Here is a 72,089-nt window from a genome sequence, read left to right as displayed (position 1 = left end):
CTGAGATCGAACATCATGTCGCGCACATGGTGGTGTTGTGATTGGATGTCTTTGAGTGAGACAACTTAGCCGATCAGGCCGTGATCGGACTCCGTGCTAAAGATCTCCCAACCTAAAAATATTGACATTCACTTGGAAACTTATTTTGCTCTTTAACTTGACATTTTAATATTGTTTGAGGCTCTTATTGATTCCATGATTCTTTCTCATTGTATTGTTACTCGATTCTTAGAGAGAGTGTTTAGTAATACATACTAGTACTATTCCATATATACTAACATCCCTTTTACCGGGGGCACTGCATCTTTAATGGATACAGGTGGTCCCACAGCAGGCGGCATCGCTCAGTGATAGTGGTACGCCCTCTTCCTCAGCTGACTTGTTGAGACCCACCTCATTTCGGGGTCTTGTATCTTTTGTTCCTTATGTATAATTGTAGATAATAAATTTGCGTCAAAAAAATAAAATTGAGACCAAAAAATACTGCAACAATCGTAGTATTTTATTTCAAATAATATGAGTATACAATCTTTATGAATCCTCTGATTCTTCTTTTCAATAGTAAAATAAATTCAAGGGAATTTGAGCTTGATCTTGAACCTATATTTGTTGTCACGAACGATGATCTTGAATTTAACTAGCACGAACTTTGATTTGAACTCGTACTCCTTGAATCTTGATTTGTTCTTCGTTCTTGAGCTTGATTTGTTCTTCGTTCTTGAGCTTGAACTTGTTTTGTTGAACTTGAACTTGATTGCTTGAAGCTTGAAACTTATGGAGGAATTTGAAGCGTTTGATCCACGAGCTCTTTTTTGCTTTTTGTTATAACTTTCGGTATTTTTTTCTGAGTTATGAAGACCCCTATTTATAGTTATGGGAGGGAAGAGTTATAATAAGAACAAACTCTTTCCGACCAATCAAATTGAAGTGTGACAAGACCGCATTTGATTGGCCAGAACATGTCACTTGCACACGTGGCGCGATTTCATTAGCCTTTTATTGTGACTCCTTGTCATTTTGACACATGGCATGATCCCATTGGCTCTTCTATTTGACTTGGCGTGCCATGTCATTTGACACGTGGCGCCAAACTGGGCCTCTAGGAAAATGACATCTTGGGCTTAATGAAGTGGGTTTATCGCTTTAACCCAATTAAATGGGCTAGCCCAATGGATTAAGACTTATTTATTTAATCCATATATATATTGGACCTATATAATTAATTCATTTATATACTAGCCCATAATATTTATTTGGACCAATATATCTTGAATTTAAAATATAATCCAAATTATTTTATGAATTTAATTTAATAAAATTTATATACTTACAAATGTCCCTACTTGAAGACTTGTTTGAGGTTTAGAATTAATAATCCTCAAGGTTGGACTTAAAGTACTAGTTAAACTAGTTTCGGATCAATCTAAATCTTTGAGAAAAAGGTAATCTTATAGAGATGTATTTTTCACGAAATATGGAAGAAATATCTCCATTGCCATGTTCTTTGGTATATCACATATCTGAATTAATTAGATCAATTCCTTCCTTTTCCTTAAGATGAGGAATTTATATCAAAGTATCCTTGAGACATAAGCATTATACATTTCTTGTAAACAATCTCAGTGCATTCAAGCACATGTAAGTCAAATGCCACGTCCTCTTTGCATCCAAGAAATGTACATCACATTCCACTTGAGGATGGGATCCGTGATTATTAATTCCACGTCAAAGAGTAAGTATGTAGGCATTTGGAGGCAATTGCCGTATGGACCTCCTTTTCCCACACGATTTAGTATCGCAGTCCTTCTAGGTAACCAAATACGTTATTTGATCCCATACGGAGAAGAATTACACTGCCGCCTAATATTAACTGATCCCACATCGAGAACAAACCTTCCATGCCATCTTTTATAAACCTATATAAATCCATGTGCTCGTAATTGTTGAGCATCAATTCGCAGTCTTCGCAAGCCACTTGAGTCTAATTTTGTGGACTCGCAAGCATTAACGTGAAGGTAATTTCTTCTTCTTTTCTTGTGCTTTTCTTCCTTTGTTACTTTTTTTTCTTTTTTTTTTTGTAGGTCAAACAAGAAGGATGTGTTCTTGTTTAACGAGATGATCCATGCATGAATAAGACGATTTTACAGTGTGAAAGGATTTGTATTCATCCCCACCCGAATATTAGAGAGATTATTAGAGAGATTACTCTCAATACGGCTCGACTACCGGAGAGATTACTCTCAAAATGACCCGACTATGGGAGAGATTACTCTCAATGTGGCCCGACTACCAGAGAGATTACTCTCAATGTGGCTCGACTATCGGAGAGATTACTCTCAAAATGACTCGACTATCGGAGAGATTACTCTCAATGTGGCTCGACTACCGAAAAGATTACTCTCAAAATGACCCGACCATCGGAGAGATTGACTACCAGAGAGATTACTCTCAATGTGACCTGACTATCGGAGAGATTACTCTCAATGTGGCTCGACTACCAGAGAGATTATTCTCAAAATGACCCGACTATCGGAGAGATTACTCTCAATGTGGCCCGACTATCGGAGATATTACTCTTGATGTGGCTCGACTACCGGGGGCCATTTCATCCATTTAGACCTTTGTGCCCATTCTAATATTATTGATTTGGACTTTGATGACCCCCTTTTTTTTTTTGCAGCCCGAAGACATGGCAAATTTCAGAGACTATACCTCACCTTCCTCCAAACTTAGATATCTCTTAATCGAGACTGAAGATGGTATAGAACAAACCAAGCTTTTGGTTCACACCTCACAAGCTGTCCGGTATGTAGCCCCATGGCCTTCTTTGAGGAACTCCCTTCATGTAGAAAACTGGACCTTGGAGCACAAATCAACTTCTAATCAAATTGTCCAAGATGTGGTCTCTCCAAGCGCTAATCCATCACCACGTAAACGTTGCTAGCACCCTTCCAAACTTAGGATGTCGCATAATCCAAGGCGAAGTACGTTGGGGAAACACAACAACAATCGAGGGCGAGTATCGTCATATTCCAGGATATTGGGAATGGGCTGAAGATGTACTTGGTGGGAGCCAACAAACCCTGAGTACAACAAAGATTTACAATGCTTTCTATGCCTCACTTTTCACTTATGATCGAAACTCGAACATTTTGTAAGTATTTTGTGAGGCTTGGTGCCCCAAGACGAACACACTTCTTACATCAGTCGGGGAACTATCTATCTCTCTTTGGGACTTACATATCCTTGGAGGTATACCCATTACGGGTTCTCCGTACAAAGAAATGGTACATGAGACAAGAGAACTCATCGGTTTGGACGAAAAATAGATAAGACTTATTCCTCGATCTTGCGAGTATTTATTTGATACCTTCCATCACTTGAAGGAAGGTACGGGTGTTAATCAAAAGGTCTTTTTGAGCAAGTGGACAAATTTTTGGTATAAAAAAACTTTAATTTATAAACCTGCCCCATTGCGAAAGGAAAAGAAGTCCGCGCACCTGAAGTCGACACATAACCCTAACGGAGTTATTCCCGAGACAACTAGGTGGTCGAGTGATCAAAAAGCTATATTCTCCAAGCATAGGGTGAGGTCTGACAAGAAAGATGAAACATATATAGCAATATTCTTATTGATTTGGCTATGTGCCTTTGTGTTTCCCAAGGCAGAAAACTTAATTCGTCCCGAGACTTTTAAGATGGTAAGCATGATGGCAAGCGGGCGAAAGATTAGCCTTGCGGTCCTAGTTTTGGCGAGTATTTATCATGGTTTGAATAAGATTTCGTGTTCTTCCCAACTTGATCAGGTCAAAGTTTTTTTTCCCATCCATTATGTTTATGGTTGGCTTGCACATTACTTCAAAATGCATTATCCACTTGCTAAGGGTCCGTCCGTCCCTTTGATGGTGGTATACTCAGGAGAGGGAGCTGTGAGGTACTTTGACGAGAAGGATGCAAGAAAACGCATCCACAATGGGGAGGATATTGTTTGGACACCAACAATGTTAACCAATTCTTGTCCTTATTATTATGTGGGTAACGATGCCCCTCAAGAGTTGGAATCAAATTACTTCATGAGCTTACGTTTTAATTACCTCCCTTTGAGGTATGGTAACTCATTCATCATCGAGCCATATAGCCCACATCGGTTTGATCGTCAATTTGGGTTTTACGAGAACATCCCCGATTTTTTGGAAAATGATATCTGTAGCGCCTCTCTAGATGAAGGACTCAGATTTTGGAGGATTTGCATACTTATCGGTGTATGTCACGTGCGGCTTTTCCCCCAATGGGAGATCCTGTGGAGAAGCCTTTCTCCACCAATTATTTATCTTGGTAGGAGAAAGTGCATGGGAAGTTTCTCGAGAATAATTTACAAGCTTTGGTAGACAATGTTGGGCTAAAATCTACTACTCCTTTAGGAGGTGAAGATCAAGGTGTTGGAAAGACGCTCTCAAAAGTCAAAGAACCACTTACTCTGATCCCAAAAGTAGTTACACAAGATAAGAAAATGAAGCTTAAATCCTCAAAGCCAGCTTTGAAAGAGGTGGTGTGCACTTCAACAGATATAGAGAAACACCCTCCAGTTTTTCCATTTAGCAAGCAAGTTCCTCAAGATTCAAGCCAGAGTAACAATGAAGATCAAAATTGGAAAAGGAAATGGCCAATCCCAGTAGAGATCGTAGAGGTTCCAAGTGTTGATAGTCCCTCAAGAACGCATACGGCTTGTAACAAGGAGGTAAAAATACAATCACCTTGCCCTTTCTTTTTATTTTTAATCAAACGAATAGCTTCACTAATAAATAATTATTCACTTTCTTTGACTTTTCCTTATGTAGTTAAATGCCATTGGGAATCCGGTGGTATCCCCACATGATAAGCCGCAAGTGAGTAATGAATCTATTGGAGGGCCTACATCTTAAGTGAAGTCGTCTTCAAAGGCATCATCTCTTCCTCATGACGAAGCCCTAAAAAGACAAACTCTAAATGAGATAACTCGCGTTCTACCAATGACAAATACAACAGTGTCTATTTTTGAAGGAAAGAGCATTGTCCTTAATCGCAAAAAGGAATTCATCTTGGGACTTTGGGAGGATATTTTCAACAGACTCTCCAAAACTCGTGCAGAACTACTCTCATCTTATAAGGAGCAAGTCACTAAGATTTTCGAGGATATGAAAAAGGCGAATATTTTAGATCTTTCTACATTAGAGTGTTTACTGGATTCTCTTTTCGAGCTTGTTGCTTCATATGACCAAGAGCGATCCAATTTGGCTGATAAGACGAGTCAAGATGAGAAGCTGGAGCTGATTTCCAAAGCTAAGGAGCGTCTTGAATCATTCAAACTTGAAGCAAGTGAGAAAGTCAAGAAAGTTTCCTCTACTGAAAAGAAACTGAAGAGAGCTGTGAAGAAGTTGCAGACATTATAATAAGAGAGGGAGAACCTCGAAGGTGTTATAGAAGCGACTCAAAAGGAGGTTGAAGAGATTCAGGCAAAATTTTCAGCTACCGAGACTGAGGTCTCTTCATATGACAACGTAAATTTGCTGACTGATGAAGATTCGGCCAATTTGGAGGAGAAGAAGAAGAACTTGGAGACTAGCTGTCAAGAATTGATCAACTACAAGTTTTGTTTAGATTAGACTATTAGCATTATCTCACCTTTTATCTTTATGTTAGATTGACCTAGTGGATATTTATTTCATCTTAAATAAGATTGCTTCTCTTTTGCTTTACATTGCCCGACATTTATCTTAGTCGCATAATTTTCAACTTTACACGCTTGTAACGAAAGATTCACATCTTGTCGTGGGAGAGTCCAAATAATGAACCGTTTAATTTCTCAAAAATTAGACTTCAATATCTAAAACATGTCCAAAACTTATAATCAAACACCTTCAGAATCGACCCAGATAATATTTTGAAACCAACTTTAGATTCCACCACGTAGAAAATTTCAGATTTGCGCAGTCTCACAAAAGAAATCATATCTTGGTGTAGGAAAGTCAGAATCACGAACCGTTTAATTTTTTGGAAACTTACTTACAGATCTATAATATATCCAAAATGCAAAACTTAATGCCCTAAGGATAGTTTCAGATAATAGTTCGAAATCAATACTAAATTCTGATACAGCGACGATTTTAGATTTGCACGACTTCACCAAAACTTTTGTATCTTGATGTAGGAATGTCGAAATCACGAATTGTTTGATCTATTGGAAACTAAACTTTAAAATCTAAAACATATCCAAAATATAAAATTTAATGCCTTAAGGATAGTTTCAGATGATAGTTCGAAGTTAATACTAAATTCTGACACGGCGACGATTTCAGATTTGCGCGACTTCATCAAACCTTTTGTATCTTGATGTAGGAATGTCAAAATCATGAACCGTTTGATCTATTGGAAAATAAACTTCAAAATCTAAAACATATCCAAAATTTAATACCTTAAGGATAGTTTCAGATGATAGTTCGAAGTCGACTTTGGTTTCTAATATGCCGACAGTTCCAAATTAGTGCGACTTCACCAAATTTTTGTATCTTGGTGTGGGAAGCCTCGAGATCGCAAGACCTATTTGATTGCCAAAAGTTTAAATTCAAGAGCTTCATTCTCACAAAATATCTTGGGTTCAAGTCTCACTGAATTTGAAACGTCGTGAAGGCTTGCCAAAAAAAAAACTTAAAGGTTTGGATAACACGAAGGCATAATGAATTCCCAGACTTCAATGCAAATGCTTGGCATCCCCCTAGAAGATATTAATCATTTCATTGCAGACATCAACTTACCATAGCGGCTTGCCCCCTTTAAATCAAATGGGATCCAAAGTTTAACAGAAGAATGGTATATCAGCTTGATTTTTAAATGTTGATTGAATGAATTACATTCCATCGTACTTCATTCGTACAACGATTGGGGGCTTATGTATCTTTTGAACTTATGCGACTGAACTCAGAATGAAACTCTAAGCTTCCTACGTACCTCGGTGAAGAGGATCAAGTCATACTGTAAGTCAGAATAGGTAATTTTTTATTGATGAGTCGCGGGTCGGTGTTAACGAGAGGCTGGAGGTTTGGAGACAGGCTCTTGAGTCTAAGGGTTTCAAGATGAGAAGGACGAAGACGGAATACCTGGAGTGTAAATTCAGCGCTGAGCCAGGGGAAGTGGGCGTGGATGTGAGGCTTGAATCACAGGTCATCCCGAGTAGAGGCAGCTTCAAGTACCTTAGTTCGGTTATTCAGGGGGGAGGGGAGATCAACGAGGATGTCACACACCGTATTGGGGTAGGATGGATGAAGTGGAGGTTAGCATCTGGAGTCCTGTGTAACAAGAGAGTGCCACCGATACTCAAAGGTAAGTTTTATAAAGCGGTGGTTAGACCGGCCATGATGTATGGGGCTGAGTGTTGGCCCGTTAAGAACTCACATATCCAGAAGATGAAAGTAGCAGAAATGAGGATGTTGCGGTGGATGTGCGGGCACACTAGGATAGATAAGATTAGGAATGATGATATTTGGGTGAAGGTGCATGTGGCTCCCATTGATGACAAGATGCGGGAAGCGAGACTTAGATAGTTCGGACATGTTCAGAGGAGAAGCCCAGATGCTCCGGTACGGAGGTGTGAGCAGCTGGTTACGGAGGGCACGAGAAGAGGTAGAGAGCGGCCTAAGAAGTATTGGGGAGAGGTGATCAGGCAGGATATGGCGAGGCTCTAGATTTCCAAGGACATGACACTTGATAGGAAGATGTGGAGGTCGAGTATTAGGGTTATAGGTTAGGAGGTAGTTGAGTCGTGCCTTACTTCGTAACATGGTGGGACTAGCCATGTAGGGTTTTTGTCTAAGATAATTAGTGGGAATGTTGTGGCTTACTATTTCGCTTTTCAGTACAGGTCCTATCTACTAGCTATCGCTTTTGCTTTACATCTTTCTTCTAGATTTTATGGTATTCCTATTTTTCTTATGATTGTTGTGGTGATACTAATATTTACTAATATTGTCTCCCTTTACTTTGCATCTTTCTTCTGGATTTCATGGTGTTCCTATTTATCCTATGATTGTTGTTGTGATACTAATATTGTCTTCCTTTTTTCCCTTTTGTCTTTTTATTTTTTTGAGCCGAGGGTCTTTCGAAAATAGCCTCTCTACTCCTTCGGGGTAGGGTAAGGTCTGCGTACACACTACCCTCCCCAGACCCCATTAGTGAGATTTTACTGGGTTGTTGTTGTTGTTGTTGTTGTATTTTTTTTAATGTCTTAACTTTTGCCTAAGCCGCCTCTTTCGAGGTTTTCAACCTAGCGGACCTTTTTTTTTTTGTTTTTTTTTTGTGGTGGGTCGTACACAGTTTAGAATCATGCGGGCCAGGAGTATAAGAACATGCAGTTTAGGCTCATGTGTCAAGGAGCATTGTAACTTCAAGGATAATACTTCTTCAAAAACTTGCCATTGATAGGGCCGATTCTCATGCCATCTGCATCAACCAGCTTGTAAGCCCCACTTGAATAAGCTTCTTGCACGACATATGGCCCATCCCATTTTGAAGTGAACTTCCCTACAGGTTTATGGGAAGTAATAATGGGTCTTCTTATGGCAAGGACTTGATCTCCCACTTGAAAGGATCTTGGGCGAACTCTTTTATTGAAGGCACGAGACAATCGAGCTTGATAACATTCAAGACTCTGTTGAGCTTCCAACCTTTTCTCATCAAGAGCCTCCAACTCTGCTAATCGAAGTCAAGCATTTTCTTCATCAGTGATGCCTTCTTGAATAGCTAATCGTAATGAAGGTATTTGACGCTCGAGTGGCAAGCCGACTTCAACTCCATAAATGAGTGCATAAGGGGTCGCTTGTGTTGGCGTGTGGTGAGTTGTCCTATATGCCCATAGAGCTTCCTCCATACGGTCATGCCAATCCCGTTTGAATTTGGAGACGACTTTCTTTAATAAATTGCATAGAGTCTTGTTGAATGCCTCGGCTAGACCATTGGCGGCAGCATTGTACATAGAAGAGTTACGTTGCTTGAAGCCAAAGAGTTCACAAATCTTATTCATCAACCTATTGTCGAACGGCTTGCCATTATCCGTTATTATGTAACGAGGAATGCCAAAGCGATAGATGATGTTTACTCGGATGAAACTTGCAATATTTTCCTTCTTTACTTCCTTAAGAGCAACAACTTCAGCCCATTTTGAGAAGTAGTCAGTTGCAACCAAGATGTATAGGTACCCACCAGAGGACTTTGGTAGTGGTCCAACAACATCCAATCCCCAAGCGTCAAATGGCCAAGATGCCACAGTCGGGTGCAACACTTCAGGAGGTTGATGAATACAATTTGCATGGAATTGACAAGCCTTGCATCTTCGAGCGTAGTCCAAGCAATCTTTTACCATCGTTGGCCAATAATATTCCATCCTTTTTATATGGAAGTGGAGCTTTGGTCCAAACTGATGTGACCCACATACCCCAGAATGTGCCTCTTGCAAAGCTTGGAGTGCTTCTTCTTCCCCTAAGAATCACAAGAGTACTCCCTCTAATGACCTTCTGTATAGAGTATCTTTGTCGTAAAGGAAGCGAGGTGCACGACGACGGATTTTAGTCCTTCTCCTCGGATTTTCTGGAAGTATCCCATAGCTTAAGTAGTCGATAATGGGTTGTCTCCATTCTTGTTTCTTAGCTTTAGAAACAGCGACAAGATGCTTGAGTTCACTTTCTTCACCTTCAGCCTCATTTGGTGGTTGTACTACCCATTTTTGGCAGACAGTAACTTGCGCTTGATTAGGCAGATTTAACGATGAAGCTAGGGCAGCTAAAGCATCAACCTTCTTATTTTCTTTCCTTGGCACATGCTGAATAGTCACATCACCGAGCCACCCCATTAAAGTTTTAGCGTAATCATGATATGGGCATAGTTCAGGCTTCTTGACCTCGTAACTACCTAAAAGCTGATTGACCACTAACTAGGAGTCACCAAAGACTTGCAATTGCAATTGCTTCATATCAACGGCCATTTCAAGCCCAAGTATTAATGCTTGATACTCAGCAACATTGTTGGAGCAGAGTTGTGTCAACGTAAAAGAGTAGGGCGGAACTTCACCTTGAGAAGTGACAAATACTACACCAGCACCAGCTCTCCCGCGATGTGTAACGCCATCAAAGCACAACTTCCATGGAGGTTGAACTGCAATGACCATTGCGTCCTCATCAGGAAGTTCATGAGTTAGCTCCCAATCATCAGGTATAGGGTAATCTGCCAAGAAGTCTGCCAATGCTTGTCCTTTTACAGCCTTTTGAGGGATGTACAAAATCTCGAATTATTGAAATTGGAGATACCATCTCGCTAGTCGATCACTAAGAACAGGTTTTGACATCACGAACTTGATGAGATTTTCTTTAGAAACAAGACGAACAACATGAGCTTGAAAGTAGTGCTTCAACTTTTGAATTGAGAAGACTAGCGCCAAACAAAACTTTTCAATTGGCGAATAATTCAGCTTGTTTGGTGTCATCATCCTACTCAAGTAGTAAAGAGAGTTTTCTTTCCCCTCACTATTTTTTTGGGCCAACAGCGCTCCAACAGATCTTTCTTATGCTGAAATATATAATATCAACAGTTTTCCAAGTATAGGGGCTGCTAAAATCGGAGGCTTCATCAAGTAGGATTTAATGCTCTCAAAGGCATTGCTACACGCTTGGTCCCATTTGAAAGGGACACCTTTCTTCATAAGGCGACTGAATGGTTGGCACCTCCCAGCTAGATTTGAGTTGAATCTCCTAAGGTACGCTAACTTTCCTTGCAGACTTTTCAATTCATGAATATCCCGAGGCTCAGGCATTTTCAAGATTGCATCTACTTTGTCTTGATCAATTTCAATCCCTCGATGTCGGACAATGAAACCAAGGAACTTTCCGGAAGTAACTCCAAAGGCGCATTTCAATGGATTCATCCTAAGTTGGTACCTCCGGAGCAACTCAAACACCATTCTCACGTCTTTCAAGTGGTCGTCTCTCTTTCTTGATTACCACCAAGTCGTCCATATAGCATTCGACATTTTTGTGCAGAAGGGCGTCAAAAATATTCTGCATAGCCCTTTGATAAGTAGCACCAGTGTTCTTCAAGCCAAAAGGTATTACCTTGTAGCAATAAATACCCTTGGGGGTACGTAATGCTGTAAGATCTTCATCTTTTGGTGCCATGCAAATTTGGTTATAGCCTGACGAACCATCTATAAATGACATTGCCTCATACCTAGTAGTAGCATCGATCATTAGCTCTGGAATAGGAAGCGGGAATTCATCTTTGGGACACGCATTGTTGAGATCCCTGAAGTCGACGCACACTCGAATCTGCCTATTCTTCTTCCTTACAGGGACAATACTTGAAACCCATGTTGGGTATTTAACTTCACGAATAAAGCCAGCTTCGATGAGTTTGTTAACTTCGATTTCATTCAAGGGTACCAAGTCTGGCCTAAAGCGCCTTTGGGCTTGTTTAACAGGGCGAGCATAATTCTTGACGGCAAGGTGATGGACTGCTACTTTTGGGTCCAAGCCAGGCATCTCTTTGTAGCTCCAAGCAAAGACATCCCTGAACTCCTTGAGTAACTCAATATAAGTGCCTTCTTCATCCACTTCTAGTAAAGCACTTAGGTAGGTGGGTCTTGGTTCTTCATCGATGCCAAGGTTAACTTCTTTTAAGGCATCAACTATAGTCTTCACTCCTTCTTCAAGTTCAGGTGGAGCATATTTTGCATCTTCATCTTCTTGAGGGTTCTCATCATTGAAGGATATGTGATAACACGGTGAAATATCATCCAATTTCTCTTCATCCTCCATTAGAGATAAAATACCATGATCTCCTTGTGTAGTAACATGATACGAAGAACCCATACTTTCTTCGTCTTTATCACGTTCTTTAGCATAGACCACAGTGTATGGCTTCACCTTCAGTACCTCATCACACGAAACCATGACTTTTGTTTGTCTCTTCATTCTAGAAGGAACCAAACTTTGAAAATCTTTAGAGATCCTCTGAATTTTCGGCAAAATGGCCGTTTTTGTATTTTAATAATTTCTATGGAACTTATTCCCCTTCTTTAATGGACCCAATCTCTCAAATACAAAAGTTCTCACTGTTGATTTTCCAAGTCGATCAAAGACTGAAGGACTGTTAGAAGTGGCAAATTCGTCTTCTACAGTGATATAATTGTTGCTCGCCCTTCTTATGGAGATGCGCACTGGTGACGGTTGCTTGTATCTCAAACCTTCACGTGGTTGTCTCGTCGCATCTTCTGATGGGAGATTCCCTAACTTTGACGGCTCATTGGGATTGTATCCAGCTTTTGCAAATAGCCTGTAAGCATTATGATCAAAACCTTCATCTGTTCGCTTTGTAGGGAGTGCCACATTCTGCAAACGATTTTGGGCTACAAACCCTGTAAGTTGCTTTGAGGACAACTTTACTGCCTCAATTCATTTTACCAGAAGAGTTAACTCCTTTAGCATGTTAGTTTGGAGATTAGATGATTCGCCTTCATCTTTATTTCTTTTAGGGACATATTGGAGTGCAGGACTTACTTTCTTTCCATAAGATGCAATATCCCCTCTATGAGATTTATTCGCGTTGGGTTGTACCTCCTCAGTAACAGCTTTGGCTCTACTAGCAATCACCTCAGCTCTTTTAGTTGTGGACTCGTCATTCTTGCTTTTCATGCCATCATCAGCTTTTAGCTCCTTCACAATGCGGTTCTTCAAGTAGAACTTTGCATCGGTGAAGTGTGACTCAGCCTCGATGAATGGCTCATCATCAGCAACTATCTTCTTCTCGACTTCACCCTCATAGTACTTCAAACATTGATGGTAGGTAGATGGAACCACTTTATTCTCATGTATCCAAGGCCTTCCAAGCAAGACGTTATATGAAGTCTTTGCATCGATCACATGCAACCATGCACTTGATTGCATGTGTTCGATGGTGATTCCCAACCTGATCGCACCTATGGCTCTTTGCCCCCCTTGGTTGAATCCTTGGATCATCACACGACTTTCAAAGAGTTCGTTCATGGGAATATAGCCAACCAGGTACAACGGGCGGTTATGAAGAGTGTCACCTAGTAGAAGGTCGTCATTTGTGAACATAACTTTTTCTTCGCACGTGTTAACTTCTTGATGGATAAACTCGATGAGATTTACTGGAGATGGTGCCAATGGTAGGTCATCACTCTTTTCTTCTCCTTTATCAGCATTGCAACAAGAGGCCTCAATACTATCACGGGAAATCTTCATGCGAAACCAACATGGCAAGAAATCCTCCAAGGTCACTGGATTTCATGGCTTTTGAGGATGGTGCACCTCCACTTTTGCTTTCTTCAAATGCTTAATTGGATTCCATCTCTTGGGTCTTTTCATCATTATTTTCCTTTTTGGTTGTTCTATTGATTTTTTTCGTGGGCTCCTTTTGTGGTGCCTACGACAAGTCACCAACGTCCAACCTTCATCATCATCAGATTGATTGACTTCAGCTTTGTCGTTCTCCAGTAATTCTTCATCTTTACTTTCTTTAAAACCACATAATTCATCCGGACTGAATGAGCCAAAGGTGATAGAGACTTGGTTTGCGCTTGTTTTCTCATCCTCAAGCACGATCTTCTTTTCGCGAGCCAAGTCCATAACTTTGTCCTTGAAGACAAAGCACTTCTCCAGAGGGTGGCTCACAAGTCGATGGTATTTGCAGTAATTCGGGTCATTTGTTTTCCCAGCTTCATTTGGTCGTTTCATCTCCAGAAGCTCAATGAGATTTAACTCGAGGAGTTCTTCAAAAATAGCTGGCATATCAGAATCCAGAAATGAGTACTCTTTCTGTCACGACCCAAACCGATGGGCCACGACGGGCACCCGGTGCCTTACTGAGTTCTAACATTTCATATAATTCTTATCGTATTGTCATTGGCAAATGGTCCAAACGAGCCATCATGGGCTAATCAGAATAAACATAAGGGAATAATCAATATAAGATGACCCAATTTGACGTAAACAAGTATACATGTGACATAGGGCCTATAAGACCAAAGTTTCACTAAACATTGGCCAATAAGGTCGTACAATCTTTCACGTACATGATATATGTCTACAAGACTCTAAGGATACATAAATGTTATAAAGGTCGGGAGAGAGCCCCGCCATACCAATCAACACATTTCCTAATCATACTGACCAATAGCACCTCCGGAGCAAATGGAACGCACCAACATCTTCCGCTGAGCTGATAGCCTACTTGGAGGACTCTCGACTTGTCTATCAGGACCTGCAGGCATGAAACGCAGTGTCCCCAGGCAAAAGGGACGTCAGTACAAATAATATACCGAGTATGTAAGGAATGAAAATCAGTAAACAATAGACATGAGAGAAACATGGAGTAAAAGACTCAACATGTATATCTGAATAGCTCTGTGAATCATTTAATATTATAATATCATGCATATGCGCATAAATGTCATATCATGCATGGGTATATGCGTTCATAACATCATCAAGCCTCTGAGGGCGTCCCATCATATCATCTCGGCCACTATGGGCAAATCATCAACGTATACCAGCTGATCAGGTGGTGGTGCGTATATAACGCCGTAACCTTTTCCCATATCCCATATACATATTTATACATATATATACACGTATATAATACCATCTGGTCATGGGTCAATGTACATGTATAAATGAATGCAATGCATGAGAAGTACATCAATAAAATCTCTCGGAACGTCATAAGACCATTATGTCTCTGATTAATATCATGAAATAAACTTTATCAACTTACGTATTTTTCGAGACCCATGAACAGACGACAGAATAATATGACACATGGGGAATCAATAACATAAGCATCTCTAGTATTTCTATGAATAGAGTCATTTACGAAAATGGTGCATTTGCTCGTTTCGTTTATGTCGTACAGATCATGCCAAAAGAAAGAATGGATAGACTTAACATACCTGAACCGATTCTCTTGACAATCCCTCTAACACACGTTAATTGCAACGAAACACGTGACAGCAAGATCGGAGTAGGAAAAAATCCGTATGATATTCTTGAGAAAGATTGCACTGTACTCCCTTATAATTACAAAATCTCACGTTGTTCTGAATTGTTGAAGATCTTATCTTGCTTATGTGACTTACGTTTGTAACACACAAACATTTACGTCTGAATTCTTATCACATGCATATAAGAATGAGTTTCTGACTTACGATTCTTCATAATGAATATGTGACTCTCTTTATTAAAGGGATATGACTCAGGTTCTTTAAGAATGAATATATGTCTCTTCTTTATTAAATGGATATGACTCATGTCCTTTAAGACTTTCCACATAATATAATGACTAAGAGTCACAATTCTTGGGGTTGCTTGTTGCCACGTGGGGGAGGGCCTAATATTATCCAAAGATTTGTAATTAATCTCCCACTAAAAGTCATTAATTACCCAATTATCCACATAATTTAAGAATTACCTCAACTTACTTAAAATACTACTCACTTTTAATACACTTTATACACCTTACTATCATGGACATATGGTACCTTGTATGGTACTAGTCCATAAATATCGGGTATTATAGCTCGGACCGTATTTTTTCTCAAAATGTCAAACTTCGACGAAAACTCATTTTCTTCAATTGGCTTACCCTCTCACCTTCACGAATTTACTTATCACTTGGTTGAAATAGCATAATACTTATAATTCCAAAAAACAAATCTCATTCCCGAGCTTACGTCGATATATTTATGGCGTACTTTTACGTACGAAAATATGGGGTGTAACACTTTCTCTTGCATTTCTTTTAGAGTCAACTTTCCACTTAGCTTATCTTGAAAAGAAGTGTATTTCATACTCTGCTTCTTGCTCACTTTCATCGTGAACTTTACAGGTGATGTGTTGACATTCATAGCTTCTTTGCTTTCGGACTTGGGTACAATCTTGCCCCACTTCATGACTTCTTGCTTGTCATTCCCTTTGCGAGGTTCATAGATGGGCAGACTTTCATTTCCAGCAGAGGCCATGCTCAATTCCATGTCATGGGCACGAGTTGCAAGTTCTTCAAATGTGCTAGGCTTGATACCTTGCAAGATGTAGCGCAATCCCTAATGCATGCCTTGGATGCACATCTCTATGCTAGAAGCTTCACTAAGACTATCTTTACAGTTGAGGCTTGCATTCCTCCAACGATTGATAAAGTCAATGACTGGTTCACCCTTCCGTTGGCGAGTATTTGTAAGTTCCACCATGCTCACAGTGCACCTTGTGCTATAAAAGCGATTGAGGAACTCTTGCTCTAGTTGATCCCAGCTGTCAATAGATCCCGCCTCGAGGTCTGTATACCAGTCAAAAGAATTTTTTTTAGCGAGCGGACAAACTGCTTGACGAGGTAATCTCCATAAGTCCCAGCATTATTGCACGTCTCAACAAAGTGCGCCACATGTTGCTTTGGATTACCTTTACCATCAAACTGTTGAAACTTTGGAGGTTGCTAACCAGCATACATCTTCAACATATCGACCCTTGCAGTGTATGGCTTTGCATATGTAAGGGAGGACTTGGCAGCAACTTCATACTTGTTCTTATTGGTTCCTTCAATGAACTCCTTCAGTTGATCGCTTGGATTATCCCTTCAGATGAGACAGGGATAGCCTTAGCGGATGCTACTTGTCTTGGGGGAGAATCACTCTCTGGAACTTCTGGGAGCTTGCCAGGTGCATGGGTAGATTCTTCTTCCATCAAGATTCCCACCCTATCTGTTAGCTTGTCGATTCTAGCATCTTGATTTTGCATGCACTTGGTCAAGCCAACGATTGCTTCCGTCAAGTTTGCCAACTGCTCCTCCACAGATGAAGTGTTTGTCACCATGGCTTGCATGATTGTCGTGGACGATGAAGAGTAGCATGGATTGTCACACATATTGATCCTCGATTGGCTCACGCTGTGTGGTGTAAGTGGGGAGGCTTGAAGCATCATCATTTTCCTTCACAGTAGAGTGCTTAGATCCGGAGAGGTCAAGTAGAGCAAGAGTTTTCTTGACCTTTTCAACAATATCACTTCCTCCTTCGGGTGCGTTTGTGGAAGATATTGATCCTTTTGAGGATGAAGATCCAAAAATGGGGGTTGATGCGGACATCACATGGGGTGCTTGTTGTCCTAACGAGCTTGCTTTTCTCCTCGTAACTGGTCCAAAGCTTCCAAAAGTAACATCGAGGATGCTTTCCACATCAGCATAGAACCTGAAATTAGAAGCTTTGGTGGAAGTTGAAATGGAGTTGATTTTCTTTGAAGCCATTTCAACGTTCTTGAACTTTGGTGATTTGAAAAGTTGAGATGAGAGGTAGAGATTGTCCCACTGGGCATGCCAGAATTTGTAGACAATAAATTTGCGTCAAGAAAATAAAATCGAGACCGAAAAATACTGTAACAATTGTAGTATTTTATGTCAAATAATATGAGTGTACAATCTCTATGAATCCTCTGATTCTTCTTTTCAATAGTAAATAAATTCAAGGGCCTTTGAGCTTGATCTTGAACCTATATTTGTTGTCACGAATGATGATCTTGAATTCAACTAGCACGAACTTTGATTTGAACTCGTACTCCTTGAATCTTGATTTGTTCTTCGTTCTTGAGCTTGAACTTGATTTGTTCTTCGTTCTTGAGCTTGAACTTGAACTTGATTGCTTGAAGCTTGAAATTTATGGAGGAATTTGCAGCGTTTGATCCACGAGCTCTTTCTTGCTTCTTGTTATAACTTCTGGTGTTTTTTTCTGGGTTATGAAGACCCATATTTATAGTTGTGGGAGGGAAGAGTTATGATAAGAACAAACTCTTTCCGACCAATCAAATTGAAGTGTGACAAGACCGTATTTGATTAGCCAGAACATGTCACTTGCACACGTGGCGCGATTTCACTAGCCTTTTAATGTGACTTGGCATGCCTTGTCATTTTGACACATGGCATGATCCTATTGGCTCTTCTGTTTGACTTGGCGTGCCACGTCATTTGACACGTGGCGCCAAACTGGGCCTCTAGGAAAATAACATCTTGGGCTTAATGAAGTGGGTTCATCGCTTTAGCCTAATTAAATAGGCTAGCCTAATGGATTAAGACTTATTTATTTAATCCATATATATATTGGACCTATATAATTAATTCATTTATATAGTAGCCCATAATATTTATTTGGACCAATATATCTTGAATTTAAAATATAATCCAAATTATTTTATGGATTTAATTTAATAAAATTTATATGCTTACAATAATATTTTGACGTATAGCAGGGGCCTTGTTGTCAGCATTATCATAGTACTCTTTTCTATCCGTTAGAGACTTTGTAGACATAGTGTGGGTTGTATTTTGAATTGGGTAAGTCAAACTCGAAAAGTCTTACTTGTAACACATGTTTTCACTTATAAAACTATGCATGTGTAACGTATTTTGGGAAATGCAAATGAAGTAACAAATGGTAATGAAATTGGTGTTGTTCATGTAATCTTCTCGTTGTGTAATGAATGGTATATATCTTCACTTTATTCATGGGTAAGGTCGAGTACAAAGCATCAAATAGGCTTGCTTGACTGGGGTATCTCGGTTGAGCGCCGATCGCGCTCTCCGAGGTCGGGGCATGACAACTTCAATATCAAATTTAGGATTTCCATGGTAGAAATTAGAGAGTTAGGTAGAATTGGGAATTTTCGTAAAATTGAGATTTAGACCTCAAATTGAGGTCGGATTTCGGAATAAATCACATAATCGGGTTCAGGGATAAATGGGTAATCGAGTTTTGGTTCGAACCTCGGGTTTTGACCAAACGAGCTCGGGGTTGACTTTTTTAAAAATAATAAAAATTGAACCTCTTTCATTAATGGTTAGTTTATAAAGCTTATTTTGAACCGTTTGATCGATAATTTGCTAGATTTGGTTGGTTTGGAGGCTTGTTCAAAAAGCAAAGTCGTGGTTGATTGATTTCTTTGATTGTGGAGCGAGGTAAGTATCGTGGTTAACCTTGACTTGAGGGATTATGACTTGTTAGTCTATTTGCTACGTGTTTTATGTGTGGAGATAACGTAAGATTTTGCTTTCTTCCCACTCATGAAGAACAATAATGTGAGGGGAGGGCTTCCGTGGAAAAAGGGTAAGTTTTGGATGAGAGGGTGAACACTAAAATAGTAGTCACAAAATTTGACTTTTTTTTTATGAAGGCGAATTGATAAGAAAAGGTACTTCCATGTGTATAAAAGCATAAGGGAAGAACGCCCCTAATCCAGGTATAATAGCATGGGGGTGCAAGGGTGAAGATACTAGAGTGGTTTGGAACTCCTGGTCAGCTTTCTTTCGTTCGAGCTTTCTTTCTTATGTCTTTACGCGAACCAATTATGCATGGCGCTAAAGAGGAACTATTAAATAAATATTTGCAACTTTAGAGCGCAAGTCAAACTCATGATAGGTCATTGAGGAAGACTTAGCTTAGGGCTGAGAAGTAAGGAGACTCCAACATTAATTTTCATTTTTTTTTTTAATAAGGTTACGAGTACCTATGCATTGTCATTGGGTTAAAGTATGCGGGTGAAAATTATTTCTTTGTATTATATTATTTTATTAAATATGTTATTCATGCTTAGGTTAGATTATTACTTCTTCGATTATTTGTTTCATATTTATTATTTATTTTAAAGATGTTGAATATTTTGGAAGTTGAAGTTTGATATCATTGCACCATATTTGAAGTTAAATTATTTTCCGCATTGTTTATTATTCGGATTTATATTATTATATGGTGAGGATGAGAGTAAAAGCACGAAGGGTGATGCAATGCCATTTCATTTATATTATTACATGGTGAGGATGAGAGTAAAAGTGCTAAGGGTGATGCCATATCATTTCATTCATATTATTACATGGTGAGGATGAGAGTAAAAGCACGAAGGGTGATGTTGTGTCATTTTAATCATATTATTACATGGTGAGGACGAGAATAAAAGCACGAAGGGTGATGCCATGCCATTTTCATATCCTTGATTTGACTGATTTTCGATTTTGGTGATTTACGTGGTTATTTCGTGGTTTCATACTTGTCGTACTTATTATATCTTCCCTTTTTCGCATGTCCCCTCCCGACTAGTATTTACCATTTTACTCTCATTTAGTTTCTTTATATACACTTGTATAGGTTTATTTTACGTAGGTGTCTTGTCATAACCTCGTCACTATCTCGTCGAGGTTAGGCTCGACACTTATATTGGGTCGGTTGTACTCATAATACACTTTTGCACTTCTTGTGTAGATTTTGGTGCTGATCCTAGAGGCGCTTAGTAGATTTCTACTCGGATCCAGTCATAATTGGAGACTTGAGGTATAGTTGCACGACATCCGCAGCCGTGAAGTACCCTTCCCTCATATCATTACTATTTTATTTAGTTTCAAAATAGTTGTACTTTGTTCAGACCTTATTTGTAGCACTCTAGATGCTCATATATTCGTGACTCCAGTTTCTGGGATTCTGTTTGTTTTACATCATTTATTAGTTCATCACTTTATTTTAGACTACTCGATTTTATGGTTATCATTTGATTTCGATTGTTTAAATTGTTAATAAATATAGCTAATATTGGCTTGCCTAGGAAATGAAATATTAGGCACCATCACGATCCCGAAGGTAGAAACTTCGGGCCGTGACAAATGTACAAGGCTAGAGATGAATGACTATAAAGTTGTGTTAATTTTATTATGTTGGTCTCCCCTTTATACAGCTGATTAGGATATAAATCCAAGAATTACAGGTAAGGTAAAGAAAATGTGTTAAATTATAGAGCTATACTCATAATCCTAAGTAGAGGTGGTAAAATGGTTTAAAAAAAATAGTTATCCACCCATATTATCCATTAAAAATGGGTTGGATAATGAACTTTTTAAAAACGGGTTGAATATGGATAAGAATCATATTATCCACTTAGAAAATGGTTAACTAAATGGATAACTAATGTGTTTAACTTTTACATGTGTAAAGCCTGAAATTGGGGGTTCCTCAAGTTTGGCATACTAGGAATTCTCCCAAAAGTGATCATATTCAAGAAGTCATGGATAATATGGATATTATCCGTCGGATAACCCGTTTTTTATCCTTCTCAAATACGGACCGGATCGGATAATTTATTCATTTTTTGAATTATCCATTTTGACCCGCCCATATCCGATCCGACCCGCCCGTTTGCCACCCCTAATCCTAACATACTACAATCAATAAAATCACAATTCCAACAAGCAGTTGAAAACATACAATAATCGACCATAGTTTTATATAGAACTTACGTCGCGCAACTACGTTAATTGAAAATATAGAGCCCCAAAATAGATCAATTGGGACCACTATCCATCCTCGCTATGGAACATTTGATTTTTATTTAAACGCAAAATTATACTTCTAAGAAAAGTAAAAGGTAAATTTGAAGTTACCTAAAAATTATTAAAATTGAAAAAACTACACAGTATGTGTAGAATTTTCGTAGTATATGAAATATAAGTTTTGCTTTAAAGTATAAAGGGAATATATCTGAAACTTAATGATATTTCTATGAGTGTTTAAAGTAATTAACCCAAAAAAGGTGTCATGTAAACTAAAATAGGTGAAGTAATATTAAGGCCAAATATTAATATTCGAAAAATCCAACGATATCATCGTCAACAATCCAAAACATCTGACTTCCGATTTCTAGGCTACTGTCTTCACTTGATTAAAATCATCTTTTTCTTCTCTCTTCTCTCTTCTCTCTTCTCTCTCTCTGTCTCTCTCTCTCTCATAGCTCCATGAGTGAAGGTACTTTTCTCTTAATCTTTCTTTAATTATTAGTTTGTTTTCTCATTACTCTCTTATTTTCTCTTATTAGAAGCTTAATTTCTAAATAATCTAATGTTACCTTAAGTGGGTGTTGTCTGAATTGATTGATTGAGTTATTTTCAACACTAAAGTTCTTTTTTGGTTTTTAAGTTCCAAAAAATGTATTTTTATATGCACTAACAGTATAATGAATTATGATAATTCGGTATGATGAATCACAGTCCTGTCCCTGTTGTGGAGCTAGAGGAGTGTGGCATTCTGAAAATGATTTTCTTCTTTTTATGATAATTGAGCTTCTTCCACTCAAACTATTAAATTTTTTACTTAAATTGTATGCATTAACAGTATAATCATTTTATTACATCATTTAAATAGGTTACTTAACATTTATTCGAGGTTACCAATCACCGCTATTAAATATACTTACTTGTAGTTAGACCTGATTCTGATTCTGTAAAATATTCTTTACACCGTCAATACATAGAATTTAAACTCTAGAGAACCTCTAAAATTTATCTTAGTCAAACTGTTGAGTATTGGAATGAAACAGAATATATGGACGAATCATATAGTCCACAACTAGTTTGCGATTGAAGCTAATTATTATTGGAAATTGTGTTGCTCGGATCCTCCAAAGATGCCACCAGGTGTGTGTCAGATCCTCCAAACGTAATGCATATTTGGAGGATCCGATATGGGTGCGGCGGCATTTTATCCGAGCATAGGTTGCAAACCATAGCTACTTTGCTTAATTTTCCTGTAGTGTTGTTGATTTAACTTCTCTACGGTTCATTGGGTGTGACAGAACCGCTCAGATTACTCAAGCATTACAAAGGGCATATACTCGTTTGAGGTTTCCTGAAGACCGAGGGTGCCCAACTGGTTTGCTTCATGTGCTTGCTGAAAGTCTTCTTTCGGTTTCTTTCACATATTCCCATATTTCGATTGCCACAAGTTTTGCTTCCATAACCGTGCGTGATCATGACACTGGGGGACTGCCAATGATTATAGAAAAGGTTTTCGAGCTATTGAAGTAGATTGAAGACGCTATCATGGGTGCATTTTGTTGCTGTTTGCGAGATGAATGTGAAGATTTGGCCAATCCCAACAGCTCAATGTATAGGAACTGCTTATGCCCTCGATCTTTTGTTCAGAACTTCTTGCATGTGGTATGCTTTTTTACACAATTTTGTTGGATAATCTCCTCTTTTTGTTCTCTTTGCAAACGTACTCCCTGCTACTTACTGATTATTCATTCAATGGTAACTTTTCTAGTATTTCTGTCCAAAATTGAGAATACTCTTCCTTGAATTGTTATCTAGTTAGAGCTTCAAACTTAATTTTTGTCATCTGCTCCGATATTTGGGCAAAAGCTTGATCATGTTTTGAGCAGCTTTTGATTTGTTGAACTGCGAACATCAGTGGTTGTGGCTGAAGCTGATATTTAGGTGCTTTGATAGTAGACTCAGAACTCATTTACTTTCCTTGAATTTTTGTTAATAAAAACCAGCATATTACAACTCAAAAACTAGGTAAGTTTGTGGTAGCTTGATATATAGCTGCTGCAGTTTTGGTGTTCCTCTGCTAAATTTTGCTGGAAAAGGACAGATTTAGGTTCCTCTTGCGTGAAATTACTTGAGTCTGTTTTTGTGTCTGCTAAAAGAATTAAAATGAGAAGAGCAATGGTTTAAGCCTGTGGATATGGAACGCCAATTCTTACAGACAATACCTTTTCTAGAAATAAGATCTTATAGCAAGGAGAGATTTCAAACATCTGGGCAGCCTAGTACGCGAGACTCCATTGCATTGCAAAAGGAGGTTAATTTGGCCTTCACGTTACCCCGAAACACCTTTACTATCTCACCTAGACTGACCATCAGAAGCTCCCGCACATGGCACATGAATAATTATATATTGCTATATATTTTTGCTTTTTAGTAGCTGGACCCATCTGCACAATCTCTTCATATAAAATCTTGGAGTTCAATCATTAGCAGCTTGGAGGCAAGGCTTTTGCTGAATAGGTTTCTGACATAATGATTTCCCTTCATTTGCTATTATTTAGATCATTCCTTTTTTTAAATCCTGCAGTATACATCATTGTTTCATAGAGGAGAACAAAGTGTCATTCCTTCACTGACTCAAGGTACAGCATCTCTTGATAACTCACTATCTGATATGTACCGCTCTCCTCCAAGACCATTGCCTTATGATGCCGATCCAAGATACTTCCGCTTGCAACGAGATGGACTAGTCTCAAGGCGGGAGAAAGGGTCAGGTCACTCGCATGAGGAAACTGAACCACTACGAAGAAGTGATAGTGATGATGGTTCTGAATACTTGAGTGGGGGAAGTAAATGGAATGAGTCTAAATGTGAAGAAGGATCGAAAGAAGACAATTGCAAGTCTTCGGTGAAGATGTCAACAACTAAAACGACCACTGGATTTGCTAATATCTATTCTTCAGAAGATGAAGATATCTGCCCGACATGTCTTGAAGGTAGATCAGTTGTATGAGTTTTCTATTATACCTCATTGAACTTCCTTACAAAGTAGTATATGCATGCCCTCTGCCTAGAGTCTTGTGAAATTTCTTTGGATAGACTTTATTCTGTGCTGATGGACTATTGAAACTGAAATCACTATTCACTGCCATACTTTTGTCTGTCTAAAATCAAGGACTTGATGCAATTTGTTCTTAGGCTTGTGAAAAAATAGAAGTGCTTAACAGACGAGAGCAGTATTGAGACTAAACTGTTTTTAATGCAGTACATTTTTCCTTCTTCCTGGGTTTCATTGTCTCACTTCTGGAAACTGTCTAGCAAAGTTCAGGAATCTCTTGAATTTCAACTTTCATGACCTTGATGAGCCTCTCTCTTTCAGAATATACGGAAGAAGACCCAAAAATAATGACAAAATGCTCTCACCATTTTCACCTGGCGTGCATCTACGAGTGGATGGAGAGAAGTGACAGCTGTCCAATTTGTGGAAAGGTAAATGTGATATTCTTTACAAAATATTGGCCACTGTGTACTGTTTTTGATTACTGCTTATCTTTCACTTGCTTGAACTTATGTTGCAGTCAAGCTTGTCCTTTACCTGCTACCCCGCAAGAAGCAATCCCCAACTCTGTTGAGGGAAAAACTTCATGTTTTGTTTTTCTTTTCTCACATCCCTGTTTTAATACGATCATGTGCTTCCTATATTTGGTAAAATGACTAGTTTAAACATTTTAAAAGAACGAGATATTATTATTATTTGGTTTTATCTTTCTTTTCTCGGAAACAACCTCTGTGCCCTTCCTTCCAGGGTAAGGGTAAGACTGCGTACATCTTACACTTCCCAGATCCCACTTGTGGGAAATCACCGGTTTTGTTGTTGTTGTTGGTTTTATCTTTCTTTTTGGTAAAAAAAGTGAGAACTAGAAAAGGGGACACGAGGAGGGTCTGTGAGGAACTGTCTGCTCCACTTGGGTTTACCATTCTATTGCCGTAGACCACCTAAGATCTTTTTACCTGCTATTATGCTGTATGGTCAAAGATTCTTATTTGGTGCATAAATAGGCAAAGAGCCTGAGCTATCATTCTTCAGATTTTATTCTTAACTCTTCTCGAGTAACTGATGATCCATGGGACAGCTGCTTATCAGAGACATGTATGGATATTAGTGCTAGTCCAATCATTTTAGCTTGTTTTCATGTAATATCTAGACACTTATTCATATGGGATACTAATTATAATGGAATTACCTTAATACCTTTTTATTTCTATGTGCTGACTGCTGGTGAAATCACTTTTCCATGATCATCCAATTCTATAGTGCTTTTTATCTTCCTTCTGGCTAGCTGAAATTTGTCAATTCTTCCCCTCCTGTTCTCCTTCTTTCCACTATTTTTCGCCCTTTTGGCTGGTACTCCAAATATTAAGGAGTAAGGACTTCCAGTTAATTTTCAAACTACGTTAGTTTTAGAGTTACATTTGGAGTTTCATTGTGGAGGGTTTTTGCATGAGTCATAGTTCAAGGGTTGCTTGTAATTTACCTAGAAAATGATGCTAGAAACGAGACGGTGGATCATCAAACTGGCAACCACTTGCATTTAAAGGTGTCTTTGTGCGGTTAATAAAGGAATCTTAAGGTTTCACTGTCTTTGGGTGCTACTCCTATACCATCGCCCAAAATAGCTATGACACCCCCCCCCCCCCTTCCTTTTTTGGGGGTGTGGGTGGGTGGGGAAATTGTCAGAGAAACTCAAAAACTGCAACAGCAATTTTTGTGTTATAACAGTCTGCAAGCAGGCTGTTATATGCAATTCAAATGTCCTACCATTTAAGTTAGTCGTGTGTGTATAATGAACTTGGGAAGGAGTAAATGGCAATCACTAGGTAAGACATGTCTTTTAGGAAAACAGAGCTGGTCTTGAAATGGTCGAATGACAACAGATATGGATAAGGGTTAGTGTAGGATACCAGAATCTAGAGTGAGAGCTTGAACAAATATGAGGATGCATGTTCCAAAATAAGGGTGTTGAACACCATATGACGCCCAAATATTGGGGAGGGGATTGCATGCACTTCTTTTTAAAATTTAAATCTCGTCGTGTCTTGAGAAGTACGTCATAGAAAGTAGATTAACTGCTCCAATGGTCTTTGAATACGGGCTACCATGGTGCCAGGCTTTACGGGCTTTCTCTTCAGTCAATCACTTCACCACCCCCTTGAAACCAATATCACCAAACCATCTTTGTTGAGTTGCGTAGATATATGAATATCAGAAGTTACAGCTACCAATGTCACTTTCTAGTGGTAAGGTAGTGGTCAAAGGTTCTTATTCGGTAAGTCAAATGCTTATAGGCCAGCTGTGACAGGATTGCATGATCTGTTTAGTCGTCTTCTAGGTTCTGCAGGTTTTGGACGCCAGAACTTTCCAAAAATTCACTTAAGTTAGTTGGTTTTGTGTTAGTCTCCGATGCCCCATTTCTCTTTAGGTAGGCAATAAAGAGAAGAAGATTACCAGAAACACAGGGGATGAATCTTTTGTTTTTCAGTAACTGGTTACATATTTACAGGTTTGGAATTAGTTTTTCACAGTGTATCAAGTAAACTCTGAACAAGTAGATATGCGTAGAATCTATACATGTATAAAATGCTGTTTATGCAGAACATTATGCTGACCTCTTTTTGGTTTCTAGGAGATGGAATTCGATGACACGGGGTGATCTTTTCTCTAAAATTACAGTCTTGGATCAAATTAACCAGCAAGAGATAATGTAAAATCATTGTGAATACTGTCCAGCTAAATGTCTTTCCCTATAAAGTAAATATGAAATTACTTTTCAATACAACCCTGTCTAAAATGCATGAGCTACATATTGCTCTGGTTTCTATTTAAGTTTTAGTACTTCCACTTGGATGGATTTTCCAGATACAATTCTCACTTATGCACCGAAAACCACAAGTTTAAAGCTCTTTACCTTGTCTTGTATCATTTAGAGTCTATTTGGAAAGCCATGTGTAATTACCTGATGGTGTAATTACTAGGGTAGTAATTATACACCATGATACTTACACATTATAGTAATTATAATGACCTGTTTGTTTGCCACAATGTAATTAAAGATATGGTGAATTTTTCCTTCATTGTATAGCCCAAATTTGTCTTATCATGTAACTGAGGTTATTCTTAGATTTTGCCTTGTTTCCTCTCTAACCCCTCAAAAAAAAAGGTTAAAGAAAAAAATGAAATTTTCAAAAACTTCTATCCAACTTTGATTTTGTATCATCAACTTCCCTTATAGTAAAATATTTACACACACCTTATTTTGATTTGTTTGTTAAAATATTGGTTAAATATTAACATTTTTATAATGTTGGAAATATGTCATTTTTGTGGCATTAATTATTGCATGTAAAGTTTTGTAACAAACTACTCTTTTGAAAGAGTTTGAAAAAGAAAAACTCATTGCTCATATTTGATTAGAGTTTAGCTTTGATAAAACACGAGAATGGAGTTGTATCCTCATAATTACAATTTCATACTTCACTAATAAAAGTTTAGATTGATAAAACCTAAATAAGAGAAGACTGATAAAACGTGTTTAAAAGTTGGGAGAGATTAAGCCATTGCTAGTACAATAAACCTAAAAGATTTCTCATATGTTGCTCCGATATGTAAATCTCCAAAGTTATGCGCTCACCCTCAATATCTCTAATTCCATTAGGATTGTCTTTTATATTTTACTTGTACGTGCCAAATTAATACTCCATCCGTTTTAATTTTTATGGCATAGTTTGATTGACAAGAAGGTAAAGAAAAAGATAAGACTTTTGAAACTTATGACTTCAAATATGTTGTAACGTTTGTATGATTTTAAATATTTTCAAACTTATAATCTTAAACATGCCATAATATTTATGTGAATATAAAAATTTATTATTAAGGATAAAATATAAAGTTTAAGTTAAATTGATTTCAAATTCAAAAATATGTCATTCTTTTAAAATAGATTAATAAGGAAATAATGTCGGAAGGGAGGGAGTAATGAGTGGCCTTGTCGGAGCAAGTCAAGGCCCACTCTGATGCTTAAGTTAGTGAGATTCTTAAAAGAAAATCAAAGCAACAAAAGGAACGAGATATAATACTTACACAAACAATGATAAATTTTAGAAGGGTGGCTGTGAATCCTGGAGTCGCTGTGCAGTTTACCTTCTAAGTCCTATTTGCATTATATATTTTTCCTTCTATTTCCTCTCTCGTGCGTATGAGTCGACTATTGTCTTTACTTGCGGATCTCGGGTTCGAGCGTTACAAATATAAAAAATTATGATAGGGAATGCTTACGCTTTCCGCTTTAATGGCTCTTACACGGTGCAAATTTAAATTAATCGGTATCCAAAAGGATATCAAATCTAAGGTGAAAATCTCGAAAAAGAAAAAGAATTCTGCTTTCCAAATAGCCGGTTGAATAGCTTAGAAGTTCATTTGAATTGGCTATAAGCAACCCTAAATGACTAAATTTGGTACTCTCTCCGTTTCATTTTATGTGAACCTTTTTTACTGGACGTGAAATTTAAGAAAAAATGAAGACTTTTGAAATTTGTGATACTAAACAAGTCAAAAATGGATCCAGAGTATTTGTGTGGTTATAAAAGTTTCTCATTAAGGGTAGAATTATAAGTTTAAGCAAAATTATTTTCAAATTTAGAAATTGATCATTATTTTTGAAACACAAAAAAAAAAAAAAAAATAGGTTCACATAGCTCGGAATGGAGAGAATAATTATTAGCTTGAATACAAAAATTTACCATTTAGTCAAATCACATATAGAAGGAAACCTTACATTTTCTCACAATCTCAAACCATCAGCATCCTCTTCTTCTCAATTCTATTTTCAAAACAATTGAAATTTTATACTTCCAGAATAATAAGTTATTTTCCTTCCAAAACCCTTTTGTTAAACCGTAAAGTTGAAGAAGATCTCTAGATCTGACTATAGACGAATGGTGCCAACTTGATGTATTCTGGTCCGATGCTGCTGCTAGAGTTTTATTGATGTTCTTTTCCTTTCAAAATCCTTGAGTTCTGCTCTAGATCTGATTTTAGATCCGGCCAGATCTGACTGGATCTACAAGAAAAGATAAAGACATGGCCGGGGAAAAATAATCACCCAAATTCGATGCTAGTTCTGACATTTTTTTGGTGTAATGATTTTGGTAATGGAATGGAGGTGTAATGGTGGATAGAAGTTATTTTCTAGGGAAAATATTCATAATCGGTGTTTATACGCACCATACAAGGTAGAAAGATTGTTTACACATTTCAAATACAGGTGCACATATTTACTGAATAATTTTGTATAATGTGAAAATGGCGTGGCCACTTTTTAAGGTGCTATTTAGTGTTTAGCCACCAATTTTAATGCTCAGCAAAAAGAGCCACTACTTTCTTATAATTAATAAGAAAAAATATTTTTACCCCTCTTCATCTCTTTTCTTTTCTAAATTCTTTTCATTATCAAAAATTCAAAACCCTCGTTTCTCTCCAAAACATAGCTTCTTGTTACTTCCCTACATGCAGTAGGGAATATCTCCAAAAAATCACATGAGTTTTCATCATTTTTCATCGCTGCAGTAACAATTTCAGTTGCAAAGTAAGTTCGGGAATCTTGCCTTTTTTCAGATCCTAATATTTACTATTTTCTTCATTTTCTAGGTACTTTTTCAGATAAAATATCATAAATTGTTGTGTTTTTACCATTACAGTAATTGGAGGTGAAGTATTGTTCAGAAACCAACAAAATGTTATAATTTTGTATTGTTGTAATAAACAATTAAACTTTCTGGAGAAAAAAAAACAGAAAGTTAGTAATACTTGTTTAACGAAATAGATTCTGAAAAACAAAAAACAGTATAGGAATAAATCGAGCCCACTGAATACACAGTGTGTCCTTAAGGAAATTATTCCCCTCAAGTACCCGAGGTGCTGGAATATATCTTCCTAGATAGAATGATTTAACTCACCAGTGTATTGGTACCAAAAACTCTGATGAACTGTGAATCACTCAATGGTCGTAAAACACACTGAAAAATATTGTGCAGAAGAAGAAGAAGCTCAGAAAATTTTCGTAAGGAAAGATTCTGGAATTCAAACTCTATTTATAGAGTTGCTGGCATTGTTTCTGAAAAAGTTTGCAACCTTTCAGAAACATCTATGGCTGTTGGAAAAGGGGTGTTTGAAATATTGCGGGAAAAATGTATTTAAAATAATTCGGGAAAGAAAAACCAAATCTGAATCCGAAGCCGAAGCCGAAGACGAAGCTGAAGCCGAAGCGAGCGACGACGACGACGGCGCGAGGCATGCCTTTTTCTTAACTCTTTAAGAGTTAGAAGAAGAGCAATTATATATATACCCATCAAAAGCCTTTTCTTCCTCCGATATGGGACAATGTCCCTTTCCCAAGGGAAACTCAAATATTTCATTTTTCTTCCATTTCTCATTCACCCTCTTTAAGCTACACAAGCTTAAAATCCCAATAATCCCCCACATGAACGAGGAATGGCTATAAAATAAAGGAATGCACGGACGCGTGTGTGTTTTACATGCAAGAATTAATTGCATATGGATAAGTAAGTTTCCCTTTGAACTTTCCGTAGTGAACTTATATCGGATATACTCGGTCAATCAGTAGATTTGATATCTTTAAACTGTCGAGCTTTGTTGTATACCTAGACAACATAAGTCACACAATCAATCCTTAACCATCTATGGTTCTCACGGTTGTGTTCGTTTCAGCCATGAACACCGCCTGGTTTCATGAGTGCTTAGAGAATGGGCCTTTACTTTCATTCCCCTTGAAGCGGCTTACACTTCACACTCACATAGGTGATTTCTAAACGTGTAATCCTATAGACAAAATATCTGGTCATATCCTGCCAGACTTAGCAAATCATTAAAAAACCTTTAAGCTTTGTTGACTCATCAAAAAGCCTTAATGCTTTACCTCGATTTCTGAACATTGTCTTCATCACGAGAATGGGTTGAGTTATTTGATAATGTTGAACCGCCATTCATAACTTTGTTTGATCTCTTTGAACCTAGCTGGTGGGATCTCCAGTCTGCTAGGTAGAGTTACCGTCATGATGACTTGTCCTAGACCTTAACCCCATTCCCTTTGATGATCTTTCAACTGCCTCTCTAGATAGGCCTTTTGTAAGTGGATCCGACACGTTATCTCTTAACTTTATGTAGTCAATTGTGATAACACCACTAGAGAGTAGTTGTCTAACGGTATTGTGTCTCCGTCGTATATGACGAGATTTTTCGTTATACATAACGCTCCCTGCCCTGCCTATTGCCGCTTGACTATCACAATGTATACAAATAGGTGCCAAAGGTTTGGGCCAAAATGAAATATCTTTCAAAAAATTTCGGAGCCATTCAGCTTCTTCACGGGCCTTATCTAAAGCTATGAATTCAGATTCCATTGTAGAACGGGCGATGCACGTTTGTTTGGATGATTTCCAAGACACTGCTCCACCCCCAATTGTGAAAACATATCCACTCGTGGTCCATTAATTTACAATAGTTATTGCCACAATTCTGGACATTGTGACAATTCACCCTCTTTAAGCTAATAGTTTATTGATCATCCGCACAAAAAATGTGTTGGCTTCAATTCAACTGCATCTAGACTATAAATTATCTGTAATTTTGTTTATGTTTGCTTCATTTTACTTAGACTGATGATTATGCTTTTAATATTAGCGAAAATTTGAATAACTTGCAGAACATATGTTTCAAGTTTGAAGAACTTTTTGGCTCATTATAATCGATTCGAACAGCTGAGAAATCGTCGCAACAAATCAAGTTGAATTTTTTGAGTATTAAGCTAAACTTCTGTTTGATCTTTCTTATAGTTGACTTGAACCAGTGAATTCGATCGTCTTCCTTATTACTTTGTGATTGAGTTTGAATTCATAAATCAACTCGAGGTTCTTGTTGGTTTGAACTGTTTCTTTGAAATCCTTCCTGGAAAATTGATTGGGAGTCAGCTGTTATATATTGTGATTAGGTCTTGAATGTTAGCTTTTTACTTTAAATATTCAGAACATTTTAGAAAAATGATCCAGAAGTTTACCTGCTATTTTCTTCTTTGTAGATTAGTGAATATATTTAATATCATTCTTCATTGGTGAACTGAATTTGTTATAAATACAGGCTTTTGGTATTGTGCTAATGGAAGTAGATCGACCTTATACTCAAGACGTGGATGAATCTCTTGACTTTGTTGCAAGAAATAAATCCCCAAAAAATAAAAACAAACATATGTAGAGGGTGAGAATATATTACCAGGACTCGGTTAATGTCCTGCTAATATATACATGGTAATATTGAGGGCAAAGTTTTCTGAGATGTCCTTAACTTCCGGAAATAACCAATGGGCAGAATAGCCTAATAAACTCTTGTATTTGTCCTGTTTGTCATCCCGGTCCCTATACTCTATCGTTTGTCAAGTCAATACTTGTACTTATTCGAATTCTATATATTAAACCCTTATAACCATTGACAGAGACTATAAAGCTGACTTGGCTTCAGTGCGTGACTCACAAGCCTTGTAGGGGCGTGAGGCCTATTAGAAAGCCGTAGCAGTAACATTTCCCATTATTTAACCGTCTTCTTCTTCATTCTCCATTGTTGAACCTAGTTGGAACTCTTTGGGTATTTAACAAAATCATCTCTCTTCTTTCCCTTTACTTTTTCAGATTTTTCGTCCTTCTCGCTGATAAAACTACGCCTTTATAGGGCTCTATAAACAAACAAACAAAAAAATCTAATTTTTTATCTGATAAAGCATCCAAGATTAACCCTATATCTTCCCCAAAAAATCCTACAATATTTATGATATAACCTGGTGGACCACAACCTAAAATAAAATCCAACATACTTCACAAAAAAAATAAATCAGAAGACTAATTTAAGATTTTACCCCAAAAAAAACAACCTAAATCGAAATGGAATAACTTAATATGTTACTATATGCATAACACTATAACAAAGGGATTTTATACTTCAAATAGTAAGCAAACAAAGCAAAACAAAAAAATAAATATTCAGGCTTACTCAAGAGCATTAATTACCGACCTAATTCAGCTATCAACTAATAAACAAACCAAAAAAGAAATTAAAAAAGAGATTAAAAAATTGAGTTAAGAAGAGATGACAGTACTTACCATAGAACGACGGGAGAAAGTTACTAAACAATGACAAGAAATTCAATGAAAAAAAACGAAGGAGAGATAGCACGGAGAAGACGATGAAGGAGAAACAAACAATAAAAGAGAAACAGTTTGGGTAAAATAAGAAAAATACGGTTTGTCTTTTGGGGGGGGGGGTAAATTTAATTTTTGACTTATTATTTCGTATGTGGCATTAAATAATGACATGGAGTCTTACATGGAAGCAATTGTGTTACACGCACATTGACCTCTTCGAAAAAGGGTTTAATATATAGAGTTTGAATAAGTACAAGTGTTAACTTGACAAACTATAGAATATAGGGACCGGGATGACAAATCGAGACAAGTACAAGAGTCAATTAGGATATTCTGCCTTACCAATGTGTAGAAGTTAAAACTCAAATTGAAAATTTTCACCCGGAAGATCATGACATTTTAGAAATATATGCCCCGAATATCAGTTTCATACTTCAAAAAATCAAGACATTTTGAAACATTGTGTCATGAAATTCTACGACAATCTAGTAGAAAAAAAGTTATAATAACATTATAAAAAGACAAAAACCTTCAACTATCATTTGTTAATATATCATCTTCTTGATGCACATTTGTAGGACAATGATATATATGAAACAAAATTCAGCACTACTACTGAAATTAAAGACATTGTCCTGAATATTTGAACAATAACATTGAACTTCAGGACACATGAGCCAGGATTCGAGACAAAAATAATTTCTATTCAGTTAATAATTTGTGTCCTATTAGAATCTATAAAGTTAACTTACTTTCTATTCTACTATGCTACAACTCCTTTGGGCAAGAAGATTCATTTTCACTATTATAATCATCATCAACTTTTTCAGGTGGCGTTTCATAACCAGAATTTCTTTTCTACTACATGTGCCCAAAGGTTTGCTGTAAGTTCTTTTCTGAAGTTTGATATGTGCTAAGGTTGGAATTTTCCACATCCTTCCCCATCATCAACAACTCAACATATTTGATTAGGAATGCACCACAATCGGTCCTAAAAAAATTAAGATATAGAGTCAATTAAGTAATATCTTTAATAAATAAATCTAAAGTACATATAAATTATATAGCAAATGACAACACTTACGATCCAGTTTCTTTCGATGTTCTTTGCCACTGAATATCAAATTTATTGAATGTATTCCCAAAAGACTTATGATGATTTTCAAACTGTGTGAGAACTTAAGCATGTGGGGAATCATGCGCGCATACATTTCAATCCAGCCTCATATGGTTCACTATATATGGAGTCATACACATCAATTTTTTTTCTCATTCAAGTCCAATACCCCCAAAAATAATGTGTCACATCCTCACTGTTTTTTGAAGGTAGTCGACATGAAAAAAGATTTTATCAACCTCTGACCAAGCAATTCACATCTCCGATTGTCCCCTACACATACGGTGTGAGATACAATTGATTTTTACCATACCAGAACTCATTTGAAGCATCTTCATTGAAATTCTCGTACACAAGAAACATATAGTTATCGAAAACTATATTTGCACTCGTGCAACGAAATGGATGGGCGCGGTGGTGGTAGCATTTCTTCTTCATCAAAATAAGGCAATGTCAATATGCTTCATAAAATTTTTTTAAAAAAAAATCCACCAGTCATAAATAACTAAAAAAATAATAAAGTAAGAAGAGGAAAAGAAATGCCTTACAAATCTTATCATCAAGTACATAGCTACTGTTTGAAAGCTCAAGGAAAAACACTTTGCTACTGATCTAACTGGCTTGATCTTGACAGTTGCGAAAGGTTAGATGAAGTTTTGTTGATCTTATACATGTTAGTTTTAGTTGAAAATTAGTAACAATTACTAATTGTGTTTGTTCTTGTAAATATTGCAGAATCTTGTGAAGTTGCAAGCAAAGAACATGGAGCACAGTTTCAAGATAAAACAAATGTAATGGATGGAACAAACATAAGATCTCAGCATCATTGTCTCTTAAAGAAATAGAAGTGGTGGACAACGCATGTATTAAGTTCTTTTCTTCAGGTCAAATTTCAGAACTTAAGGACATTTTAGAAAAATTATGTCCTGCATTTTAGATTCATACTTCAGATTTTCAGGACATTTCAAAAAATATGTCTTGACTTTTAATTTCTTCAGAGGATAATGTGTCCTGGAATTGAGGTCTTGCAACCGAACTAATGTATATGTAGTTTTGCTTGTAGAGCAAAACAAAAATGCAGTCATTAACCAGTATACTAGAAAAAGGAAGAGAGATAGTATTGATTTTGATGGTCCATCATTTGCTATTCTTATTCTTACTTCTCTGACTACACAAGGGAGCATTGATGAAGGTTTGTCCATGGATGCTGAAGAAAATATTGAAGAAGAGCTTGGTAGAGGAAAAAATGAATAAGAAGTTTAGTTGGAAATTGCAATCTCCATTTGCACATGTAAAACAAAGAGGAACATCGATAGCGCACAATGAGAATAATTCTGAGTATACGGGCTGGATAAAATCAAAATATACTCGTAAATGTATTTTTCATTATGCCAAAGATGATGAAAAGTTACTGAAAAAATTTATTGGGTGGTTGAGCAAGGAAAAAAAGGAAAGGTCGCAAAAAGTGTAAATCTCTAAATCTATTTACTATTTCTAAACTACTTACATTGTGTCTTGAACTTTCTACTTCTAATTAAGAATTAAAGACTAACTGTCCTGAATTTCTGAGCTTTTAATTTTAAATTCAGGACCAAGTGTCTTAAATTTTTAAGCTTCTAACCTTCTAACTCTAAGTTTAAGACTAAGCGTCCGAAATTTTTGAGCTTCTAACTTTAAGTTGAGGATTAACTGTCTTAAACTTATAAGCTGCTCATTAGGAATTGAGGACTAACTGTTCTGAATTTTTGAGCATCTAACTTTAAGTTCAGGACTAACTGTCTTGGACTATAAGCTGCTAATTAGGAATTGAGGACTTACACTTTTTTGCAACATTTCCTTTTCTCCTTGCCCAACAACCCAATGAATTTCGTCAATAACTTTTCATCATCTTTGGCATAATAAAAAATATATTTACGAGTATATTTTAATTTTATCCAGCCCGTATATTCAACAGTATTCTCATTTTGCGCCATCGATGTTCCTTTTTTTTTACCTGTACAAATGGAGATTGCAATTGCCAACTAAGCTTATTATTCCTTCTTTCTCTACCAATCTCTTCTTCAATATTTCGTTCAACATCCATGGACAAACCTTCATCAATGCTCCCTTGTGTAATCGAAGGAGTAAGGATAGCAAATAATGCACCATCAAAATCGATACTATCTCTCTTCCTTTTCTTAGTATACTGATTCATGACTTCATTTTTGTTTTGCTATATAAGCAAAACTACATATATATTAGTTTGGCTGCAAGACCTCAATTTTAGGACACATTGTCCTATGAAAAAACTAAAAGTCATGACACATTTTTTGAAATATCCTGAAACTATGATGTATGAATCTAAAATGCAGGACACAATTGTCTGAAATGTCCTTAAGTTCTGGAATTTGACATGAAAAAAAGAACTTAATACATGTGTTCTTCTATTTTTTTAAGAGACAATGGTGTTGGGATATTACTTATGCTTGTTCCATCCATTGCATTTTCTTTATCTTGAAACTGTGCTCCATATTTTTTGCTTGCAATTTCACAAGATTCTGCAATATTTTACAAGAGCAAAAATAATTAGTACTTGTTACTAATTTTTGACTAAAACTAACATGTATAAGATCAATAAAACTCCATCTAACCTTTCGCAACTGTCAAGATCAAGCTAGTTAGATCAGTAGTAAAGTGTTCTTCCTTGAGCTTTCAAACAGTAGTTATGTACTTAATGATAAGGTTTGATATTTTACAAGGCGTTTCTTTTCTTCTTCTTACTTTATTATTTTTTTAATTATTTATGACTGATGGATTTTTTTTATTTTTTATGAAGCATATTGACATTGCCTTATATTATTTGAGGAATGATACTACCCTTGCACCCACCCATTTCGTTGCACGAGTACAAATATAGTTTTCGATAACTATATGCTTCTTGTGTATGATGATTTTAATGAAGATACTTCAAATGAGTTCTGGTATGGTGAAAATCAATTGTATCTCACACTGTATGTGTGAGGGACAATCGGAGATGTGAAATGCTTGGTCAGAGGTTGATAAAATCTTTTTTTTATTTTGACTACCTTTAGAAAATAGTGATGATGTGACGCATTTACTTTTGGGAGTATTGGACTTAAATGAGAAAAATATTGATGTGTATGATTCCATATATAGTGAACCATATGAGGCTGGATTGAAATGTATGCGCGCATGATTCCCCATCTGCGTAAGTTCTCACAGTTTGAAAAACATCATAAGTCTATTGGAAATGCATTCAATAAATTTAATATCCAGTGGCAAAGAACACCCGAAACTAATTAGATCGTAAGTGTTGTCATTTGCTATATAATTTATATGTACTTTAGATTTATTTATTAAGGATATTATTTAATTAACTTCCTATCTTAATTTTTTTAGGATTGGTTGTGATGCATTCTTAATCAAATACGTCGAGTTGTTGATGATGGGGAAGGATGTGAACAAAATCCATCCTGAGCACATATCAAACTTCAGAAAAGAACTTGCAGCAAACTTTTGGGCATATGGAGAGTGGAAAAAAAAAGTACTGGATATGAAAAATCGGTGATGATTATGATTGTGAAAATAAATCTTTTTGCCCGAAGGAGCTGTAGTATAGTAGAATGGAAAGTCAGCTAACTTTATAGATTATAATAGGACACAAATTATTAACTGAATAGAACGTATTTTTGTCCTGAATTCCGGCTCATGTGTCCTAATGTTCAATGTTATTGTTCAAATATTCAGGACAATGTCTTGAATTTTAGTAGCAGTGTTGAATTTTGTTTCATATATATCATTTTCCTACAAATGTGCATCAAGAAGATGATATGTTAAGCAATGATAGATGAAGCTTTTTGTCTTTTTATATGTTAATATGACTTTTATTTTCTATTAGATTGTCGTAGAACTTCAGAACACAGTGTTTCAAAATGTCCTGATTTGTTGAAGTATGAAACTAATGTTCTGGACATATATTTCTGAAATATCCTAAACTTCTTGTGAAAATTTTCAATTCGAGTTTTTAACTTCTACGCATTGGTAATTTCAAGAAGTTAAGGACATTTCAGAAAATTTTGTCCTCAATATTACCATGTATATATTACCAGGACATTAATCGAGTCCTGGTAATATATTCTCACCCTCTACATATGTTTGTTTCATTTCTTGCAACAATGTTAAGAGCTTCATCCACGTCTTGCAACAATGTTATTGTATCTATCTTTAAGTATATCATAATAATACTGTTAACCAATCCTCTTTTGTGTATCTACTAGCAGTTGTCGTTAAATTAATCATTAGGTAGATAGAAAACTTATCCAGATTTAAATCTAGTGCTTTGAGGAAAAAGTTGAGTAATTAAATCAGTGCATTTAAGAAACACTATTCCACGTCGAATATGGATTTTGCATTTTGGAAAATACAAAACTACCATAAGTACACTAACAGAACCTTAGGCCTTAGCGGATACTTTTAGGAAACCTTTTCTCAATTAAGGGTGAGGGTTTACTATAAGAATTAGCTATGATTTGTGTTTTTTTACCATCATTCTTTAATTAGCTTTAATACAAGAAAAACTATGGAACGGTAAAACTTTACATTTTTTGTGTTGGCTTACGGCAAAGTGTATTATATTTTGTAGTGAAGATCGATTCGAATTTGCTATATACTTCAGTTGCTCCTGCAAACTATACAGATATATGCTTCATTATGTCAACAATTAAGACAGAAAACTCCTTGCTCTACAGCACAGAGGACATTTTTCTAGCACAAGAGGATGGTACCACATTAATTATTGTAATTGTAATCAATATTAATGTACTTGCATGAACCTTATATCTGCATGGTTTAAAGTAATATATACACTAACAATATACTGAATTTTATACTGTCAACATAATTTAACTTGTTATGTTGCATATCAGAAAAACTTAAATTCTTTGTTATTTACTACCCCTATATTCTAATAGATGATTTTATATATATATAATCGAGTCACCCCAAGAGCAAGGTGGGTAGTTCTTGGAGGGAGGGAGCCGAGGGTGTATCGGAAACAGTCTCTCTACCCCAGGGTAGGGATAAGGTCTGCGTACACACTACTCTCCCCAGACCCCACTAGGGGGATTATACTGGGTTATTGTTGTTGTTGTTGTTGTGTGTATGTGTATCTATATATATATATATATATATATATATATATATATATATATATATATATATATATATATATATATATATATTATTACGGAGCTATCAACTTTTTTCTTAATTACTTATACTTTCTGATTCATTGTTTAAATATTTTTTTTATATAAACAACTGCAATGAGTTCAAGTACTTTTAACATAGTTTTTTATTATCTAAATTTTATTTAAAAAAGATAATGAAATCAATGTCCGGATAAGGTTGAAAATAAAAACAATTACCGTCATATTCTAAAAACTTTCATTTTCTTGAAACAAAGAAACAACTTGTCATCACCAATCATCACCCAGGGTATGGTGAAATGGCAAATGTTCATTTACCCTTAATTAAATGTCTCAAGTTCCACTTATGTAGAAAGCACTAAAATCATGCACAATAACTTTTTCATGATGCAATTATGAATTATTCATAATTGAATCAATAAGTTTCGAACACTAGATGGCTATAAAAATAATGACCGCTTGTTAGCGCCGAGTCCGTCAGACTCGCGAAGATCTAAATGAACCTTTACTTAACTTGCAAAGTTGTCAACTAAAAGCACAACGAAAGTTCTTTAGCCCGCTGTCAATCAACTCCATTCAGAGCGAAAGTAGAAGTACATATATGAGTTCGACCAAATCTATAGATTTTGCTTAAACTATATAATTGTGTTAAAAATTTATTAAATATGTATATTAAATTTAAAACAGTTATTAGTATTTGAAAATATCGTTCTAAAATTCAAAACTCATGAAACTGAAATTTTGGCTACGCTTCCTACTCCATTCCATGCGATTAAGCTCATCTTCACTCTTTGTACAGTCCCCTCACATGCTAATGCGTTAGCTTTACAATTACCACAACAAACTTGCAGCCCACTGAAAGTCACTAGCACGTTGCTAGTCAACTCTGATCCATGCGACAGATTCATATTCATTCTTCCCAATATTCCAATGCTTTCATCTTTTGCGCACTAACAAGTAACGTTATAGGCATGCTCATTATTCTTTACTCGAATTTTCGTGTGTATGTATATATTAATATTCATATACATAATAAAATTATAAAAAACGCCTAAGGAGTCAAATATTATGTTTGTAAATAAAAATTGAAGTATAAGACTTTTATTTCCTAAGTATTCACTTCGTTTAATTTTATATGATATGTTTGACTTAGCACATAATTTAAAAAGCTTTTTATAGAGTAATATATTAGTGATGATAAAAGAGAATATAAAATTAGTGTCCGAAAAGAAAGCAAACATCACATCAAAGTTTAAGTATAAATAGTTTAACGAATTTAAGTTATTGAGAATTGTGAAAATAATATAAAAATAAAATGGCGTCAAGGTTTTTGGAATGTGTCGTATAAATTTAAATTGAGGGAGTATTTAATATTTTCAAAAGGAAAAATGTTCAAATTAGAAGATCAACAAAAGACTCGCAACAACACATGGAATGACTCAATTTCTTGATTTGTGCATGTTATCCATATTTAGAAGTCACATTAGTTTCTTTATATCGTTCCAATTTTATCCGATGTCAGTAACACCGAAGATTGGGGCAACGTCCTTTTGTTGAACAAGTCCCTACCGTATAATACCCCGACTTTGACACCTCTCCACTCTACACAACGTCTTTTTTCTTGTATATAAAAGAACTTCTCTTTTATCTCTCTGGCCCCATTAATTTTTCACTCTTTCCCAAAGCTAAAACACTCATAAAGCTTGACAAAAAATTCCATTTTTCTCTTTATCATGGCCTCAGTTTCTCCTCCCTTGAAAGATGAGCTAGACATTGTAATACCCACAATTAGGAACTTGGATTTTTTAGACCTTTTTTTCAGCCATATCATCTCATTATTGTCCAAGATGGTGATCCCTCAAAGACAATTATGGTCCCTGATGGCTTTGATTATGAACTCTACAATCGCAATGATATAAACAGTATCTTGGGTCCAAATTAAAGGCTTCTTGCATTTCCTTTAAAGACTCTGCTTGTCGTTGCTTTGGTTATATGATCTCCAAGAAGAAATATATCTACACTATTGACGATGATTGCTTTGTAAGTTCATTCTATCTTCGGGTAATGTTTATTTCTTTTCACGGGGAATTAATATAATGCATGCCGGTGGTATACACAAGATTTTTGTACAAGAGGTATGAGATATATTATTATAACTTTACATGTATGACGTGATTTTAGGTTTGGAGCCGTAGAGGTATTAAGGCTTTACTTCATGTCTCAAATTGACATTTATGTATGGATTCAAGTTATATATGATGGTGTAAAATATTTACAATGCCGGTGTAGTTTATAGTTACCATATTTTATTAGGTTACAAGTTAATGCTTATTATAAATATTTACTTGTAATTAAGTAAGACTTGATTGTGTAAATATTTTTTTACGTCGACGATACATAAACCTTAAACTGATTTTACATTATGTCCAAATTATGTAGGTCTATTATATAATGTGTACACACACATACAAACATAGTTCTTCAAAAAAATTCTGTGTATGTACACATATTATATAATAGACCTATATAATTTGGACATAATATAAAATTAGTTTAAGTTCTATGTATCGTCGATGCAAATATATGTATCGAATGTTCGGCAAAGCGATATAGAATGATTTCATTAATATATTGGTCTAATTGGTTGAATGATTAATAAATGTCGTTAGTAATATAACTTAGTCGTGTTGTGAAAATTTCTCAAAAAATTACTTGTGTAGGTTGCAAAGGATTCAAGTGGAAAAGATATCAACGCATTGGAACAGCACATAAAGAACCTTGTGTGCCCATCAACTCCCTATTTTTTCAACACACTGTACGATCCATTCAGAGATGGAGCTGATTTTGTGAGGGGATACCCTTTTAGCCTTCGTGAGGGTGTCCCAACATCAGTGTCCCATGGCCTATGGCTCAACATCCCCGATTATGATGCACCTACACAACTTGTCAAGCCTCTTGAGAGGAACACTAGGTTTGCTTTTCTTTTCGGAATTAAGTTATATACACTGATACTATAGATTCATTGTTTAATTACTTTTGTAGCTGGTATATATAGATTATATATAGTTATACACATATTATACATGGATATACATCCGCGCATCGGTTATTTTTAGTTAAGTGGTTGGGAATCCATTGTTTAATTACTTTTTTAGCTGGTATACATAGATTATATACAGTTATACATATATTATATATGGATATACATTCGCGCGCGGCTATCTTTAGTTTAACCAGTTGGGTGGACGACTGTTTAGCTTAATTCTTTAATTTTTTTTAATATTATAAATGTACTTTAATTTGTTATAGCAGGTAATGCACCTTTTTTTTTAATGTTATATCAATCAAGATTAATAAGGAGAGGGGGTTGAAAATACTTCGTTGTTATATAAACTATCTTACTTTTACCCTTCATTATACTTTGCGGCTATTCATACTATTGTCGTTAGCAAATCGTCTCGTATTTGTATTTGACCTAAAAGACCTTTGACTTGAATTATAATAAAGCGAGTAAGTTTAAAACATATTCATAAGTAGACGGGTGAATTTAGACCTTTTTTCCAAAAGTATTTTCGCACATGAAATTCACAAATACATGCTGAAACTCCCTTAAAGTCACAGACAAATACAAGATAATTTGCTGACAACAACAGTATAAATAATCTTATAATATAATAGGGGATAAAATTAAAACATTTCATATAGTTGAAATGTAAATATGAACCTTTTCGCTGCTAGTCACAAATGCAGCTGCCTTTAAGCGACTTACTTATATGAATAATTCTTACATATAACCTCTTTAATTTCTTTGTGTGGCAAGTTTGATTTAAGAAAGTTTTCTAGTTTTTTTTTTTTAATTAACTTGTGGGGAACATCTGTTGAACAGGTATGTTGACATGGTGTTGACAATCCCAAAGGATACTCTCTTCCCAATGTGTGGTATGAATCTTGCATTTGATCGTGACCTTATTGGGCCTGCTATGTACTTTGGACTCATGGGAGATGGCCAGCCCATTGGACGTTACGATGATATGTGGGCTGGTTGGTGTTGCAAGGGTTGCCCTTCTTTTAGTTGTTAATTTCTAAATTGAGATTTTTTCTTTCCTATATAATATTTGAAACTTATTTATTAAAATTATTCAAATATATATATATATATATATATATATATATATATATATATATATATATATATATATATATATATAATTGAGGGGCAACAACCTGCTGATGTGGCTTGCCTCATTAACGAGGAATTACCCTTATCTTTTTTTCCCATTTTTTGAGCTTTTCCACTTCTATTATCTCATTAAATAACAAAGGTAGAAAACGCCAGTTAAATGACAAACGAAACGTTTCTTCTTCCTTCATTGATAATGGTAACCCTTCACATCTGCAAAATTCTAGGCGTTCTACACGGCATATTGGATCCCATATCTCATCCAACTTAACCTAAGTACCTAACAAATGCCTCAATTACTCCAGATTTTCTTATAAAACTATCTATAATGCTGATTCATTTTCGAAATAGATTTTCCTACTTCTTCAACATCTCATCATTCTCTTCAAGAAATTCAACACAGAATACTACCTTGAAACGGAGAAGATCATAGATATAGGAGCAGTTGCAAAATTCATAAACCCTTATCAAAAATATTATGACATCAGTTCCGTTGCATTGTCACTAGAGCAGTTCACCGTAAGGATTCAAATACAATGGCCAGTAACTTTTCTTCTAACCCAAATTTTATGCAGCAAATCGTATAATCATTGACTCTCTTGATCGTTTTAATAATAGGAAAAAACGATTTTGAACTGCGTTTTAAGTACTTGCCGCTACCAAGTTTTCAAGCTTCTGGTCATTTGGCTACACTTTCTTGCAGATTCGATCACAAAGTGGAAGAGAGCATTTTTTTCCAGTAATTGTAGGAAAAGATTCAACCACTATTATCATTAGTTGGTAATGTCTTCCTTCTCCCCTTTTTATTCTCAGTTAACCGTTAATCTACTTCTATCTAATTACTGTGCATATCGGATTTTGTTCACCCAGTACTATCGGAATTTGTATCACTGAGACGACTAATATAAACTTAAAAAATTGATAAGGTTTCTAAAGCAATAGTAGCTATATATCTTAAATAAATATTTTATGGGTAACATTCATGCACGCCTAATGTTTACACCAATATATATGTTTCGTTACATAATCTGTTAGCTTTTAATTATATTAATCAGTACAATTTCTAAGATGGAAGTAGAGAAACAAATATTAATTTGGTGATTCTTTTTTTGACCTTATTTTATTTGATTTTGTGATAAAGAGAATGGTGTTGTTTTGTGCCAAAGTTTCACCATCGAAGCAACAAGGTAGATAGGTGTTAGTCATGGTGGCAGGTGGCTCTGCCCCTACTCCTTCCATTGAGGTTTGTCCATCTTTTTATTTGGGTAATTCCATAAAAATTTGATATTTTTGTAGTTTTGAACAATTTATCAGTTGATCTTTTTGTTTGGATTGTGAAATGGTCACAAATTCATGTTGTATGCCGAGGTGTACTCTCTATCACTTTGTTCATCGAGTAGCTATTTTATCGCATAAATTATTTAGGTTACCATAAGAAATAAGCCTTCAGAGGTGTTTCAACTTTTGCGCCGCTTAATTTTGACAGTTATGACCGAAAAAGTTGAAACTTTATAGAAATTGCAGATATTTGATGATTTTTTTTTAATTTTTAAATAGTTGAAATGTTGTTTGTATATACAAATTAGGACTCAAATACATTATGTGCTTATTTGCCAACTTTTTAAGTCTTTCTAATTATCAGAATAAATGTCAACATTCTGCTATGAAATATTTATATCGTTTCTATTCTTTCTTCGATGTTGAATGTTAAAGGAGAGCTGCATATGGCTTCATGAGGAAGAGTTCTGCCTCGCATTATTTGAACTTATCTTTTCCTTTGGCGATGTCGCTATTAGGTGCTTCTCTCTATAACTGGATCGTTCTCAGCTTCCGTTCAAAGATATCAAATTGTGATGCCATTGAATGCTAAATTGAATGAGTCAATAGTTCAATTAATCGCAACAGTGGTTGTTCATGGAATAATTTTCATTAGCCTTTATTTAATTTGTAGGTGGTTTATCGCGTTTGTGATAAAGTTGGTGGTTTTTCCGTTATTTTTTTTATGTATGCAGTAGAGGCCTTTGAGATTGTGGAGCTAAAAAATATTGTGCCTCTTGAGATTATTAATAAGGCTTTTGAGAAGTTCGAAAATTATATTGCTCTCATCGCTTTCGATTAATATTGCTTTCAGAATGGGATTTATAAGGTTCTACTCTTGATTACTTACAGTACCAAGAGTCAAGCAAATTATTTGGCTCATAAAGCGAATTGTGCCATATAAATTGGGACATGTATTTATTTGGCTCTACCAAGTTGATTTGTTTTACTTTCTTGCAAACTACTATTGTTTATGTTCTCCCCTGCAAAGTGTATTCTGTGAGAGAGAGAGAGAGAGAGCACCCTTTTTTCTAATCCTCAGAGTTTGTTTCCTAGGATTTACGTACAAAGTTTTGTAGTAGCTGTTCGGTGCACGAGCAGTTGGCTTCTCTAATTTGATTTTATTGTTCAGTTGTGCATATCGGTTCTTGCTTAGAAGATTGTTGGTTGATTCACTGAAGAGAATCCCTCGAAAAATATCTTTTAAGAGCAGAAAAATAGCAAAACGACCTTCTAGAAGTATAGTTTTTTGAAATGGAGTCTTTTCCTTTGTCTTATACTCTTCACCGCCAGATAAAGTTACTCACTCTCAGGGAACAAAGATTATATACAAGTGTTTATTCCCTTTGTGAATTTGTCAGACTTTTTGTATCTTCACTTTAGCATTCGGTGTATTTTGAATTATTCCAATATGAAAAGTTAAACATTATTTACAATTTATTTTCACACGACGGAATTAGAAAGAATAAAATTATATTATTGGAATTTTAAATGGTTATCTTAGGAAGGTAAATATTTCTATATCCGTTATTTATATTTTATTCAGACACCTAACCATACAAGTATGACGGTTAATGTTTCCCATGAACAAAAGTTGAGTAATTTTTCTATTTCTCTTCCCTCTATGTGAATTTGCCGACATTTGTTTATAAGCTTTATTTTTATCATTTTAAGTAGTCATTTTTTTTTAATAAATTTACTATGACTTACTTGCGCAAAGCGCGAGCAAAATTACTAGTTTTATATATTACTCGTCCTCAATAAGGTTTGCTTACAATTTATATACAATCTCTTATAGCGCTCTTCCATCTAAATAAGACTCCTTCCAGTTGTGTGTTATATGTTTTCAGCCATAATTAACGTAACTCTTCTCTCTGCCACCTCCCTCCTATAACCAAACCCCATCTTTTCTCCTATAACCAAACCCCATCTTTTCTGCTTCTTCTCATTTTCATCCAAACAAGGACCACACCATCTTTACCTCTTAATTTTATATGTTGAATAAGGTGTTATTGATGTGTTTATGTCATTTGAGATTGAAAAAAATTATTTAATGAAGTTTTTAGAAATTGTCGTCGTATTAAGTTTTAGGATGAAAGGAAAGTGGATTGCAATTATCAGTCATTATTGCTGCTATAATATTCTAGTTTTTCAGTTTAACAAACATGAATCAGTGCACATGAGTTAGTTTGAAATTCATTCTATACTTTTCTTTAAGGAAAATGCATAAGTACCCCCCCAAACTATAGTCATATTTTCAACTATACACATTTACTTTACGGGGGTCCTATTATCTCCCTAAACTATTTTAGAGTATAATTATTTCCACCCTAAAGGCTTATATGGCAGTGTGTGTATTCTACTCTCTCAAAGAGAATGGGGAGTAGATTTTTTTAAATTAAAAATATACTTTCTTTCCTTTTCTTTTCTTTTTCTTTTTCTTTGCCTTTTTCTATAATATTCTTTTCTTCTCTTCTTTACATGAGGTTCCTTCGAACATAACATACACCGATGACGTCTGGACAAAATTTCTGTCACAGAAAAAAATTTTGCGCCAGAAAAAATGGAGTTCTTGAAATTCCAACGACCACTTATATTCTTTATTTCTTTTTCTCTTTCTTCCATACTAAATCACAATTTCAAGAAAAATTTATACATATATAAAGCAAAACACCATCAGATCTGGACAAAAAATATCTGTCACAGGAAATTTTTTTCGCGCCGAAAAAAATGGAGTCCTTAAAATTCCGACGACCACCATTTTTCAGCTTATATTCGTTTTTTCTTTCTTTTTATCTTCCTCCCACACAAAAATCATACTTTCTGTCACGCCCTTAACTTAGGCCTGGACGTAACACGGCACTCGGTGCCCGACTATATTGACCGAGCGAATCAACTGGCTGGCTGAATCAACATGTGATATCATAACATACTGAATGCGGAAGATAAACTAACACATGTTGATATACTGAAAGTTTGAATGATATAAATCAAAGTGTGAAAATACTAATACAAGTCTGAAACATATCCATAGTCAACATTGCTTAACATGAAAAGTATGTGACTCTGTCTAACCGTTACTCTAGTCTATGAAGCCTCTAATGAAGTACTAAAAATACTGACTGTCTGTAAATACTGAAAGACTGTAAAGTAATGATAATTCCCTGAAAGAACTAGGGCTCACCCAATAGCTGGTACGAGAATCCTAGCGCTCTGAACCGTCAACTTGTAAATCATTATCTGCATCGTGAGATACATGCCCTGGGCAAAAGGGGAATCAGTATATTTAAATTGCACTGGTATGTAAAGCAACTGAAAGAAAGAACTATAAATACTGAAACTGAACTGATAACTGAGAACTGATAACTAAAATGATAACTACTAAAACTGAAACTGAGCTGATAACTGATGACTGAAATGATAACTGTTGAAAATGAAACTGAAATGATAACTGATAACTGAACAAAGGAAGTAAGGATATGAATATTCCCTCTTCTGAATGATGAACCACCTGTTTATCTAAATAAACTACGGCCTCGGGCCCAATATATATGTGCACAAGCTACGGCCTCAGGCCCAAGTATACGTATACATAACTACGGCCTCAAGCCCAAACATGCATAAAGCATAAACTATGGCCTCAGGCCCAAATACATGTGTTCAACATTCAGGGATTTAAATTCAGGAACAGAGAATCATATTGTAATATGTGATGCTGAAATAGTGAATCATATTGAGTTACATGATACTGGAATACTGAATAGGACTAGACTGAGACATGTATTCTTGAACTGATTATGAACACTGAAACTTCAATTGTTTATGACATGCTGAGTAATCTAGATTGAGACTCATGGGCATCAAACCCGAGTCTATATTGATTACGCACTGAGCTCACAACGTTCAGAATGAAAGTCATGAACGAGTTACGAAGCTAGGGAATAGAAGTTCTGAAACTATTCAAGGAACTAGGCATAACTATATATTTCTGAAGCAATTAGTAACGTTGTAAAAAAAATATAGTGTAGGAGAATCATTAACATTCCCAAACATAGAAAGTTAGCCTCACATACTTTGACTCCGGTCCTTTTAAGTGTATCACAATGTTCGTCGCCTCTTTCAACGATAATCTATGTCAAAATATATCAAGAGGAACCAATATTAGCACTAATTCTCGTATTTTAGTCACTTAGGCATTTTATCAAACACCTTATGGGCGTAAAGCCTCATAGCCCTTAGTAATTGGTCTTTTCTTCACCAAGTTCTCATTCTACTACTTCTAGGTGATTCTACAATCCCAAATAGATGTAACTAATACCATTTCTCATCACCCAAATGTTTACAATAATTATAAGTCAATAACCCAAAATCCTAGCATAGTTCATATGGTTCTCTTTATCAAACCCATTTACTATTCTCCCAAGAAATCATCAATTCATAACTATAAATGATTAGTGAGTAGAAACATTACCTTTTTTGAAATTCAATCCTCTTGAATTCGAGTTCTAGGGTTTCTTTTTTGAACAATAATGTCTCGATCGAATATTTAATGATTTGAAGGATTTACCCAGGTTAATAAGGTGTTGGAGAATTGAAATTAACTTAAAATCATCTTTAGAACTCACCTTGGATGATGGAGGGAGGGGAAGTTGGGTTCTTGAGAGATTCCCTTTATTGAGCAAACTTACGTGTTTGAGGTGTGGGGGACGAGGTAGGGTTTAAATAAGTGTACGCATCCCAAAAATTGAGGAGAAAATAAAAGTAGCTCTGATAAATATCGTCGGCGCGGGGCATCATCTGAGGTGCCAAAATAACTGTGCAAGGCGCCATCAGAAGCGCCAAAACTACAGTGCCTTGCACTGTCAGTGGCGCTAAGGTTAATGCCCTAGACAGTGCCTTGCACTGTCTATGACCGTGAATTTTTATGGCCTTGCACTGTCTAAGACTATAAGACGGACCTCCCATAAACTTAGTCGATTCTATCGAATTTTATACACCTCACTCTCAGTCTTGATTCCAAAATAACTGTTTCTATCCATACTCATCCCGGTAGGACTTCACATGCCTAAAATGTCACACTAATACTCTTTTAACGCATCCATACCTAATCCGAATTTACGTAGTATTACACTTTCAAGAAAATTTATACATATATAAAGCAAACACACTCAGATTTGGACAAAAACAATTGTCACCGGAAAGTTTTTTCGCGCCGGAAAAAATGAAGTCCTTGAAATTCCGGTGACCACCATTTTTACGCCGCCATAACCACTAGTGATATTCACCATCTAAAAGTCTTCCACCAAAATAGTCATTTAAAGGTCTCAAGCTAAGAATAACAGTAAATTAGACATTTAACAAGTTAGAGTTTTTAGGAATTATTTCATATATACCAATCGTTTCATCCATGAAAGAAGAAAGAAGACTATATTAATTATATATGAATCAATTTATCTAAGAAGAGAATAGTAGAAAGGAAAATAAAAGAAAGGAAAAAAGAAAAGAAAAATAAGGGAAAGAATAAGAAAAAAATTAATTTTAGTGAAAGCGAGTGTAGTTCACAACCCAACAATAGTCTGGTTGTCATATTTCAAGGGTGAATTTATTCTACTTTAAAATAGTTAAAAGGGGTAATAGGACTCTCGTAAAAGAAAGGCGTATAGTTGGAAATATGGTCATAGTTTGGGGGGTACTTATGTATTTTTTCTTTTTATTATTTAACAAATTGAGTAAGAAAAGAATAATGTATGGTACATCAACATACAAATTAAAAATAAATTTTGTACAAATTTAATACAAATTTGATATATCTGCAACAACATACATACTAAACATAAATATCATAAAACTAATTACACATTATACAACGTATTTACCACTTATCTACAACTTTCATACATCATTCTTACCCAGTTAAATACAACTACAATATCATACAATTTTATATAATATGTCTTTTGTATGTATTTTGTATATGATTTGTATATATTTTGTATGTAGTGTGTTCTTCTTACTCTCTGAAATTCTAATCAATACTTCCTCTCTTAATACAATTTTGATACATATCAACAACTTTATGTAAAAAGATAGTATTTATAACTTACATACAAATTTCATACAACGACTCATACATTATACAACTAATTTTTAACTTTTATACAACATTCAAATAAAAAAATACAACTACAAATAAAATACAACCAAATACAGTTTTTATAAAAATTTCATACAACTATTATACAACTTTAATATAATTTTGTATGCATATTGTATGTCATGTGTTCTTCTTCTTCTTCTTCTTCTTCTTCTTCTTCTTCTTCTTCTTCTTCTTCTTCTTCTTCTTCTTCTTCTTCTTCTTCGAATTTCAATCTGAAATCCATCCAAAATTAAATCTAATATTCACCAAATATTCTCAAAATTGAGATATAAACAGTAAACTCCAAAGAATATTCCCAATCATTTGCAATAACACTCAATCCAAACAAATAATATTTTTTGAAAATCCGATTTCGAATTCAAAGCTTTGAAACTTTTTAATGGTTGTCAATGGTGGAGAATCAAAAACTTTCAAACTTTATTGATTGACAATTTTAGTTCGAACAATCGAGCCAAATAATTAATATCCATCTGCTGCTAGCCCTCCATCGGAACGCCAACAAGAAAAGGGAAACCTAGAAAAGCTCCAAACTCCAGCCATGACAAAATTCAGATTGATAAAAAATTAATCCATTTCTTTACCATTGTTAAAAAAAATTATGAGCTCCAGAAGAAAAAACCTTGTAGAATAACTTTTGATCAAAATTTAGATACTTAGAAATGCATATAGGTTACCGTAAATTGTGGTTTCTCTTATATCAAGATGACAAAAGATATATTTTGCAATAGTTATAGTTTTACTCTGGAGAAGCACAAAGTACAAAATCTGCGAACATAAGAAATATCAGCTATGTTTCAATTTATGACAATTTTTCATTTTTAATACATTTCAAAAGAATGATACATTTCTACATTTGTGCATAATTTAATTTTAATCCCTTAAACTTCTCATTTTTCTATTAATGATATATTTTTATAGCCATATAAATGCCAAGATATGCTTAAGGTCACAAGCTCCAAACATCTTTATTTCTTCAATTTCTTGCCCAATCAATTATCATCATATAAATGAAAACGGAGGGATTAGTATCTTTGGATAGCAAGATCAGAAAATTTTGATCGCGCATTGATTGAACTATTTTTACAGGTAATATGCGATCACTTGGGATTAGGAATCAAGACTGGATTACCCTACATCTATCAGGCAAGAAGAGATCATTCCATTTTTTCAGACATTAACCCTCTCCAAGGAATCTACTTCTGTCCAAAAATGCTATGTTGAACTTTCAAGGCTTGTCAAGGAAAAGCTTGGGAAAATAGATCCCTATTTCCTGAAGCTTTCAGATGAGATGGTCACTTGGATTGCAGCTTGGGATGAGCTCAACCCAGCTTCTAAAGATTCTTCCAAAGTTCCCAATGGCACTTCCAAATGAAAATTTCATTCGTTAATTGCAACAATTTAGTTTGAAGTGTTAATAGTCTTCAATTTACTTAGTTTTGCAGTTGTATTGTTTTAGTATTTCCTCTTGGAGTTCTAGGTTTAGTCAAAATGAATAAGGGGGTGATATCAATAGATGTGATCCTCCTCCATTGCTTTTAGTAGACTGCTAAGAGCTACAATGCAGGGCTTGTATTCTGGTCTTTGTAGTTGTTGAAGGAAAGCTTCAGGTGTATAAATTTATCGATTGATGACTTGGTAATACCAATTCAAAATTCTGGAGATGTATTCGTTTTCACAATAGATCTCATTCATTTTCAATTTAATGTGGGAAAGACTAAGGCTGTTGCATTTGCTGGACTCACTATTCGAAATCCAGGAGTCATCACTATCGCGTTTGCAGTTTTTGGTTCAGACCCACCAATCAATCCTGATGTTCTCATAAAAGCATTCCAAGTTGACAAGAAAGTTGTGGATTACCTCCAACTGCTTGTGTCACATAAATAAGTAATCTTGACGACTGGCTTTCCTCTCCATTTCAGTGCGATGTATTATTGGATGAGGGCATGTTATGGCTTGTTATGGAATAATAATACTTTGTTACTCATGTTTAGCCAAAAGGAGAGCCTTGACATAACTGGTAAAGTCGCTGTCATGTGACCAGGAGGTCACGGGTTCGAGCCGTGAAAAGTGGAAACAACCTCTTGCAGAAATTAGGATAACCCCGCGCATAGTTGGGAGCTTAGTGCACCAGGTTGCCTACTTATGTTTAGCGAGGCAACAAATCTTTAGAAGCATTAGTTCCACAAGAATACCACCTACAGCAAGAAACAACTTAGTTATATTTTACAGGTACAATGAGGGGTGCAGCAATTTTTTCTTTTTCAATTTTATCAACTTTGAAAATCCTTGAGCTGTAATCACTGACTTCACAATACCACTAATCAAAATTCAGCATTTAGATGCAGAAAAAGAGAAATTCCAGTCCATAATCTTTCTCTCTGTTTTGTTGGAAACAACAGTTACTGTAGCTTTACAGCTGACATAGTCATAACAACTATCGACAGTATGACAATAGGCTAATGTTTTTACATAGTAGTACTATTTTTTTTTTCTAAGAAAACGAATGGAGAACAAGAAACAATATGTTACACAAAGAACTTATTAAATCAGAGTAATATCAAAACTAAGACAAAAGGTAATAAAGGGAAAGTGAAAAAAGAAATGGCCTACCTCCTTTAAGATTCAAAAAACCGACACAAATGAAATATCTACCTCCCAAGTCCTACAAGCATTTTCACAATCCTCTCTGCAAGGAAATGCAGAAGAAACAGATTATGAGAGGATAAAAAGCAGGCACAAGACCAGTTTGGCCTAGATATAATTTATGAACCAGGCAGTGGCGAATGCAAGATTTTGCACAAGTGGTGTCGGACTATTGTCGCGATTTGTCTTGTAAGATGTTTAGATCTGAGCTTTTGGTGGATTTAAGGTTTATTTTCAGTCTAAAATTGATAGTTACTTCATATTATTTTCAGGCGGTTTCAACCTATTGTATGCATACTTATTATTTTTCAATATTTTGCTTTTCATGAAGCAGTGTTAGATGACACCCCTTAATAAAGAGTATCTCCGCCATTGGAATCAGGATCTTCAGTCCTCTTACGCTTGGCTGCAGGCTCATCACTATCCTCAAAGCTGCTAAATGCATTCACTGCTTTGGTACCCAGAAGAGACACATGCTTACCGGTAATCTGGCGACCTGCCCTGAGTTTTGGGCCCCAATGCCTTTCGGGATTAGGAAGGAAACGAGCAACCTTCTTGGCCTGTGCCTTGCTAAGGGATGCAACAGCCTGAGCAAAATTAGCCTGAAATGAACTTGAAGCTAAGATATTAATTCCAGATACAAGACTACAGAAGGGCATATCACATTAGAAGTCAGCTGATGTCTTCCCCGAGAATCCAAAGGACCTTGTTCTTTCATTAAAGACAGAGTGAGGTACAACACAAGTCTGACACATGTAAATAGGTGTACGTATATGTGTGATGACCCGATAGGTCATTTTCAGTTTTAGCCCTCATTTTTGTGTTTTGAAACCTCGAATAGCTCCGTTTATCCTTCCTCGATTTGCGTGCGCAGCCAGTGTCCCCATTCCGGAAGGTTTTTATGAGAAAATTGATGAAAATGTGAAATCGAGCCTTAAAATTCATTTGAGTTGACTACGGTCAACGTTTTGTGTAAACAGACCCGGATCAGTGTTTTGGCAGTCCCGGTCCGGAATCGAATTCGAAAGTCCCTAACTTGATTTATCATAATTTGTTGAAAACTAGTAATTTAAAGGTTTAAAGGATTCATAAGTTTGACCGTAGGTTGACTTTTTTGATACCGGGTTCAGATTTCGGTTCCGGAACTTGCTATAAGTTCATTACAGTATTTATGACTTGTCTGCAAAATTTGGTGCAAAACGGAGTTGATTTGACGTGATTCTGACGTCCGGTTGAGAAATTGCATGTTCTTAAGTTTCATTGAAAATTACATTTGTTTTGGTGTCCGATTCGTAGTTCTAGGTGTTATTTTGGTGTTTTGATCGCGCGAGCGAGTTCGTATGATGTTTCTACACTTGTGTGCATGTTTGGTTTGGAGCCCCGAGGGCTCGGGTGAGTTTCGGATAGGCTACAGATGTTTTGAACTTAGAATTTCTGGTTTTGGCTTCTGCTGTCAGCTGGTGTGTCCTTCGCGACCGCGAAGATACTCCCGCGATCGCGAAGAGTAGTTTGGGGACTGGGGTGGATTTACTCATCGCGAACGCGAGGTTTTGATCGCGAACGCGGAGCAGTAAAGGGTCTGCCCTTCGCGAACGCGGCCACTCCATCGCGAACGCGTAGTGTTAGAGAGACGGGGCTGGGAATGGAACTTACTCTACGCGAACGCGGGCCCAGGCTCGCGAACGCGAAGGCGAGGTGGGCTAGGTCTACACGAACGCGTAGTGTTTCGCGATCGCGTAAGCCAACTGGGCAGTACCCTTCGCGAACGTGTCAGGTGTCTCGTGAACGGGATGAACACCTGACGCCCAGTCATATAAACATTCCAAACACGGGATTTCATCCATTTTTCACCATCTTTTCATTAGAGCTCGGCCTAGAGGCGATTTTGAAGAGAAATTTCATCACCCTTTCATAGGTTAGTGTATTTTAACTTGTTTTCTTCCATTTTCATCATCACCCACTAATTTCTAGCCTTAATCTATGTTCTTTTATGGTAGAAAATTAGGGATTTTGGAAGAATTGAGAGTTTTTGTAAAATTGAGATTTAGACCTCAAATTGAGGCCGGATTTCGAAACTAATTACATAATCGGGCTCGGAGGTGAATGGGTAATTGAGTTTTGGTCTGAATCTTAGGTTTTGACCAAGTGGGCACAAGGTTGACTTTTGTTGACTTTTTGGGAAAAGTGTAAAGATCTTAACTTTATGTATTGTAATTGATTTCCCTAGCACTATTTGATATTATTGAGTCGATTTTGGTTAGATTCGATTGGTTTGGAGGCGGATTTTAGAGAAAAAGCCCTGGTAGAGCTTTGATTTGCTTGCGTAGCGAGGTAAGTGTTGGGTCTAACCTTGATTTGAGGGAATTAGGAACCCTTGAGCTATAAGCTATGTGAATTACATGTGTAGCGGCGTATATGCGAGGTGACAACCGTATATACATCATCAAATTACTTGTTTCCATGCTTTCCGTATTTCATTAATTACTTTATTCCATGACTTAACCGTTACATTACTTGTTTTCCGTATCTTCATTGCCTCATATTATGTCTTGTTTCATGCCTTAATTGCTACATGCTTATTTGACTTCTATGCCATAATTGCTACTGGCCATTTAGCATTTCTTGTATTAAATTGTCCATCCCCTCCCGGATTCCATAATTATTTACTACTTGTCTCTATTTGTTTCCCTCATATATCTAAATTGTCTTGTGCCTTGTTGCCTTATAGTTTCGTATTAATTGTTGCCTGCATTGAAGTAGTTTCACTTGTACGTATTGTTAAAAGTAGATACCATTGAGTTGGTAAAGTTGAGACATCCGAGTAGTTCGAGTCTCTTTGATTATCATGTTATTCTCCATTGCCCGTACATTTATTCTCTTGATGTATGATTTCTTGTAAATCTTAGTTATTGAGTTACTATTGTTAATTGACATTGTTTGGGGAGCGGGTTGCACGCCGCAACGGAAATTGAAAGCTAATGAATTGAAATGTCGCAATAAGGATGGACTATGATATTGACAAACGATTATATGGTAGGGTTGGGTTGCGCGCCACAACAGATAGTTTAAAGTTGATATTGTGGGATCAGGTTGCGCGCCGCAACATGTTGATAAAAGTTATATTTGTTGTAATTGATGGATTGGCCTCGGTTGTTGAGATGAGTCAAATGACTGGTTATTCGGGACTCTCAGCTGGTTGATTTGAGCTTCGTTGATATCAATTACTTGCTTTACTTCTATTCCGGTCTTTTCTGTTATTATTATTATTATTATTATTATTGCATATAGGTTAATGTAAGTGGCCCGCCTTAGCCTCGTCACTACTTCGTCGAGGTTAGGTTCGACACTTACAGAGTACATGGGGTCGGTTGTACTCATAATACACTGTGCACTTCTTGTGTAGATACCGGAGTTGGTCCCAGCGGCGTACCGTAGACTTGCTAGGATCCAGTTGCCAGAGGAGACTTGAGGTATAGCTGCACAGTGTCCGCAGCTCTAAGTCCCCTTCTACTTCTTTTAGCTGTTCATTTGATTCAGACAGTTATGTTTATTTCATATTATTATTTGTAGTATCTTAGACGCTCATGTAATCGTGACACCATATCCGGGGTTTGTATTTGGATTTCGTCACTTATTAGTTTATTTACCTTGTTTCAGACTATTCGGTTTCTTTATTGTCATCGTATTTGAAGTTTGTTAAATGGTTAATAATTACATCTAACGTTGGTTTACCTAGCAAGTGAAATGTTAGGCGCCATCACGGTCCCGAGGGTGTGAATTCCGGGTCGTGTCAATATGTATGGTGATTACTAAGTCTCTCATAGGCATAGGTTGTTATTTACCTGTAAATCCTTTTGATCTCACTGAAATGAGTATATGATGGCAAGTTTGTTATCAAAGAAATTCAAACTTAATTAGAATCATTGTAATTTGTAACAAGTGTGAAAAATGAGGAATTCTCATATAGAGTGTAATTGACGTTTGGTGATATGTTGCACTCAGATGATGGCCTAACATTTGAATTCAAGGGAAGCAAAAGTCACAGGAGAATTGCATTAGAGTCAAGAAACTGGAATGACTTGATCCACGACCAAACATGGCTGCGAAAGGTTGAAGGCTGAGAATATAAAAGTTGGACAGTATTTTATACTCCTAACTAGATTTGGAATAGTATATTTTACAAATACAACAAACTAGAATACAGATCTATCCTACTACACCAATGTCATATGGTAATCAGTACCATACAGAGCACAACACACAAAAGGGAAACAGAAGGTCAAGATTCACCTGCAGAACAGGTTCCTTAGCAAGAATCACACTTCCAGCCTGGTTAGATGGTTGAGCTTTCACAGGATGATTTTTGACCTGCACATGGAATTTTATTACTTCTCCACTCATGGAACATGCAAAACTATAAACATGTAAAGCAAGGGTTGCTCATATAATTATCAGATTAGGCTCTACAAGAGAAACAATCTGACACAACTCAAATTATTATACAGAACTTTAAGCTGCAATGAAGTGCTAGGAGTTACTTCTCCTTTATTCTTCAGGGCTATTTTTTCTTTTCAATTTTTTTTTTAACACAGGTAACTATTTCACTGATCAAGAGACAAAAACAAACACAAAGATGGTGCTTGGTGCTTGGCATTACATAGTCTGGCAACGCTCTAAACAAAAACAAATAGAAGGGTTCCCATCTGTACTTTTTTTTCTTTCCTATTTTTAAGGCAAGAAACAAGTAAGAGCTGACAGAAACAAGCAAACAAGGTACATTTACCCAGCAACGCATGATATCCCAAATGGTGTGCATAGGAGCATCTGTTTTCAATCCCAAAGGATTCATATGAGTCCCCGATATGCGATATCCTGCATTGATTACAGCAGAGTGAAACATAACTGCTGAGGGAGAAGTGCACTTCAGTGTTGCGGAGATATTGTGCAAACTCAGAAACAGAGGAACATCAGGTAATTCCTGCAAAAAGGTTCTTTTCATTGTTTAGGTATCCAATAAGAAGTCAAGCAGATCAGAAGATTCTCTTCCCCCCACCCACAAGATAACCGTTGAAAGTGCTTCTCCATTGATACGGTCTGCTACAAAAAATTTAGTCACCAGGAATTACTGTTTTTCTTAAAATTTATGTACAATGAGCATGGCAGCATGAAAAGTAATGTCGTCACTTGCCAAAATCATCAGGGCATATATGGTAATTATGTATAGGATATGTAATTAAATGAGAACCTCTCTAATAGTGGTAATTAGGTACATAATGTAGCAAAGATAGGTAAAAATTCCAAGAAGATTCATGGTGTTTGGTAAAGGAAATTCGCGCTTGCGAAAGCCCAATCAAATACAAAAGAGAAGCTTATGTGGAATAGAAACATTGTATTCTACTTATAATCTTATATCAATGATAGAGTTATTATTACTTCATCCGTTTAACTTGATGCGTCTTAGTTTTGACCATGCACGAAGTTTAAAAATGTAAAGAATTTTTTTGAATTTTGTAGTCTTAAATTAATGAAGTGCACAATGCACCAAAAATACTTTGAATCTTATAATCTTAAACATGTCATGTTATTCCTAAATATGAAAAGGTGACATATTTTCAAACACAAAGTAAAAAAGAAAAGTAAGACACATGAATACAAATTGAAACGGCCAGAGTAATACTTTTTACAAAAAAAAAAACGTTATGAAATCATCCTTTTATTTAGAGCTGTTAGAGTCACTCTCTAACTTCCCAACTTGTCAAATGCCATTTACTCTATGTGATTTGTAGTATAAATAACTGGAGATCAAGACCCTGTTTTTAAAACGTATGCTCATCAAATAAACGAACTTTTTTTTTATATGGTTAGTACTAAATGACTGTTTATATCCCTACACTGTTTACCATTTATGTTATACCTCTCACTTACAGGGGTAGAATAATGAATGTCATGTCGTCAACTACTACTCCCTCTATTTCACTTATGTGGTGTAGTTTATTGGCATAGAGTTAAACGGAGAAAAAAGACTTTGAAACATGTGGTCTTAAATATGCCAAGAGATTTTCATGACTATAAAAGCATCATGTTAAGGGTAAAATGGATGTTTAAAATTGAATTGCCTTCATATATAGAAAGACACGGACTAACAAGAAAACAATGTTACATAAAATGGAACAGAGTAGTCCAATTTCCAGCAAAGTTTTTTTTTTAAAAGGAAAAAAAAACAGAAAATTTGAAAGAGTGCGAAGTGCCAACTGGTAACTGGATAAGTCAGAAGTGAAATGAGCATAATACCAATTATAGGCAAACCACACCTCTGAAATTGCTGTCAAAACAGCACAGATTCGATCATAAGCTGGATACCATTCCTTCATTGATTTCACATCAGCAAGTACGGCAGCTACCCATTCTTGATCATGGATGGGCGCAGACCATATGGGTCCACCCATATTGAATTTTTTTCCACAATCACTGCACTCTTGAGGAACAGCTGGGCCGAATCCAGGGTGGTATCTGAGTCTGTTATCCTAAAGAAGCAGAAAGATTCAATATAAATGTGGGTATCCACTTAATTGTACCTTAAAACAATATCTTGTGAGGACTATTTATTAACAAATTCTATGAACAGAACCCATGATATAAAGAAAAAAGGAGATGCCTTCTCCGCTGCACGTACAACAGTCTCAAGGTTTCCTACAACTTTCTCCCCACTAGCAGACGAACTATCATTCTGCCAAAGGAACCATTATTCTTAATCTTCCACAATAGACCAAGAAACAAAAGCAGGTAAGCAGTTTTAGTTGTTTAAAGAGTTCTAATATATTCAGCATTCTCTTCCCTATAATAGGACTTTCAAACAAGGTCAATTCATAAATCAAGTCAAATACTATTCAAGTCCGTCTAAAAAACAAATTGGACTTTCATCTACTTTGTTTAACGGATTTGAATAATACTTAGTTTGATTTATGAATTGACCTTTCTTATTCTTCTCTCTTATCTCTTCAATTTATCTCCATTCTGACCTACTAAAAGCCAATGTCAGCACAATCAGAAGATGACATTGAGCTAATAACTCATGCTAAGTATGAATAATACCATGCATTATCATGTATCTACTACATCTTTAGGAACTTCTTTCAACTATATCACCTACATATCTAGGCCCAATGGAGTATGAGCTGCTCAGTCCAGCACAGGCAGTTGTACAATCAAGATACAACAGAGATTTGAATTGGATGCAAACCTTTGAGATAGTTCTTCCGACTGGCTGAAGATGGAAAGAATCACAACCAGTGCACTGATAGACATATGAGAGCTTCAGAGGAGTATTCTTCATAGCACTTGCTGAACTGTACATAATTGAACTCTTTAAATACCCTGACATCAGACATAGTACAACGAAAAACTATGCAAGATTGGACTAACAGCTAAAGTTAATGGACAAAACGCATACCTATAGATACGAACAAAAACACGTACATAGAAGTCCATCTGAACAGATAATACTGGAACAATATATCTTTTGTACCGATTTGCATGGCTCTGATGTGAAATTAGAAATAACAATGAAATAAAACTTAAGAACTGAAAATAATAATGGTACAAAATTGTTATTCACTTTTAAAAATAGAGAAACAAAAACGAGAATACTACTAATTAAGTACATGCTTAAGTGCCAGGTTTTTCCTCCCTGTTGGAGTAACTTCAATATCCTACAGTAGGCTAGTATCTTAAACACGATATGAAGATGTATATAATGATAGAAATTACAAGGAGACACCAGAACACTTTTTTTTTTTTTGGGGGGGGGGGGGGGGGGGTAATGATAAGGAAGAGATAAGAAAACGTCCACCAAGCAAGTACCTCGATGCAGGCAAGAAGGATCCGCAAAGCCATTTCATGGCAATATTTCCCTCTCAATGGATAGGAGCCATATCTAGTTGCACAAGTAAGATGTGTTCAATGATGAATAAAGTTAGATAATGCCAGAAGCAAGGAGAATATGTTGGTTACTTGGAATAGCATACTTCTCCATTTCCCCCACATAGCACTGCCAAATCAGTAGCAGTACACATTAATATTCCCCCGTCTGCAACTGATTGAACAGCAGAATCCAAGAACAGAGATGGTGATCCATAAGGATCAAGATCAACCTGCAAGAACAGTAAGAAAAGAAATATAAGAATGATAGTTCATCTCTAAAGCAGTAATTTTGCTTGTCCTAGGAAATTACTAGATGCACCTCTACAAAAGGTCATTTCCATTGAAGAATGTTATTGTTTTAACCCTACCACATCAAACTCTTTGGGGTGGGTAAGCATATATACTCGAGCATCAGCAAGGTGGGACTCCAGCTTTGAGCATGCCACAGCACCGTTGAATCTTATGTTTCTCCTGCAAGCTTCTACAGAGACTGCAAATGGAAGAAATATTCCAATGATAAACATGACCAAGTCAAATGGTGAAACAACAAACCTTTCTGTCTGTGCAAAATTTGAACTCTTGACACCTTGTTTGATACAGATATCCGCTTGTGAACAAGTATAACAAGATCTATCGTTTAATGACTACATAAGATGCTCTGAAATCTTATATTCACAAGATAGAGATCCTCTCACAAATATTAAAAGTTTTAGGAATCCACCAAGTTAACACTTCTAGTACCTAGAATAAAATGAGGAAATTTAAGCATATGTCTGACTACATAATTGTATTCTAGTCAGATGCTCACACTTAAGCTAGACATTGTGAAACTATTCGTTGAAACATTCTTATATTTCTCTATCAGAATCTCTTTAATCCAATTGTGCAATAGCTTCTCTCCCTTTTCCTCTAATTTTCTTTCCCTTGGTTAAGGAATGGGGGCAGGGTGCAATAAGACTTGCTAATTCTAAATGCATCACGTAAACTGAACTGGAGTCACCTTTATCATTGTCAAGGGCCACAACTTGACCAATTCCTTCTACTTCACGTGCATATCTTAAAGCCCTTAATCCAGAAGCTGAAAGAGCCTGTTAATAAAATTGAAGAACAAATCTTAATCATTGTAAACTTCTATCTTTTAATTCTTACAGAAGACAGATTGAATAACCAGTAAGCCGTTAGCAATCAACAGAAAGTGAAACCTCAAGAACTCGTGCTGGCTTCAGCTCTTCTCGGTCTTTTCCCTGTAGATTTCTGGTCGGCGCCCCTGAGATGCTACATGGTTCATCCGAGGACATCTCTTCCAAGAGTTCATATCCATCATTGGATTTTCCATTATACTGCACAGAATCAGCTGGAGGTTCCATTTCAGAAACTGATTTATCTGGTACTTTAGGGCCAGTCTTCACTCGTCTGTCCAACATTGATTCATGCTCCAGCTTGCGCTGTGATATAAAGGTCCTCAAAACAGCTATAGACATATCTCTATTATTCACCTGGTGTTAATAGATTTAAACTATCAGATCGTGATATCCCAAAGTGAAAAAGGTGACCTGCAGTATGGTGGCTACCACAACCCTTGAAGGTTCCAGTGTAAATTACAAAGTAAAAAGGATACATACTCCTTAAGATGCAATAGTATATCAGTAAAACACAAAAACAGAAAAGTAATTACATGCATTTTCTCTATTACCAAATTAATACCATATGTAATAGATTCACTTAATGCCCAAGGAGATGGCCGGTTTACTTAGGCATAGAAGTAACAACCTTGAAATCTCAGGTTCAAATCCCATTTACAACACTCATAACTTCAATACTAGTCCATTTGCTCCTCCAATGTTATTGGGCAGCTTTCTCCTATATCTGAGCTTGTGGCAAGCAGACTGGTGGATTAGTCAAGGTGCAAACCAACCGGCCCAAATACCACAGCCATTAAAAGAAATCCAAAAATAATATCACAACTTAACCATGCTCTTGCTTCTGCACCACCAATACCACACTTCCCATCTTGTGCCCTAAAATAATGATTAAAATCTTTGTAAGTGACTGTAAATATTTTTAACAGTGACAATGTAGCATACGATCATGTTCATCCTCAGTGTATTAAATACTCCGCCCTTGGTTCTGAAGAGTGTGCTTGAATGACCTTTTTGCGCATGTGGCCTCTATGTGAATCGATCTCTCTGCTGAAGAATGTGAGGCCAGAGAGTCCGTTGGAAAAATAGAAAGTCTCCCTCTCTCCCAAATCTTTCACTATCTCACATGTTACACCACAAGAGCAGTGATTCAATATCGTAGATGTTGCAACTTCTAGTGCCATATATTATATCTCTCACTTGAGACTTCTCAAAGTACAAAAGTTTCTTATATGTTATAACCACTTTCAATAAGAAGTATACTTTCACAATCTCCATTGTCAAAACAGGTATGAGGTCAAACGGCAAGTATTCATAGATAAGCGCCCATGCAATTTTTAATAATACACATAACGAGATTGGAATGCCGTCTACCTAGTACAAGTAAAGAAACAGAAGAAGCAACACACAAATAACGACCTCTTTGGCAAAATATCAAGCAACTATATGACATGATGATTGCAATAGCCACCTCACCAGCTATAAGCTACTTACGAAGGTCACACAAATAAGCCCACAAATGTATTGTTGGTTCTCAGCTAGAGAAGACAGAGCAGTGAGGATTTCCCTGAATCTCTAATGCTAACCTGGAAGGCTGCAACCAAGAATAATTGCAGCTATAGACTAAATGCAATGTCGTATTCTTGCAACAGAAAATCACAGAACAATTTTAAATAATGCAATTGCTTTCCTATTCTGCCAGTTTAATCCCAGAGTGGTACTCAATGCCCGACCTTGTAATTTGATGACAATCTTTGAATTTCAGCAATATCTTTCTGCTTAACTCAAGCTCAAAGCAGTGGCGGATGGAGCATACCATCTACGGGTTCAACCGAACCCGGTATTTTCCACGCGGATTATAGATACATGTGTAAAATCATTAAAATGTTTGAAAAATATTAAATTTTTTGTACCCATAATTTCTAAAGTATAAAGGGTTGAGTGATAAAAAACTAAAGGTTGAACCCATCAAACTTAAATTGTACATCCGGCTCTGACTAAAAGGCAATGACAATTCAATGATCAAGTTGTCAAATTGACAATGGGAAGAAATCACACAAACACATCCTTTTTCTCGTGAAACTACAAATGTATTAAATACTCTTTCCGTTCCAAAAATAATTACACATCTCTATATCTAAAAACACTTTATCATGACCTTCTCATTTTACCCTTAATGAGAAGCTTTTACAGCCACACAAAGGTTACAATATGTTTAAGACCACTGGTTTCAAAAGCTTCCAAATTTATGTGAAGCACTTTCCTTTTTCCTTTATATGTGATACATTTCTTTATTCAGAAATAATTAACTTTAAACTTCGCATTTTTTAATGGTTAATGAGACAATTTATATTTATAACCAACAAATGCCTATGACTTGTTTTAGACCACAAATTTCACAGTCAAACGCGCTACATAACGGAGGAAGTACTTATTTCTACCAATTTCGCACCCCATAATAACAAATAAGTAATGTCCAGTTTTTGTATTCCACGGACATAAAGGACCCATTTGGCCATAGATTTTGCCAAAATAAATTTGGGTTTTATTTGGCACATGTTTGGCCATAGAATTTGCCTACATTTTGGCAAAATCCCAAATTCCAAAACCAGCTATGTGTTTGCCCATAGGTTTTGCCTACATTTTGGCAAAATACGAAATTTTTAAAAATTGCCCCAAACTTTTGTATTTTATAAAAGAGCACACCATTTAATGTTGCTTCGTCTTCTCGGTCACCTTATAGTGTATCACTTAGTTCATTTTATAATAATTTTGTATCAAATTTAATTTATGTTCAGGACTATGATTTGCGATAATATAATGAATGTTATTGATAATGGTACTGTTGGGTATTTGTGATAGTTTTTAGAATTTGTGGGTACAAGTCATTGTTTCATGTTTTTTCAAAATAAATTTGGGAAATATGTTTCGAAAACCGATGTACAAACACATTTTCATCTTCAAACCAAATTTCACTTAAATCAGATTTTTCAGAATAAATTTGGTAATCTATGGCCAAACGCTAGCAAAATCGTAAATTAAAAGTTTTAAAAAAAAGACCTGGGTTTTGTTGTAAAAGACTTGATTTTTGGAATGCATAAGAATCTCAGCTTCTCCTTCTTTGATGATGGTGTAATCATTGAGGTCAAAGGAAGTGTCTTTCTGCTGCTTCTCTTCATCCCTTGTTTTTTCCTTATCCATTGATGAATTGGGATTTTTCTGTTTTAAAAGCTTGACGAGAGATTCGGTATCCGGAGGATGAACAACTTACCTTCAAGAACCTTAAACCCCTATTTCCACTCTCACTCTATGAAGAAAAAGAGAAAATGTAGAAATGGTACCTTTTGTTTGGGATAAGTTTAACATGGTCCTTTTTAGTTGGAATTGGATATGAAAATTTCTTTAAATTTTTAATTTTCGGATGGAAGAAGTACAATCCAAATTCCATTGAAATAATCTATGACTGGATTGAATTTTTTAAGTTCGATTTTGGATTAATCGGTTTGAATAATTTTTTAGTTTGAGTTGAATTATTTTTTTCTAACAAAAATGAATATGCAAATGAAGTATTCATATTAAATTACCTAAAAAGTTCTTCATTCTCACTGCAATCATCCAATAAAGTATTTAAGTAATAAAATTATTATCAAACAAAATGCAATAGTGACATTAATATATCCAAATTATAATGACATTAAGAAGTAACAACAGTAAAATTATATCCAAATAGAAGGTATTATGACAATAATTTAGTAATTAGTATTGAATATATGAGATAGTGTCTAATGACTAGGATATTGAACTTATTACTAGTGGCATATGGATAATTGACTAATGTCTAATGGGTTGCACTAAATATAAAGTATAAAAAATTAGATTTTCGGATATCCAAAAATTCAAAGTACAAATCCAACATCCGATCTGAATCCAAAATTTTAAATTTAAATCTGAAATCCTATTTGCAATCCGAAAATTCAAACCAAAAATTCAAAAAGTTTGAATTTCGGGTTTGCTAAACTCTGACTTCGAGCAATTTTAGTATTCTATGTTTGTTAAAAGTGAGTATCGTGATCTTCATCAAATAGATTTTATGAGAATTATGAAAATCTTTTAACAAGAAACATGAGAAAAGTCTCAACAAGTCTCAAAAACTGCAATACCAAAAAATTTCACTAGACACCAAAAGATTTAATAAATCAAAAAGTTGAACCAAACCCCAGAAGTAGATCAAAAATAGTATAGATAGTATAAACTGCAAAAATTATAGCACCAAATATGAATTTATATTAAATCCTATTTTTAACAATTTCTGTAAATCTAAAAACCAGAGTTTATTAAATATTTTTTAGAGATCAAAAGTGTTCACTTTTGACAAAACTAAAAGACCAAAATTGCTCGGAACTATATCTAAGAGATCATTTTGAAACTGCCTCCAAACATAAGGGGCCATTGTTATGTTATCCTGAAAAATAATTTAAAGTATTTTTTTATAATAAGAAAAAAAATTCACTGAACAAATACTTTCTTGTGAAAAAAAGAATAATTTGTTCTTGAATTTCAGAAAACTCTTATAAGTAGATTTAGTGAAAGATAGTGTACAAGGAGAGAAAAAGATTATATAAACGATACTATTTAGTTGATAATGTGATTTAGTATGTATATAGATCTTAGATCCTACGCTTTCTAATAGTTTTTTTTGTCTTACTTGAAATTTTCATGCTGGTAAAAATATGGAGAGCATTTAATACTACTTTTTATTTTAATTTTTATTTGTATTTTTATAATGTTGGTTGAGATGAATTTAAATGAAATATATAGTTGTGAAGACTCATATAGCCGTTTCCAATTTATTTGGAATTAGGCATAGTATTTGCAAAAAACTCTTATAAGGGCAAACCTTTCGCACATACTTTTTATTAATCTCAAGTTGTGTTTAGACATAAGATTCATTTAGAAGAAAAAAGTCCGGGGAAGCATAAGATTTATGAGAGAAAACCAATATTTCAATTAAAGTTAAAATATTTAAATACCGTAATTACAATTACACCTAGCAAAATTAGTATTTGCAAGTAATAATTTCAATAAGGAGACTTTTATTATATATAAAAAATAGCAATTAAACGAGTACATGTGGGACTGGGCGGGAAGTTGCAGTCCCAGTTAGATGAAAAGCTAAAGATGATAAAGTAAAGGTTGGGGGATTTTCAAAATAAAATATATCTTGGTTACGTAGATTATCCATTTTTTTGCCAAAGTTTGCTGAGCATCTGCCACTCCAGTACCCTCCCGTAAAGTGTGGTCGATCTATAAGAATCAACCTGCATATAGTAAGTAAGTATGAGTATTTTAAGTTTCTTATGAGGAGTAGAATAATCAATATCTATGAGACAGTTTTCACCTATAAGAATAAAAAATTGCGAAAAATAGTCATTTTTAGTGGGCGTTTAGACATAAGAATTGTAATATTTCGAAAAAATGGTGAAAAAAAATAAGTGAAAATGGTATTTGAAAATTATGGTTGTTTTTTGACATGAATATAATTTTGGGTTGTTTTTGAAGTTTTGTGAGTGATCTGAGTGAAAATTTTGAAAAACAGTTTTTTGAAATTTTTTAAATTTTCGAAAAATTCTAAAATCCATTTTCAAGTGAAAATTTAAAAATTTATGACCAAACACTGATTTAGGAAAAAAATAAAAAAATTTCGAAAAAAGTTAAATTTTTCTTATGTCCAAACGGGTTCTTAAACCATGAAAAAAGTGCAAGTAACTCAACTTGCAGGACATTGTAAAATATAGATGTTTAGAGTAGCCACAACGGGCTCTTATGTTTAAAATAGTTATTAAAAATATTGTGATTACGATTAAGCTTGATTTTTCAAAGAATGACAAGAGAGAGGATTGATAAAGGTATAATTAATTATGAAGTAATAGAAATCATGATGGTTAAAGGTACAGAGAATTATGAGATCCTCACAGTGGTGTTGACAGAACTTACATGTAGTGTCAACAACGATATTCCTAGAGTAGAGGAAACAAAACGTAGGTAATTTGCCATGAAAAAGGAGCCACAAAAAATATTTAATTTTATTGGTGGCATGGATTTTTTCTATAGCCAATTATGTGGGAATTCAGTGGTGTTGTGTAACGACCCATTCGGTCATTTTGAGCTTTAGTGTAATGATCCGATCGGCCATTTTGAGTATTTGCATTTCGCTCGGTGGTTTGAGGGCATGAGTAGCTCTGTATGATGTATTATGACTTGTGTGTATCGTCGATTTTAGTTTTTGGGTGATCCGAAATTAGTTTGGAAGAATGAATTTCATTTTTGAAGCTTTAAGTTGGAAGAGTTGATCAAACTTGACTTTTGTGTATTTGACCTCGGAACAGAGTTTTGATGGTTTCGTTAGATCCGAATGGCGATTTTGGGTGTTTCTAGATGGGTTTGACACTATTTGGCAAAAGTTAGAAATTTGAAAGTTTGAAATGTTCATAAGTTTGACAGGGAGTTGATTTCGATATTAACGGGTTCGAATTATTGTTTCGGGAGTTGGAATAGGTTCGATATATTATTTGTAACTTGTATGCAAAATTTGGATTCAGTCCGGATTGGTTAGGCTTGAATCGGACGTTTGGTTCGAAGTTTGAAGTTTATGAACTTAAGAGATTGATCTTGGTCGACGATTAGTGGTTTTGATGTTATTATGTGCGATTTGAGGCCTCAAGTAGGTCCGTAATATGTTTTGGGACTTGTTGATATGTTCGCACGGGGTCTCGAGAGGTTCGGGTGAATTTCAGGGTGGTTTCAGACCACTTTTAGTTACTGGTTTTTGGCCACAGGGGTGTGCATCGCGGTCGCACACTTTGGGTCGCGTTCGAGAAGAGCAAATTGTTGTTTGGGCATTGTGAATCGCGATCGCGGAAGCCTTTTCGCGATCGCGTAGAAGAAAATTCTATTGTCACTGACCCATTTTTGAAAGCTTATATCTTGCAATTTATAAGAAATTTGGAGATGATCCAAAATGAAAGTTGTAGCCCTTTGTTCTAGATTTCGGAAAATCAAACCGTTTGTCATTTGAAGTTTTGTACAAAAAGTTATGGTCGATACACTACAGGCTATCTGAGAAGAGTTAGGGAAGGGTAATGAAAATTGTTTCATTGCGATCGAGGGGAAATAGCCGCGATCACGAGGGGTAAAATGTGTGCTGAAATTTTTTTGAATCGCGATCGCAAAGGGTACCCTTGGAGCAATGTTTAAAGTACTCTATTTCGAAGGTCTTGGTCATTTTATCATATTTTGAGCTATGAAACTCAGATTTGGGCGATTTTGGAGGTAATTTTTACCACATCGATTGGGGTAAGTATGTTTTATCCAGTTTTGATTATATTTCATGAATCTATCTTCGATTTTGGCATTTGGATTATGAATTTTAAAGAGAAATTGAGAGTTTTTGTCTAAACTTTCCTAAAGAAATTTTTTAAGTTTTGAACATCGATTCGGAGTCGTATTTGAGTGAAATTAGTATGGTTGGACTCATAATTGAATGGGTTATCGAATTTTATGAGATTTATCAGGGATTCGAGGTGCAGGTCTGGGTTTGACTTTTTGGTTGGCTTTGAGTAAACGAGTAAAGATTCAACTTTTATCATTTAGGATTATTTTCTTAGGCATTATTTAATGTTTTTGAGTTACTTTTGGCTAGTTTCGAGCCGTTCGGAGGTTGATACACACGGGATGACATTTCTAGAGTATCATTTGGCTGCTCGGTATTTATCTTGTCTTATTTGAGGTAAATATCTTATCTAAACTTAGTTGAGACACTAGTTATTTGCATTATTTGTGATAGCTACGTGCTATGGGTGCTCATATGTGTGGGGTTGAGCCCATGTGCAAGCACCGAGGTGTTTATCCATGCTCACGATAATGCTTAGGCTATGATATGCCTAGAGTTGACTGTTAAGCTTTAAGTTATAATGTTTCTCATATTTTTATCATTTTTGTGAACTATTTGAGTCATGTTTGAGATTATGAAGAGGCTAATTCCCAGAATAAAGTTGGTAATTGCTATTTCTGTGATAAAATTGCCGATTTGAGCTATGATAGCACACTTTGCACATGCCTATACTTTATCATATTATTATACCAGTCCAGAAGCATTAAATCTGATAATTATTCATCATATACACGTGTTCTTGTATACTTGCTTCTGTGTGATAAAATATGGACTGGATGCATGCGATCATGCCGGGCGGATTGTGTTGTTATGCATGTGACCACGCCGGGCAGATTGTGTTGTTATGCCCGTAACCAAGTCGGGCGGATTGTGTTGATATGCCTATGACCACGCCGGGCAGATCCATCACATTGAGCCTGTGACCGTGCCAGGCGATTATAATATTTAGCATGTGACCACATCGGGCTGGTAGCACGTTGAATTGGTTGTGCTTGCGTGTGGATAAGGATTCATCCCCCTATGGTCACCCTCTCATGTTTCTTTCTTGATTGTGTACACACGGATTGTAAGAAACTAACGGGTTTTTAGTTGATGTGAGTGCTGGGAGAGTTGGTTACTGTTATTGGATCGGGTTGCATACCGCAACAGGCCTTATTAGCTTATGGTTATTGGATCGGGTTACGCACTGCATGGACTGTTATTTGGTTATTTGCATTTCACCCTTATTTGTAATTTCCTTGACTGCTGCCCGTTGTACTTGCATATCTTCATTATATGCTGGATTGTTGACTGAGTAAAATACTTTAAAACAAT

At 35.8% G+C, this 72,089-nt stretch overlaps 2 protein-coding genes and 1 pseudogene across 9 annotated transcripts; 2 read left to right on the top strand and 1 right to left on the bottom strand.

Moving 5' to 3' along the window:
- The first annotated feature begins 21,696 nt into the window (after positions 1-21,696).
- Positions 21,697-27,513, top strand: LOC104104860 (E3 ubiquitin-protein ligase At3g02290-like). Its single transcript, XM_009613050.4, has 5 exons — positions 21,697-21,856; positions 22,683-23,046; positions 23,969-24,377; positions 24,761-24,870; positions 27,066-27,513. Exons 2-5 carry the CDS (start codon positions 22,930-22,932, stop codon positions 27,090-27,092), a joined length of 663 nt encoding a protein of 220 aa, XP_009611345.1. The 5' UTR covers positions 21,697-21,856; positions 22,683-22,929; the 3' UTR covers positions 27,093-27,513.
- Positions 27,514-41,681: 14,168 nt separating this feature from the next.
- Positions 41,682-53,196, top strand: LOC104104861 (probable UDP-arabinopyranose mutase 1; annotated as a pseudogene).
- LOC104115936 (tRNA (guanine(26)-N(2))-dimethyltransferase 1-like) lies at positions 51,520-66,653 on the bottom strand. Of its 8 annotated transcripts, none has more exons than XR_011410934.1 (14): positions 66,386-66,650; positions 63,389-63,682; positions 63,187-63,274; positions 62,555-62,676; positions 62,277-62,416; positions 62,127-62,199; positions 61,717-61,805; positions 61,507-61,612; positions 60,578-60,790; positions 59,050-59,244; positions 58,557-58,634; positions 54,234-54,868; positions 53,481-53,818; positions 51,520-51,835 (listed from the first exon to the last, which is right to left on the bottom strand). XR_011410934.1 is itself a non-coding variant. In XM_009626670.4 (14 exons), the coding sequence occupies exons 1-13, from the start codon at positions 66,524-66,526 to the stop codon at positions 54,272-54,274; spliced, it is 1,698 nt and encodes a 565-aa protein (XP_009624965.1). In that variant the 5' UTR covers positions 66,527-66,650; the 3' UTR covers positions 53,232-53,818; positions 54,234-54,271. The 8 variants fall into 8 exon arrangements, 6 of the variants coding, with proteins under 6 accessions (XP_009624965.1, XP_033517127.1, XP_033517126.1 ...); XM_009626670.4 differs by lacking the exon at positions 51,520-51,835 and having other exon boundaries at positions 53,232-53,818; positions 54,234-54,309; positions 54,748-54,868; XR_004512025.2 differs by lacking the exon at positions 51,520-51,835 and having other exon boundaries at positions 53,232-53,818.
- Between the last annotated feature and the right edge of the window lie 5,436 nt (positions 66,654-72,089).

Source organism: Nicotiana tomentosiformis, chromosome 9 (genome assembly GCF_000390325.3).
Source record: "Nicotiana tomentosiformis chromosome 9, ASM39032v3, whole genome shotgun sequence".
Taxonomy (NCBI): Eukaryota; Viridiplantae; Streptophyta; class Magnoliopsida; order Solanales; family Solanaceae; genus Nicotiana; species Nicotiana tomentosiformis.
The sequence above is the reverse complement of the archived record's forward strand: the minus strand, read 5'-3'. Positions and strand labels throughout refer to the sequence as shown.

Coding starts and splice junctions, on each gene's coding strand:
- LOC104115936 (XM_033661235.2), bottom strand. CDS start 66,526: ATGGATAAGGAAAAAACAAGGGATGAAGAGAAGCAGCAGAAAGACACT. Junction 63,683..66,385: donor TCTTTTACAACAAAACCCAG/GTCTTTTTTTTA, acceptor TATTAACACCAG/GTGAATAATAGAGATATGTC. Junction 61,806..62,126: donor TCCTTCTTGCCTGCATCGAG/GTACTTGCTTGG, acceptor ATTTCACATCAG/AGCCATGCAAATCGGTACAA.
- LOC104104860 (XM_009613050.4), top strand. CDS start 22,930: ATGGGTGCATTTTGTTGCTGTTTGCGAGATGAATGTGAAGATTTGGCC. Junction 23,047..23,968: donor TTCAGAACTTCTTGCATGTG/GTATGCTTTTTT, acceptor TAAATCCTGCAG/TATACATCATTGTTTCATAG. Junction 24,871..27,065: donor GCTGTCCAATTTGTGGAAAG/GTAAATGTGATA, acceptor TTTGGTTTCTAG/GAGATGGAATTCGATGACAC.